Here is a 63994-nt window from a genome sequence, read left to right on the forward strand (position 1 = left end):
CTTAAATATGCATGTTACAAACTAAAGTTCTTAGTTTGAGTCATCTCTACCCCAATGGCAATGAGAATTATTTTTCTAATCATATGCTCAAAGGAAACTTTTATTGTACTTCCACAACCAATTATACTTTATGATAGTGAATGTTGGCCCTTAAAGGGACAACTGCAAAAAAAATAAAAAAAACTGAGAGTAGCAGAAGCCAGTATGATCTGATGAATGAGTAGTATCACAAAAAAGGAGAGAACAAAAAGTTATTTTACGAAAATATTGATGTGGGTACCGATCACGGAATAGATAACAGAACATTGGTTAATGTGACTAGGTCCACATCGACACAAACAAATAATGCCTATGGAGACACGAGTAGGGATAATAGATTAAATGATTTTTTAACTATATGAAGAGGTTAGAGGAAAACCATTAAGGGCATTGGAGAGAATTAATAAACGGGTCTCGCAATGACCATATCCCTGAAAATTAAGATTTTAACCGAGCTCATTAAAACATTGTGTAAGCCATGTAGTCAACATTGGCTAGTGCGAAAGGCTGTTGTTGTCCATATTTAATATTAGTTCTACAAAAAAAACACTAAGTTTTCAGCATTCTATCATACACACATATAGCAGAACGATCAAATAACACTGATGTAACTTTTACCGAACCAAATATTACAACTGTCAATAACTCTATAAAAGTGAATTTTGTTGACCCAGCTGTTTCCATCCCTCTTCTATCTATCTATGTGTGCGTGTTTTGAACTTCAGTCAGGTTATTAAAGATTACATGTGACTCCACATCACCCATCCAATTGCGCTTGCTTCTTGTATAGCATAGACAAATGGAAACTTACTCTCGCTATCAGTTCAATTTTAGTTAAACACAATTTTTTTAGTCTCATTTTTATTCCATTAGTCTCTCATGAATTTGCAGGTTTCAACAATTTTTAACCAATAGTATAGTGTATTAGTAAAACTCTGTTAGTACTACGAGTGCTCCTCTATAAATAACTAAATGTAGGTTAATTGTTAACAGTTATGTGTACAGGGAATTATATATGCTCACTTTCCATTGCTAGGAAAAAAGAAGAAAAAGTATTCGAACGAAGATAAAACTAAGCAAATATTATTACTCTACCTGCAAGTCATGTGATAGCAACCTTCGGCAAGTTCAATCATATGGTTACACTTCACGCACTGCCGCCATAGGCTCCTTGATGCCAGAAACTTTAGCTTCAAATCTTCAGCAGGAGGGTTGGGATTCAACGTTTTGTACATAAAACATGTCATACCACTATGCCAAGGGACCTTGCAGTTAAAACAAAAAAGGCCATGACATTTTAAGCATTTCTTGGGTCCCGACAGTTCAGATTCACCAATAAGATTTTTCGAGTACTCAAAGACCTCAGTTTTTGTCATTAATGCAGAGCATCTTGGATAAGGGCAGTAAACTTTTTCAGCAACAGGAATTGAAGCTTCCGCTTGGCGTTGACGCATGATATCAGTTAACTTTTGAGTCAAGAACTTCTGGCAGCTGTCAACCAGAAGCTCATACTTACATCCCTCATGAGGGCACTTAGGCACCATTCCATGAAGCAACTTCACCTCAACATGTTGTTTCATGCAAGAAAAGCAATAGCGGTGTTGACATCCATCAACTGAAAAAATCTGACTGACAGCAGTATCCTCCAAACATATAGCACAATTTTCATTCAAACTCCTTGTACTCCCAGGTCCCGAGGGTCTCATAGACTGAGACACAATCGCATCCCTCGCAAGCTTAAATGCAAACTTGACATCATTTCTGGCCAAAAGCCTTGAATCGCAGTATGTAAACTTCCTCTGAAGCAGATGAACTTGATCAACCAACATGGCAATCTTCCGCTGTTTTGCAGACCAGTTTCCTCTCACCTACCAAAAAAACAAGATATCAAAACCCTTAAAAATACACATAACATCATATCCTCTCACTCATCCATTACCGTCCTAAAACCACCAACAAACAAAATGAAATTTCAGCCACATCATAATCCAAAAACACAATCTTTAACAGATCAACAACGACGTCTTTTATCAGAAAAAACTCCCCAAATCAATTCAACAATGAAAAAATTGCTCGTTTTTTAATTAGTGCCTACAACTAGAATCTTTAATGACTGATCTTAGTCTGTCAGACCTTTTGATCCCTAGTTCATGTAAATGTCACAAAAACTTGTCTCCTGATGAAAAAAAAAGACCTCACATGCCACATTCATAAATCATAAACCTACATTGTCCCATTTTAAAGTAACTCGCAAGTAAACTATGATTGTTTAAAGACATGTATTTTTAAACATAAGATGTTCATAAGGACTCACATATTGGAGAAGTGGATAATAATCGGTATAGTAAACTATGCGCTTTAATTCCAAAGCAAGGACCATATTGAAGGCTTCAATCAACGCCTTAATCTCCACAGCGACCTTGCTAGTGCCATTCTCAATCACCGACTTAGAAACCTCAAATATCAAATTATCACTACGGTCACAAATCGCAACCCCTATCCCAGATAACACAACCTTCTCCCCCCTCACGTTTTCCTCGCTCACCAAACCCTTCAAGTAAACCCTAACCCAGCCTTCCTCCGTCTCCGTCCTACCCGAAGATGATGAACCCTCACCGAACGGCTTCTCAAAGTTATCGCCCCACTGCTGCCAATCCGCCTCAGAAATCGTCAATATATCCCTCGCCACCTTCTCGTCGTGGATCCTTCGACAGAGATCCTCCCTCATCTTCTGCATTTCCCTCTCGCTCTGCTCCTTGTCCTTCATCTCGCACTCCACACGCTCCAACTCCTCACTCTGCACTGAGGTCGCGTTCAGCTCGTCAACAGTAGGCTGTTCGATAACAGCGGAGGAAGAAGACGGATTCAAAGCGAGGGAGGCCTCGAGAGCCTCCTGCAATTGGAGGCCAAAGGCAAATTCCAGGTCGGATTCTATGACCTCCGCCATGGCGAACTCCCGGCGCTGTTCCGACAGCAAGGCAAAGTCTTCTCTAAAGTCCATGTCAGTGAAAAAAAATAAGGAATAGGAAAGAGTAACAGAATTTAAATAGAAAGAGTAACAGAATTTAAATATCTCAAAACAAAATCAAGTAACAAATCAGTAACAGAATTTAAATTAATTTTAGTTGTACATGTCAAAAACTATTTTTATTTATTTTTTAATCTATTGTATAAAGATTTTAGGTTGATTATCAACTATAAATATTGAAATATAATATACTGTTAAAATATTAAAACTATCCCTATTTAAACATCTACTAGTATGTGATCAGTGTATTTTTTTTTCTTCTTTTTAATTTCTTTTAGAAAAATAATATAATTGTTATTATATTTATTTAAATAAATTAAAAACATCTATTTAAATATTATAATAATATATAGTCTTATGGAAATAAAAAGTTGAATGATGTAAAAATATTAAATAATTATATTATTTTATGATAATATATTAAAATAATAATATCTAGTATAAATAATAATAATTTAAATATGTACATAAAAATAATATTAGTAGGCATCCTTTTATGTTACATGCTATAAGAACGCAAAAATGTAATGATAAATTAATAAAAAAAGAAAAAATATGCAAAGAATTAAAATATAATTTCAAAGTACATAAAAATAAAATGTATGTAAAAAAATAAAATATAAATATATTATAAAATATAAATAAGTACAAAAATGAAAATAATAAAATATAAGGGAATTTAAATATCTCAATACAAAATCAACTAACCAACAAATAACAGAACTTAAAATAATCCCCAGTTCAAAAAAACTATTTTTTTAAAAGTATATAAACGTTTTATATTCCTTATCAATTATAAATATTGAAATATAATATACTGGTGAAATATTAAAACTACCCTTGTTTAAACAATTAACACCTACTGTTTTCTTTAAATTTCCTAATGCATAAGCACCTGATATCTGAGAGTAATGATTAATTTTTCATTTTACCTATGTCATCAGTGTATATTCAGGGTTTTATTTTCTTTTTAATTTCTTTTAAAAAATAATATAATTTTTACTAGATTTATTTAAATAAATTTAAGAAATATATATTTAATTATTATAAAAATGTATAACATATAAATGTGTTATGAAAATAAGGTTATAATCATGTAAAAATATTAAATAATTATATTATTTTATGATAATATATATCAAAATAATAATAATATCAATATTAATAATAATAAAAATAATATAAATATATACATAAAAATAATATTAGTAGAATGTTACGAAAATAAGATGTAAAGATAAATTAATCATAAAAAAGAAAAAAAATAATTAAAATATAATTTCTAGTAAATAAAAGTAAAATACATGTAAAAAATAAAATTAAAATACAGATATATCATAAAATATGAATTATTCTGTACAAAATAAAAATAATATATTTTAACAGAATTTAAATATCTCAATACAAAATCAAGTAATAGAATTTAAAATAATTCCTAGTTCACAACATATATCAAAAACTATTTTTATTTATTTTTAGGATTAAATATGTTTTTAGTCCTTCAACTATCTAACGATTTTGTTTTTCGTCACTCTTTTAAATGAGTTAGCTCACTAGCTCACTTAATTATATTTTTTTAAAATAAAAAAATATTACAAACTTTCTATAATTCAAATCTAAACAAATTTCACTCCCAACATGAGTGTTTAATTAATTTTGAAAATAAGGAACTTAAATAATTTTTTCAAACAAAAATAAAATAAAATTAAAATTAAAATTAAATTTTAATAAAATAAAATAAAGTAGGTGGGTTGGTGGGCTAACCCGGCCCACCACAGGTTCAACTCGCATGAGCCGGGTTGAAATCTGACTCGCATAAAAGACGATTTGGCAGATGTTTTCAAGAAGAGATTTGCAAGAAGAAATTTACACGGAGAACCATCCCAGATTTGTTACTCAGGGGAGTCTTCTTGGTTGGTATTTCATCTTCTATGTCGTCTTATAAATCATTAGTAATTTGGCAGATGTTTTCACTGACTCTTTATGGATTATATTTGTAACAAGCTTGGTACATACGATATATATGCACTAACTTGAGGGGAAGTATTAGATATATTATCTTTTTTTTATATTTATCTTTTATCTTTAGTTTGTTATTATTTCTTTTTTTTATTTTGGGCTTAGCTTATATTTCTTCTATTATAAATAGAGGACCCTATGTGTATATTAAAAAAAAGGGGAGATTAATCCCATATATAGTTTTCACTGTATTCAACAATATATATTTTTAGACTCGTATAATTAGTGTATTGACAAATTCAACTAATATCTAATGTTTGGTTCGTCTAACCAAGAAAAGGTGTCTGGCACACTCATCTAATGTGTATTACTGCACTCATCTAATGGCTATGAACAACTAGCATATAATCCTAAACCAATCACCCCTCCTTAAGGTAATCCTTGTCCTCGAGTAGTAAAGTTAGGAAACTTCTTCTTTAAATCAAAGAAGAATTCTCAAGTTGCATCCTCTAACAGAAGATGCTTCCATTAGACAAGAACCTTAGTAACAACCTTGTTTCGCCTCTTGACTTTCATCATTTCTATGATCGCCTCTGGATATTTGATTATTGATTCTTCAGCATTCCTTGGATAATGAGTTGATGTGCTAGCATTTCCTACAAACTTCTTCAATTGGAACACATGAAACAGTTTATGAATGAGTGACCCAACTGTTAATTGGATCTTGTAGGCTACTTCTCCAACCTTATCGGTTATAGTATAAGGTTCCTAGTATTTTGGAGCTAATTTGGCACTACTCTTAAATATTACCGAGATTTCTATAAGGATGCAATTTCACAAACACTAAATCTCCAATTTCAAAGACCTATCGAACCTACTTTTGTCAGCTAGTTGCTTCATTAATGTGTTGCCTAATAAGATCAAGGACTGAGAGTGGTTGTAGAAACCTAGAAGAGGCAAAATTATCATACTTACATTGATGGAAGGTAGTGCATTAATGGACAAATCTTTTAACATCCTTACACAATCCTTTCCAATACATCACAATCTTGACTCTATATAAGCGACATATATTCCTGAATGATTGTCACATGATGAAGAATGCAACCAATCAAGTATTTCCCTTCTCAATTAAAGATTTCTACTAATGACCAACTTCCCTTTGCTCCTTAGTTCTCCACAGTCCAAGAGAAATCCTTATGTGAATAAGGATTTATCATAACTTTAGCAATCAGTTTTTGTAAAGCATCATCACCCTGCCAATATGCTTTGATTTTCTCTATATTAGATTATGGTTGGTGTGTAGAGATAATAGCACATTCAAACCTTGAAAGTGCATCAATAGCTTGGTTTTCAATTCCTTGTTTATATTCAATAATGAAATCAAATTCCATGAGTTTTACCAAGCATTTTTGTTGGAAAGTTCCTACCTCCACTCTTGAAGCATCCATCTCCACTACAAAAGTCTTTGTAAAATCATTTAAGACCAATATAAGTGTCTGGCTTAATTGATACTTAAGACACTGAAATGTCAACTTAGCTTCATCAAACCAAGAAAAAATATCTTTCTTTAACATGTTTTTAACATGAAGACTATAAATATAATTGAAGAATAATTTAGTAAATTAAATAATTTTTTTTTAATTTTACAAAATGTTAAAGTCGTTGGACAACCTAGACAAAATTCTACATATGTAATTTTTGTTTTTATTATTTTTGTATTTGGGTTAGGATTTTTAAATTTTGTTAAACTTAGTTGCCAAAAACTTACATAGATATTTTTGAATCATATTATATGCATTTAATTTTGAAAAAGAATTTTCTTAATTCTTAAATTAGAACACTTGATTCTTAAAAAAACTAAAGATTAATATGTAGGGAAGTTTTACTTAACTTATCAATCTATTATACGGGCTTATTCTGATTTTATTTTACATTCTACCTTTCATCCATGAAATGGTATCGCTCACCTATCCAACATACCCAACACAGATCACGTAACATTCTCCCAAACCTTTCACCAAACAAAGTCTCACCCTTTCGACCAGGTTCCATTTTCCATCATAAAAAAACTTAACCATTCATTTTTTTCGGAAACAATATTTCTAGAAAACTTATTCCAGAAACATATTGCGAACATTTTTTTTCTGGTAATATATTCCAGATTTCCTGATCTGAGACCTACACCTCCTCTATTTCCAATTTCTTATTCCGGTGAATTTTCAAATAACTCACTTTGGTAAGAAAAATACATGCCAAAAATCTTAACAAAGCCAACAAATTGAAGGTGAAGATAAAAATCCAACTATGCATGGTGAGTGAGAGGGAGAAGCCACAACTCCAAGAAAAAAAGGGTAAAAAAATATTTGAGGGGGTGCAGAAAGAAATTGCCTAAATTTTGCACTTAGTAGTTTTTAAAAGGATATTTTACTCTTCATATGTGATTTTTGGATTATTTGTTGAGGAAATCTTTCAGAAAAAAAAAATCAAATTTTTCATAACAATTTCTAAAACAGGAATTTTGGAATACGCTTTTCAACAATATGAGATACATTGTGCAATCAGCTTTATGAAAAAATAGGTATAGAATGAACTTTTCGAAATATATAATAAACTTTCTGAAACAAACTTTTCAAAATGCATGAAATATATTTCGAAACTAATTTTTCTAAAACAGGTTTTTTAGAATATGAAGAACTCTCTCTTCCCTTCTTTCACAGTGCAGTTGAAAACAAAAGTGAAAGAAGTGTTTCGAAAATTTATTCAAAAAACCTATTCTTCTTGTTGTTCCCGAAAACATATTCCAAAATTGATGGGTGCAGGAAGCAATATTCTATTTTTTATTAATGATGAAACCAATTGATCCATTAGCATCAATTTCAACCCAATTAAAAATAAATAAAACAACAGCAAAAAAAAATTGAAAATAGATAGGAATTGTGAAAAAAGAAAAATGAGCTCAGGTGGATTTGTCACAATGAATGTATTTTTTTTACAAGAATACAAAGGAAAATCTGAACGAAATGTTTGTTTTTTACAATTATGTTATGATGTTAATGATCTCAAAATTAATTAGGTCTGTTTATTTAAGCTTTTTTAGATTAACTATTTTTAAATAAAATAATTATGTAATAATAATTTTTCCATGTTTGAATAAATTTGTTTAAAAAGTAGAAATGGAAAATTGTTGTTATTATTTTGTATAAACATTTTGGAGCTGATTTAAAAAACTGCATAATAGAGTGAACAATTTATTTTTGATATTATTTTTTCAAGCACAAACAAACGTACCCGTTGACAAACAAACAGCAATTAAAAAAATAATCACATATGATTTAAATAAAAATATCACACTGAATATTTATTTTAAATGGTGTGAAAAGGAAAAGGTAATATTTATCATTTTTATATCACATTTAATTATCATATTAATTAGATAATATATTTATACTATTTTTTTATAAATTTAATCATATAATAATAATTTTATTATTCTTGATTATCATAAAAAATTGAAAACAATTACGTGTATGACATGCGTTTTCACTGATATCTATTATGATTATCATAATATAAAACATTCTTTATCACTACAACTATATTATTGAGTTTTTTTTTCATTTTTATTTTAAAAGTAATAAAAAAATGTATATACACTAAAAATATAATTCAGCACAGAGAATATTTAATGATTTAAGAGATATTTATTTAAATATGTTATAATAGCTAATTTTTATTTGAATATGTAAATTAATGCGCAAAATTATATATTAAAACCCACCATCCTAAAAAAGAAAAGGGTGAAAAAAAATTTCCATTAATTTATCATAACTAACTTTGTTGACATATCATTTACACAAAATAAAAAAATGATCAAAATATATGAATGTTAATAAATTAAGTTTTGAATACTAATAAAAATTATGTTTAATGAATTTTATAGAAATTTATTTATATATTTTTACCCTTTTCAATTAAGTTTTTATTTAAATTAATTAATTTTATATTCTGGTCAAATCAAATGGGCAGACCGGGTTGGAAACTTGTTTTCTAGAGGGTTTTTACCCAATTTATAAAAATTAATTAATTTTATATTTTTACCCAATTTATAAAGTATTATCATCATTTTGATGTAATTTCTTCATAAAAATAAACAAGTTTTAAAAAATGTATACATATAAATATGTTGTGCTTATTATAAAGAAGTCACGATGACACAATTTCATGCACGTTTTTAAACTTTTTTAAAAAAGAAATCGTATAGAAAGTTATGCTATATTATAACACAATTTTTTTACAATAATTTTATGCAATGAAGTCATATTACGCAAGCACAAAGAAATCTCTTTCAAATGTCATGTTCCTTGTAAGAAAATAGCAGTGAAATTAAAAAATACACTTGATTATTTTATTAATAAAAATTATATTATAAATTTTTATTAATTGAGTTTTATTTTGTAATGATTATTATTTTTTAAAATTTCTTTTTCACTTTTTTCTATATCTTTAACTCAATCTTTCGTCTGTTTAAAGATCAAAATATATGTAATGAGACTTTTCAAAGAAGTCTTTATTAATCCTACTAAAGTGAAAGCAGTAAGGAATTGACTACTTTCTTGCACCCTCAAACAGTGGAGAGGTTTTCTAGAGTTAGTAAGCTATTATAGAAGGTTTGGGAGCGATATAGCACTACAACCAAATTTCTATATTCTTCACGAAACATTATAAGATTTAATGATACGTGATTTGATCTTTGATCTTCTTGTAAATCCTTTGAATTGGAAATGTTATTCTCACGTTCTTCTCATATATGTTTAAGAGATTGTCCTCTATCACACTCTTCTTCTTGAAGAAAATTTATCTTCAAACTTAAAAATTCTTTATCATTCTCCTCTATTTGGAGAGAATTTGACATAAATTCTAGAAGATCATATGCATAAACATAAACATAAATCAAAGACACAAATATAAAATAATCCAAAATAGAAATTCTACTAAAATGAGATTTGGATCCTTGAAGAGGCCAATCTCTTATTATCAAAGACTTTGGAGGTCTACATCCAAGGTCAAGTATCCACCTACACAAATCATCAAACATTTTTAAATTAAAGATGCAATGCTCAAAAAAATTCAAAACAATATTGCCCAAATAAACACTCGAACTATAAGTATGACTTTGATTGTCTTTAGATTTCTTAAAGATAGACAGACAAGCTAACTCATGTACATATATTTCTAAACTTGCATCCTTACCCATAGATTGGTTGGGAATGGATAAACAAACTAACTCATGTGCATTTATTTCTAAGTTTGTGCCCAAACTAGTAAAACAATTTTGATTTTCTAAAGTAATTGACAAACAAACTAACATAGTATCAAACACAGATTCATTGAATTATAAGTTTGTGTCTTCGTTTTTTTATCATCCTTTCTTTCTTTCATTATTTTTGTCATTCTCATTAATGAATAAATATATCATAGGTAATATCATTCTTTTTTTACCCATTCTCCTTTTTTTTTATAAACAATTCTTTTCTTAACAGTAAAACAAAACGAGATAAATTAGTACTTTTTTAAATGACAAAGATTACAATAAATGCCTAAAAACTCTAAAACTAAATTCCAAAATTAGTATATATTGTTGTTCGACTGCATTACTTATATTTAAATTTTCAGCAAATCATCTTATAATACTCAACATTAACTTTCAAACTCAACGTCATCTCCTTAATTTCTTTCTATCTAACTACAAAAATATCAAATTCTATATTATACAACTTCTCTGTTCTTTATTATATAATTTAAGATTTACATAAAATTTCATACATAATAAATATATAAATGATATGTAATAAAACTAAACATTTATCATATATTTATATTTAAAGCAAATTTCCAAAATATTCTAAACTAGTAATATATTGTTATTATCAAACAATATAAATATATTGATATACAATTTTCCTAAATATATTGATATCATATACTAATCGATTATTCTCATAAATATTCAAAGAATTGATAAATTTTTCATTTATTTCTCTTAAAAACTGAAAACTCTGTTATTACAATATAATAAATTCAACTCTTAAAAACCTTATACTATGTTTTAGAAACATTTAATCTAAATCCAATAACGCCTGAATCCGATAAAAAAACATTTTGTAAATCTGTTGTTCGAAGCCAATGTAAAAACAAAGTGCTTCTTTCTCATAACTTGTTATTTAAATTGATTTAAAAACTTAAAAAATAATTAATTTTGAAGACATACTTTTCTAGTACAGTATCCACACCCAAATCAATAAAAATAATACTACGTTAATTAAAACCACTAATGTTTTTTCAATACAAATTTATAACATTAAATTTATCTGAAGTTTATTAAATAATTTATTCCTCATTATTTCCTTTTCATTTGATTTCATTTTTCCCGAAACTTATTTGGAAATAGTCGTGAATGAATTGACTAATTAGAGAAATAAAATAAATAATGATACATTAACAACATTTTTTTTTATAATGTTTTAATATCATTTAAGTGTCAGTAATTGACCTAAAAGTACTACACAATCAATAATAATAATCATAAATATCAATATAGACTAATCATAAAATAACATAGATAATATTAAAATATTGTGAAAATATCATTATCTAGTAAAAAATTCCAAGGTGAGCTAATCCTTAATTAGAAATTTTTTTATGATAGTGATGTTTGGTACTATGAAACCGTGTACTAAAAAGCATTTAATATTTTCAAAAGTTAGGCTGATTTTACTGTTGCATCTCTTCGCTCGTAATAAAATAAGCACATTGCAGTACTCTTAAAGTATATATTATATTACATTAAAATAGTTAAAATTGAATTTTAAACATGTAAATTTTCCATAAACCACTGAAAAACAGGGCATTTATTTGACTCTGAACATTCTAGATGGTAGCATCATGACAAAGCAGAGAACTTGGAAGTTTATTAATTCGTCAATGGCTAATTAATTATCTTTTAGTTCAACTTTCTTCCTTTATTCTTTGTAGTTATCTCTTAATTGTTATATGAGAATGCTGATTCAACATTGATTTTGCAGGTTAAAAAGAGAGAAATAGAATGAATAAACATGATCATGAATGATGTAATAATATTTTTTTTACCAAAAGCTTATGAATAATTAATTATAAAAAAGGCACGTTTATGTTTTTAAAAAGGATCATTTTTATAGTATAATTAAAATATTTTTTCACCAATAACACAAAAAATAAACTTCATCGTCATTATTTTAGAAATTATACTTGCAATAAATTCTAAACAGTAAGTTAAAGATGCGCAATAATATTTATGTCTACAATATATTAAAATTTTTTATTATACAATATTTTCATATTATATTTACTAATGTTTTATTATCTAGAATGGATCAATATCTTTTCAAAGAATAGTCGTTCAATACTTTCTCTTCTAAGCTATTTTTTCTTTGTCAATATCTATTAGTGAGTATTTGTGATTTCTAATGTTAAAGTTAGGAGTTTTATTTATAATTTTTAAAATGAATATTTTTATAGTTTTTAATTATGATTCAAACTCTATTAATCTTGGTTCAAGGTTTAATCAGAATAATTTTCTATTTTAAGCTATTTTATTTTGATCGCTCAATTTTTTTTGATAAAAATATTATATCGATTAATTTCATTAAAATACTATTTTTGACTCATTGACTGTCAGACTAACTTATTGACTAAATAAGACATACCTTATTAATTACTTAAACTCAATCATAAGTAGAATTTTAATGTTTGCGTATAGAAGATGTTGATTAACACATACAAATTAATAATAACATATGTCAATAAACAACACCCACTTTATAACAAACATATGTCAATGCACACCAGAAACTTGACTTTTATATAAAACTTTTCGGCTCTATGAAATAAAATATAGAACTATATTAATGATTAAATATTAACAATCTTACAATTAGTATTTATATTTTTGTGTATTTCGTTATAAAAACTAATAATCAATTTAATTTTAAAACATAAGAGCATATTTTATTTGAAGAATAATATATAAATAGATTATCGAGATTAATACAAATAAGATTGTTAGATATAAAAGTTGGTTAGAAATGTTATACACATATAACCTTCTATTACGGTTAGCTATTAGTGTCGCATATTTAGATTTTATTTAGGATACAAGAAGACATTTGTTAATATCTAGTTAATATAAAATTGAAAATATATATTTTTTTAATAATATGTCTCAATTTTAAATGTCAAATGATATTGTTAGAGTTAATTATCATACACTAACTAATGTTTCAATCTAAGTTCACTGATACATTTAGGATCAATTATCATATACACTAGTGTAAAAAAAAAAAATCTATACCCGTTAAAAAAAAGTTTTTTTATACATGTTTGAGTGGGTATAGAAATAGGAGATATAGAAAGCTTCAATTTTTTACACCGGTTCTAGGTCCAGTGTAAAAAGTTCAATTTTGCACATAAGTTTATTTATAACAGGTATAAAAGCTGTCATTCATACCTGCTATTTCGGGAACACGTATCAAAATGTCAAAAAACTATTTCTTGTACCAAATGGTTCCACACCAAGTATAAAAGCATCTTAATTTCATACCTAACATTATTATAACCGGTATAAAAATAATGGTTTTTAATACTTGTTGTACTTTAACAGGTATAAAAGTGACATTTTGTTTTTGAATATTTGATTTATATTTGCTACTATCCACATCCGAAGGCATAAATTTGTTTCGATAACGAGAAAAATAATCAATATTGTTTCTATTATTAACACATCAAAATAGTCTCTCAATATAATATTTACCTAACAAAGTCCCTAAATATATTTACATAATATAATTACACATAAAATACTTTCTCAACTCAAAATGTAATATTAAAACATTTAATCATCTAAAAACGGTTATACATAGAAATTGAAATTTACATGCTTTGTAATCCAACTTATAAAATTCACAATTACATTGTCTATAATTCAATAACTTGTCTTTCTAACAATCAATCACTAGGGGAATTTGATATGCAATTTATCACCTAGACTCAATTTCTTAAAGCGTGAATCATATTCTTCTAGTAGATCAAACTCAAATACAGCCATGTCAATAACTCGAACCAGTCTCTTATCACCCTCTTTTCCAAAAACTTCCTGCAAATTGCCTAACAAGAAAAAGAATTGGGACAGAAAGAGAACAAGAGAAGAAACGCGTAGAGAGAACGAGAAGCGTAAAGAGAAAGTAAAGCGAAGGTTGCAGGATGTCAAATATTCTACACCCGTTAGTGAGCTTAATCGGAATGGAAAAAATTATCCAAAAATATTTTTTTTCCATTGTTATATTTTTATACCGGTTTTAAGTCTAATGGGTATAAAAAAATGACATTTTATACCTATTTTAAATGCAACCGGTGTAGAAGTTTTCATCATTTATTACAATTTTTATACTTGTTTTAAGAATAATTGATATAAAAAAGATTATCTTATTAATAATATTACCACCGCACTATATTTTAATAGTTATAAAAAATCGCTATAAAAAGTCTATTTTGCATTAGTGACATGTAAAAATATTGTCTGTTTTAAAAACTGAAGTTCTAACAATTTTATCTTTTAATGATATTTCAGAAGATAGAAAAAGAAAAAAAAATATTTAAAGTATCTTACGTTTCTACTTATAAATTATATGTAATTATTAGATGTGATAAGAAAAAAAGTTTATACTGAGCCAAAATTAATTAATAGTATTATTGGTTTGTTTCTCTTCTTCATTTTGTTAAATTCCGAATAGCACACATAACAGTTTTTTTTTCTCTTTTATGCCAGCTCATAATTTACGAATATTATAATGTTTTTTTTTTACCACATTACACGCAACCCATTTTATGCCAAGACAATTTACAATGAGTATTGGTTAAAAAATGTGAGCGTGGAAAGGTTTAATTGATAAGAAAGTTGAAATTTACACATAAAACATAATTTTTTTAAGGGTCAAAGTAGGTTAACAAAATATAACTTTGGTCTAATAAGAGTAGGTTGACCCTGTAAAAGGATATAATAATTGGAATGATATGCCAAAAACTCTCTAAAAAATTCAGACAAAAAACAAAGAAAAATATTATAGAAAATAATACTTCTTTTCTTAACATAAATTACTATATTAATATTCTTTTGAACCATTTGAAAAATAATTTTCTTATAATAAATCACGTCCAACCATATACTCATGCAATAGAGTTTGAGAATTTCATATTACTTGTGGGAACTGAGAGGTAACTACATTAAGGAAAACCTTGTTTTTTTTCACACCCCTATTTAGGGTATTATTATAATATATATTTGGGTTGAAAAAAAAAGAAAAGAAAAAAGGAAGTACTATATATGGGGTCTTCCTTTGTAGGGGTTATTCTTTGTTGGAAAATATGGTCCTCATATTTGGAAGATGGCAAGAGACACGTTCTCTACTAGTTAGGGAAGAAGAAGCCAATTTAGGAATCCAAGTCAAAAAGAGAGGAATGTGTTTTGTAGTTCAATCAAGGGTGCAAGATCACTTACATTGTCTTCAAAGTTTACCCTTTATCAATGATAAACATGTGCATGTACAATCATTTAGGGTTTATCACTTACAATCATTCTTCTCAACCTTCATCTTCATCTATGAGTTATCATCAACATTCTCTTATTCTTATCAAGTTTCTCACCATGTTTTATGTTTGAGTGTGACTTCTATGCACAATCAATGAACCTTTCCATGGGAATGGAAAAAAGGTGTGTGTCTCATCTTAGCTCATAGTTGAATGAGATTATATTCATGGCTTTGGATTGATTCTTACACAAATAGGTTACCCACTAAACACTATTAAATATATTGTAATAATATAAGAAAAATCACTTCATGTTTATAACATAACTATAAAAAATGTGTAGTGATAAACATTGATCCAATTGATAATTTCTTTTAGGGTTAAATATGTTTTTTGTCCTTTAACTTTTATTGAAAATTGGAATTAGTCCCTCTTTGAAACTTTGGACCAATTTAGTCCCCAAACTTTAGAAATGTGTGAATTTAGTCATTTTAACTAAATTTTGTTAATTTGATGTTTCAAACACATTTCTCAGTTAACATTAAAGCAAAAATATGTCAAACGGTGTAAACAACTCAAATGCTATCATGAAACACACTTGAAACATCAAATAAACCTAACAAAATTTAGTTAGAATGACTAAATTCACACATTTATAAAGTTTGGAGACTAAATTAGGCCAAAGTTTTGAAGAGACGGACTAATTCCAATTTTCATTGAAAGTTAAGGGACCAAAAATATATTTAACCATTTTTTATTCGTAGATACTTTATTTACTTAATTGATTGTCTTTTTGTTAATGCTTAAAATTGAAGAGTTGTGTATCGATAAGTTTTTATTGATCGGGTTAATTTTAATAAATTTTCTAATATATTCAATAAAATATAATTAAAAATAATTTAAATACATTGTTTTTAATATCGTAAGAGACATTTTAAGGATAATACTATGATAAAAAAAATTTAAGTTTCAAAAGATAATACTTTGAATGTTATTAATGACCATGACTATATCATTTCAATTATGAAATTGTAAAACCTTGACTCTAAGATAAAATATAATTAAAAGGTCTTCTACGCATATTTAAGAATACACATCTAATTATGATATATCTTTTCATATCGTTCCTGTGATTTTAATAATAAAAATATGATTACTTTAAGACTTATTAATAAATATTTGAAAGAATATTTTAGAGATGCAAGGTTGAATACTCTAATTCAAGAAATCAAATTCTCTACAAACATTTTACCATAACAAAATGCAAATACTTCATTTTACATTTTAATAAAAGTAAGAATGTACATTTATAAGAAAATATTCCGAAGTGTAAAGAGAATGGAATTATTTTTATTCTATTAAAGTCAATCTATTTTGGTCAAGAAGTGATTAATGTGAAGAACGATAATCTTAAGCTACGTATCTTACACAAGGATCACGATTTTGAAAAAGAAAACATTTTAAAGCATAAAAGTTTTGAAAATTACACAACCAGTTCATAAAGTGTAGTCTTTTACTTAGAAACACTCCATTTCTTGAAATTCTAAATTTAAGTACATTTTTATAATCAATTAAATTATATTAATAAAATAAAAGTACTACATTGGCTAAGATTCTAATGTGATTTACCCTGTGCGTGCGTGTTTGAGTCAATAAAAAGAAACGTGTTTGCTTTTCACATCCAAAGCAGAAATGTGATTTTTTAAGTATAGCACACGCATTTGAAAATTGTACTTATTTTTAAAGTTTTCTTTATGTTATGTATTCATAATTAAATTATAAGAAATACTTAATATTATTATTTGCTAAACATTTTAATTTGAAGACATAAATTATCTTTAAATAAATTAGGAAAAACACATATTTGTGTTCACTTTTATAGTGATAACAGAAAATAAACAAAATTATTATTATTATAATTATAAAAGTTAATTTAAGTAATTTTTACACTTTTAGTGTAAGTAATAGTTTTTTTATTATAAATAGTTATTTTAATTTAAAAAATAAGGATATAATAATTATTTTAGTTTTAAAAATACTTATAGAATAAAACTAAAAACAAAATGTGTATAAAAAAACATACTTTAATCATAAGGATATTTTAATAATTTTTATTTTTAATTTAAAGTAAAATCATCAGAAATTATTCAAAAAAATCTTAATCTTAAAACTTATAATTCATAATATATGAAAATATATTTTTAACTAAAATTTGATAACTTTAAGAAATTACCGTGTGTTCACTTTGGGAAAAGGATTTGGGGGAGAGTAGATGGATGAATTTGAGGGTAAACTTTTTATTGTTTATTTGAGTGGATTTGAAAGTAAGTGAGAGTGCATTTGGAAGTAAAATGTGTGAGAATTAGTGTAGGATTTGATTGATGTGACAGATAAAAAAATTGTTTAATTGATTGAAATTAAAGATTACTAAAATATCCTTAGTAGTAAAAGTAATATAAAATTGTAATTGTTAATATTATATATAATTGTAAAAATTATTATAAAAAGAGAAAAAGATAAAAATTAATTTTTAACATGAAAAAAATTATATTATTATTTGTTATTATTATTATTGTTTTATTATTATTATTATTATTATTATTATTATTATTATTATTATTATTATTATTATTATTATTATTATTATTATTATTATTATTATTATTATTATTATTATTATTATTATTATTATTCAAGTAACTAAGTTGAGTTATATAAGGATAATTTATAGCTCTGAATATTAAAAAGAGAAAAAAAAGCTTAAACCCTTTGTTTCTTCTACTTCTGTCATCTGCAAACTTTTTCTTTTACTAAACTTCATCCTTTTTCTCCTTCCATTTTTGCATGTTTAGCTCTATTACCATCTGCGTTGTCTTCCTATCCCTTGTTCTTCCATGTTCCTAAATCACATACTACCTGCAACACAAAGTAAATAAGTGAAAAACCATTAAAATAAAAAACCGCATACCTCGTTTTAAATGATAATAAAGGACTAAAATAGGTATTTTACATAAAATCACTGCAAATCCCCTCCCTTCCTTCTTCTAATATCCGAACATGAATTACCAAATCTCTTACTTAAAAATACAAATATACAATAATATAATAATCTAAATCATTATCATTTATATATTAATTTTAATTTATAAAAAAATTATTTAACATATAAAAGTTATTATTATTTTAATTTATTTGATTAAAAACATTAATGAATCAATTAAAACTTAAAAATATATTATGATATATAAACAAATTTTAAATATGTAAAATAAAAATAATTGACAAACACTAACCCTTTAAGGGTTGTCCCACTTTATTTTTGGGGAACAGCAGTGGTCGGAAGCTAGACGAACTGACATGTTTTGCCACGTGTGGGGCACATGATTTGCAAATAGTTTCGAAAACAAACACGTTCAAAGACACATGTGAGAGCTCACTGTAACTCAACACTCGCACGTGCTTTGTTGTCGTTTTTATTATCACTCTTTCTAACTTTGGTAGAATGAAAGTGACAAATCAACGATTCCATATTCCTTTTATTTAATTTAAAATTCACTTTTCTTTATTCAATTTCAAAGTTTCAAACTAATTTGATGTGAAACTAATTTTGTTCAGACCATCAAAGTTGTGTGTTGGCTTCAGATTACTCATGTGCTGGAACTTGTTGGCATTACTTTATTACTTGTTCTAATTGTCTTGTGAAATTCATTTATCATTTTTGCACTTATTTTTAATATAAAAGCACTATAAAATAAAGTAATTTTTTTTTCAAAATATTAATTTATCTAAGAAAAATACATTTTAAACAATAAAACGTGAATTCTTTGAATCGATATTCAAATCCATATATAAAAAAAAATAATACATGATATAAAATCAATAATATTAAAAATTATGTTTTAAACATGTGAAGTTTATACACCACTTATATATTATAATTAGTCTTATACTTAATGTGAGACTTTTAATAATTAGTATAAAATATAATATTTATTCACTATTACAAAATGAATTTTTACGTCGATATTTTCTATATTTAACATTTGAGAAAACATCAATATAATACATTAGTTAATATTGAAAAATAGAAAATAAAAGAGAGCTCGTATTTAAGAAAATATGAGAAACTCTCAATACTGTGAAAAATGCCAATTTGACATCGAAAATATCACTTTTGTTGACCTTCATTCATCTTATCAGTGAAAATTTATATATGAAATTACATGCTAAAGTTTTGACGTCGGAAATTACTCTTTTTGACGTCAATGCAATTGTAAATATATATATATATATATATATATATATATATATATATATATATATATATATATATATATATATATATATATATATATTATTTTCTAGTCAACAAGGCAGAGTTTATAATCTAAACTAGATATGATTAAAAATTAATTTTCCACAACTTCTTTTGACTTTAACCTTAAAGCATTTTAATTTTTGTAAACTATTTATGATAATATTCTTCTTTAAATATTTATTAGCTCTATTTTCTAACATTGTTTCAGTGCTCTTGAATAATGAAACATTTATTTGTTTTTCAGTGTCGACACTTTGTCTCATCCAATTTGTAAGGATCATTGAAAAGATTTTTCTATAGTGACAACACATATCAAATATGTATCTTTATGATATTTTTCATATTGAATATTTTTTAACCTTACATTATATTTATTATATAAGTGATTTTGATATACCTAAACTTTGAACCTAAGTTTGATTCCAATTAAGAATGAGGCAAATGTTAAGCATGCTACGTATTTATTTTTGTTAGTTATTATCATTAATTTTAAATTTCAAATATAGGTTCTTTTATCAATTATCAATGTATCAAAAATGGCAAATTTACAAATCAAAATTTTCAAATTATTTTTTATTTAAATTTACAAATCGAATTTTCATTTGTTTTGATTCAGTGTTGTAAATGTGGCAAATTTAAGATAAAATGTTTGATGTCTTGATTTTTTTTTTAAAAAAGAAGTTATAAATACTTTTGGATTGTTTTAAACAACTCTTCAATCATACAATAAAAAAAGTAATAAACAGAAGAAAATTGAGAATGTGTTAAAAAGAAACTTATGGATAAGAATTGTATGTATTATGATATCATTAAATTATATATTATTCCTCTCACGTAGTTTTTTATTTTAAAAAAATTGAATTGTCACAACCGACTAATTAGTTGAAAATGAAAAGTAATACTTTTCCACCATTATGACTAAATTAATTACCTAAGAAACACGCGATTTTAAATCTAATTATAATTTGAAAGAAGAAGTCAAACTCTTTTAATCCAAATGATTTTGAATGAAATTCTATTTACCAACAACTATAATTAAAAGAATTTTCAAAGGTGATTTTTGTCATCATATATTTGGCTGAATGTTCTTAACTTTATCGCCGAAATTAAGGAAGCGAAATGGAATATAAGATTTACCATTTTCAATTATGAAATTAATTTGTGTGCATATCATACTTTTTCTTATGAGTAATTTCAGATTAAAATATATTTTGACATTTATTTCTATTAAAATTTATTTTGGTCTTTTCATCTTTTATCAATTTATTTGTATTTTTTTAACTTTGAAATTTGAATGAGGAATTACATTTAACCTCACTTTTATGTATACTCTATATAACTTATCTCCACTTAAAGCATTATGGCAAAGGTAAAGTGATGATGGAATTTATTTATAATTGATGTATTTCAAATAAAAATTATTTTCAACAAAATACAAGTTTATTTTTCTCTTAAGGAGCACATATGATAAGTTTTAGGGAGATTAGCCTTGATATTTTGATACTAAAAAATTACTAGGAGAAAAAAAGTGATAGTATGAGAAGAAAAGAGTAATCCTTTAACAATAAATATCATATTTTTTATTTATTTATAGAAAATAAATATATAATCCCATTTTAATAATAGAGACAATGTTTTGGACCACATCTCTTTCCATTTTTTTTGAGGAGATTTTTCTTGTGAAAATTTGTTTTTATTATTTCTATTGGTTAGGGTCTATACTAGAGCTATCGAAGGAGAAATTTTGGTGGTGAAAACTCCCAAGGAAGAATTAGTCATCACCATGACAATGAAAACAAATATATATATTTTTTAAAATAATTTGTATTCTCTATTTTATCATTGGATATTTATTGGCTAATCACAACCAATAGATATCATCCAGAAAAATTCGCACATATCAATGACCAAAATCAACCAATATAAACATGTTTTGCCCTTTTCTTATCATCAAATTATTGTTATCACCATCATTAATACGAAATTAAAGTAAAACTAATCACTCTTAATCATCTCACCAATAAACATTTTTATTTTATTTTATTTTATTTTATTTTAATTGCTAGGTAGCATATTGAGGCTTACCTAGCTACTTGGTAGGTGTTGGATCTTGCATCTCTATTGTGTAGTGTTCCCTATTGATTGACAAAAAACATTGGATTATGGAACCAAATAAGGAATCCAAAGCCAAAAGAGAGATTGGTCAATAACTACCACTTTGTCAAGAAAGTAAACAATCACCAAACATTGTGTTTCTCTTACCAATTGTATACACTAGACAGTGTATATAATTAGTAAGAGTTTAATTTCAGAACGTCAAAAATAATATATAATAAACTTATACATTTATCTTTAATTATTTTTTTTATATAGTATGCATCTTATTCATCAGTGTTGAATCTTTTCTGATGAAAAAACCCAGTAAATAAAAACTAAAGAAGTTAAAATTCAAAATAGCAACGGAAATAAAGATTATTGTAAGAACAATTTTCTTTCTCTTAAATTTCAAAGATTACATGGAGCAAAACACCATCAACTATTTGTATGATGATGATGTTTAATTTAGGTGTTACAACAAGTTGGAGACTGTGATCAGCAAGTGAATGAATCTCCTAACATTGGATTTTTCATACGAAGCAAATTGGATTGACTAACATGATCATAGGACTGAAAACAGGAACTTCTTACCAGATATAGCAGCAATGACATTCTTTTCCTCATGCATGGAATTGAATTAGCCTAATAAATCCTAGCCCTGAATTGATTTTTATTAGTTCTAATTGATTCCTTGAAGTTCTCCTTAGGAGACAATCATTGGAACATTTTTTGTGAATGTCTAAACTATATGTTATATATTTAATTAAAATTGATATGATTCTGTTTTTCAAGTCCAAAGGGGCTCCCATAGTGAGTTTGGGCTAGTGTTCTCCTCAAAGAAGTTGTTCATGCCGCTTTGATAGCCACCGGTGTGAGGAGGAGTTGAAATGAAATTGTCGACTGATTGTTGTGGTGATTCCTGTGGACTCTGTGCCATTTCCATGCAGATCAGAGCCACAAGATTGGCTTGCTGAAGTTGCATGGTTACAAGCTCAGCTTGTGATTTGGCCAATTGTGCTTGAAGTTCATTCACCTGCTTCTGGAGCTGGCAGATTGCTCCTGCACAGCCATAAACAGGGTCTCTTATTCTTGCACTAGCCTCGTAAACCATGCTGGTCACTGCATCAGCCCTCTGAGACTCTGGAAGTTCCTGAAAGGTATGTTCAACAACATGTTTAGATGATGAAATGAAAAACCTTGACAAAAGCATTTATTGGTTCCAAAATTAGGTATCTGTTGATTGCTTCTAGATCTCAGATTTCATTTTTAAAGACTTATCAAAGACCGAGACTTGGAATACAGAAGATTGTTAAATGAATATCACCACTTGGAGACCCCACCAGGTGTTTGTTAAAATTAGGTGGTTGATAACGCATTTGTTATCGTATTAGAACACTATGCTCCATTTCTTCTAATCGGGTAAAGGCCCTCATTGACCTTAGAAAAAACAATTAAAGTCAGAAGCTTGGCATAATTAGTCTTTAGTACCTTTTACTTTTCAAGTTTCACTGCTAAAGTAGGGAATACTTTTTACAAAAATCAAATCTGTTACTTCTTATAAAGTAATTTTTGTTTTGAATCCATAAAGAAAACTGTTTACTCATCATGTGTAGAAATATGTTATCTGTCATCTCTTTTCACAAATAAAAAGAAAGAGAAAAGACAGTTTTTTTTTTGAAGGAGAGATTATTTTTAGAGGCTAGAAGTGAATATTGTGTGTGTGTGTGTGTGCAGAGGATGCTTTGTCGGGTGATAAGTACAAAAATGGAGTTTCCTAAAATCTTGTTGGAACTCCATGATCTCAAAGATCAATGCTTAATTTTGTGAAAATTAATAATGCATATGAAGGAATTAGTTAACATGTACCACGATATCTCACACACAGACTTCAGATAGCAGAAACATGTTGAAAAACGTTTTTGATTTGGTTTAGATTGAAGACAGGGAATCAAATAAGTATGGTTTTAAAGGGTGATGTGAGCAGAACCTGTAGGAACTTGATGATGTTGCTGGCACCGAACACACGGTGAGCAATGGTAAACTTTGCAGGTTCAGTGGGAGGGAAATACGGTGCCAGAACACATTTCTCAGCACATCTTCTCCTCAAAATCTTGCATGCAGCACAAGGGCTCATGACAACAGTGGGAGGTGGAGGAGGTGGTGGTGAAGAAGAAGAGGAAGTGGGGGAGTGAGAAAGTGGAGCAGAGGAAGTAGGGGTGTATGTGTCACTGCTCTCCATCTCAGTTTCTAACCTTGTTTGTTTGTTTGTCTGTTCCTTTGTGTGTGTCTGTTCTCTGGTTGTGTCGTGTTTGAGGGACACAAAGAAAGAAAGAAGAAGAGGGTGTGCTTGTGGCTTGGTGGGGTTTGTTAATGGAAGCTGAATCCTAATCCTTTTTATAAAGAAAAGGAGAAGCTGGAAGCATGTCATGGCATGGAAAAGTGATGTCACAGTTGAATTTCGTTAACCTACGTGGCTGCTTGTGGTTTCCCACTTCTTGGTTAGGTGTTGTGGATTTGGCTCATTGTATGAATCAAAACTCTTCCTCTTTGAAAAATACCCTTTTCAAGACACATTCAGATTGTGATTTCCCCGGCTTTTACTTCAATCAACAATTTCCAAAACAATAAATAAAAATTATTCCCCACAATTAATTTCCTTCCATAACGAACCATCTTCTGCATTTTCCACACAAAATCTTTTGTGGTTTGCCTAACTTGTCTAGGAATGTGGAAAGTGCTTTCCCCTGTTCATAGTTAGAAAAACATACAAACCTATGTATATGTTTGAATAATCATGTCCTCTTCACTCTCCACCTTTGTTGGACTTGAGTTTTACTACACCATGCCCTCAAAACCAAAATGAATCACACATTAACTGTCACCAACATGCTTAAATCTCTCATTCACAGTATACAATTCTCCTTCTCAAAATCATTTTACGTGTATAACAAGTAAGTTACATATATAAATTAGACCATTCTACGTTACTCCTTCGTTTGTTTGTTTTCGATTTTTCCCTCTTATCCTTGAACCTTGTCATAATGGACAACACAATGAAAAGCAGCCCCAGAAGACAAATAAAAAACAATCATATCCTTGAGCTAGTCACAGTTTTTGTTTTTCTTCCTTAAATTTGCTTAGCATGGTCGACTAAACATCTGGCTCATAATAACATAACCCTTTGTATGTATGTTATCTCACTATGAAACTCATTATATAATTTTACTGCATGAAATGTTCATTGCAGTGAGTAACACGTTATCAGTTGTTATTTTTGTGCAAAGTGACTTGTATGAGGAATTGAAGGTGGAGTGGAGAATCCGATATTAGAGGAAAATTAGTGAAATGAGTAGTATATGTATATCATGAGAATGATCTAAAAATTTATTGTATTATTCTAAGTTTGAAATTGCTGAGAATTTAACGTAGATCTAAGTCTTATAATAAGTAAAAAAGATCAAGTTGAATATAAAATAAAAATAACCGATAAAGTCATCATCATATTAAGTGTAAGTGTTCGAAAATCAATGCTTCTCATAACCACAGACACCTCAGTACCATGAGCAGTTGTGTTCATCCAAACAACAACGTATTAACAAGCGACAACCATAGCCAACAAAATAGCCAAATGTCCTAATTAGATTCCTAATCCTTAATAACTTTTCATAATGATAATGATGGTTATTGGATAATTGGGTTTTGATTAAGTCAATAAAAGATTAAAAGTCCATTAAATGTCCCAAGTAAAGTGAGTGGGATCTTTTTTCACAAACACTTATCATAACATTGATTAAGACTGAAATTGATCAAGAAATATAAGGGAATATTCAACTTTACAAAAATATTTAAATTTTAGAGTAAAAGTAATATTAATCTTTTATGTGGATTCAACTTGTAGCCGTTGTTTCAATGCAATAAATCATCTCTTCAAAGACTTACTAAAGATTACATAAAGTATTTTATATGAATTGATTTATGACTCTCTTATTACATACTTAATGACTCTTTTCTTGTGCGTAAAAACAGTTTGTTAGAGATGGTATCAGAGTATGTTGCTGCCACGATAGAGACAAGAGTAGCTTTCTAATTTCTACTCACTCAACTACTACAAAAGACTCTGCTTATTGATACAGAAACTCTCTGTAATAAGTATTTGGTGGAAATTATGTGCACACGTTTCTTTGGGTGTATGTGCTTGTTTGTATTCGTGTGGCAGAGAGTTAATTGGTCACAATTATGGGACAAAATTGTTAGGGGTTCGTTTAGCTCGTTCAACATTGATAACCATGTAAGAAAATATCCATAATTAGCAAACTCAATTACCTGAATTCAAAATAGCCACCAAATAAAAAAAAGGTTATCTAATACTGTCTAGAAAAATAATGCCTAAAATTTTAATGTATTTTTTATAAAAATATAAAGATTTTATGTAAATTAAATATAAATATAAGGTAAATTTATGATATATTACTGAGTTAATTATTTATATTTTTTTATAAAAAGAAATGTTTTTTATTTTAGAAGGGAAAAATAAAGTGGTAATCATTACTAATCAATGTGAATGGGTTTGAGATTTTCTACCTCCTATTCTACAAAATTGGGAAGCTTCTTTTAAGTTGATCTTTTATGAAATGTCTAAAGTTCATAATGGGTGATTGGAGTTCCTAAAAAGCCATTTCAACACTGAAAAAAGTGAAAATTTTAATATCTAAACATATATAACGTATAATGTAATAATTAGACTTAAAAGCTAATTGGATCAAACTAAACTCGTTTCAATTAAGGAATAATTGGATCGACCCAAATTTAATTATCAAAATTTTATTTTATTTCAAACTCAACTCAATTCAAGTGCACAAACAATGACTTATTCAACTTATAGCTACCTCGAATCAATTATAAGTTGTAATTATTCTACTCATTTTTATTTATTTACTTATTTATTTTACACGAAATTCAAACAATAAAACAATTTATATAAATTTAGTAACATGAAATTCATTATGCAATGCATACATCTAGTGGATTTAGAACACCCAAGTCAAATTTTGCATAATTCACGATTTTTGAACTTTCAAGATGATTATTGTATAATAGATGGCGCCAATACTATAATGTACAATGAGACATGAAGTTCTTAAATAGTCATTATTTAAAACTGGGATTCGAACTTATCTTCTTCAAGTGATTAATTTTTCCACGACTTAGAAAATTATAATTTTATAAATTTCAACTTTGCGGTGGAAGCAGTTGGACCTTTATAACTTATTACGTTTTTCTTCCTCGGTTGTTCTGTGTAGCTCTAAAGATTTCTTTTGCGTGTGGACCTTAAGAAAAGAACACCATCACTTTAAGGTTTACTCCCACTACAAAACCAAGCCCTTTTTTTTTCTTCGTACTCAAATTACACATATTCATATTAATGTCCAAAAGTGGTGGTTAGGTTAGTGGTCACACACAAATCAATTTCATTAGTTCTCATAAGGTAAAAAACAAAATATCCAGTTTAGGCAATATAAATTTCAAATAAAAAAAACACATGTTTTGAGGGTATATATTAGAAAAGTTTAACGTTTTCTTTAACTTAAAATTTTAAGACAACAAAATTTAATATTGTGAGAGATATTTGACACATGAAGAAAGACAATTGTGTGACATTAATGATACATCAATAAAGAAAAATATGTGACTTTAAGTTTTGTATTGAGTAACAATAAAAAAGTTGAGCATTGATAAAAAAAATCATTAACTTATTATTTTACGATTTTAGATTGGAAGTGATATCAATATTAATATTTAAGCTTAATTCAATCTTATAAAACTGATTTATTGTACTGTAATATTGTTTTATCTCCAATTGATGTAAGATCTTCAACACACTTAGGTCGAGCTATATAGATCTAGAGTATCAGACTAGACATTAATAAATAGTCTAATAACAATTCGATAGTAAATGATATCATTATGATAGACTTAAAAAACAATAAATCTTTATAAAACGAATCACACAATAAATTCAATAAACAATAAATTTAGTTAGGTTAAGTTTCGGATAATTATAATATATCTTAAAAATTTAACTTTAAACCTTATTTTACCTTAGCCACTTTTTAAAATAATCTCTTATTAAGTTGAACTTATATTTTATTGGTATTATATTTTTTGAGTAAATCTTTCCTTAAAAAAAAAAACTCTTCAATATTATATACAACTTTTAACCTACAAAATTAATGTAATATGTTTGTATTTTTTTCGATTATGACACTCCAACTCATATTTAAGTCTAACATGATAACTCTACCTTTTTGAATCAAATATTGTCGGACCCCAAATTGATACATACCGAAATGCCTTTTTTCTTTAATAGATTTGTTTAGTGCATTCAACCAGAAACTATTATTTTGAATATAACAATCATGCAAATGGGTATATATAATTAAATAAATTTGACAAGTGAAGCGAAATATCGCAACTAAATTTGAAAACGTTATAAATGAAGTGGTGCATGAAAAAGCAGTCAAAATTGGAAGTGGCTATGGTGATGGATGAACACTTATCCTGGCATGCAAGGAATGCAGAAACGAAAAACGATGTGTTGAATGGTCGTAGAAGAGCAACATCAGAAGATGATGTTTGGTTTTGAATTAGGGAATTCAACACTGAAAAGTTGGTCTGAATGGCTGTGCTTGCTTAATAAATGAAAAGAGTGAAAAGAGGATGTCGTGAGGCACAGGGTAGAGAGTTATGCGAAGAAGACCGTGATTAGAAACATTCTCTGGACTTGACCAAATTTTCCATTTGCTTCTTCAACTTTGACTATTCGCACTGTTCACCTGTGCACCGCATTGCTGTGCGAGGATCATGACGCATAACTTCAACTCATCAATCACTGACAACTCTGCATTAAACACGTCATTTTTCCAACTCCTCCACACCTTCAAAATAAAATTGATGGATTATTACTCTTTTATTATAACATTATCCCACATCAATTAAAAATAAAATAATTTTATAATATATAAATCGATAAAAATTTGTGAAATTAAGCAAAACTTAAATTTATTTCTTAATATATATAAAATATTTTATATAATTTTTTCAAAATTTTAAAATAATAAATGTATAAGTTATATATATATTATATTTGTTGTACTTTTAATTGATGTAATATTTTTAATATATTTTTTTCTCATTATGTATATTTCAAACATAGAATTAAATATTATATTAATGATAATTTAATAATATATAACACGATAAATTTAATTAATAACAATTTTGTTAGGATAGATTTGAGATAATTTTAATATATTTTAAGAAATAAATTTTAAACTTAATTTAATTATAAAAAATTTATTTGATAAAATAAAATTTATATATTCTACGTGTATTGTTGAACCTCATCCTTTCTAATAAGTTGTGAGACAGTTAATCATATTTTAATTTCTACCATGTCATGGTGGACATAATTTAGATCTTGTTTATTGCAGAAAGATAATATGAAAAAAAAAATGGCTTGGAAATGTCATTTTCGTATTAATGAATTGCAGAAGATGTGGATATATATCAGCTTGTTCTGCCATGGCACCAATACGATAACATATTTATAGTATACTAGTATTTAATATAATAAATGCTTTGGGTTGGATACTTCTGGATAATGGTTAGGAAAACAATATATAAATGCCTCAAATATTAAAACACCTAATGAAAAAGGTAAAGTAAAATTATAGAATATTGTTCTAATTGTATTCATTATTGATAGTCATGGCTTTTTTAATCTTTATATTTTTATATTTTTGTCATTATGGTCAAGGTTTTTATTTATTTCATTTAGTTATCATTTTTTTAAATGTACTCAATTGTATTTTAAAGTTTTTACTTATATTTGTAAATGATCAGATAAGAGTTAAATATACAAGTTTGTCAAGGTTAAAGAACAGAGTTCATCGCTATAAATGTACAGAAATCTTGACCACGTTTAACTAAATTAATTAAGGATCAAAACATTTTGTTCCTTTAGATTATATCTCTCAATTATTTTGTTTCAACAAATATTAGTGGCAGTTTAATAAGCACTATTGAAACTAAGGCTAAAGCTGTTTAACAAAAATAAAAATTATAAATCATTAGTAAGATTTTTTTTAACTTTTTCTATCAATGAATATAGTAATGTATGTAATATTTTGATTCTTCCTTTACACTTATATTAATATTGTAAATGGAAAGTAAAACCTAGTAAGACAAATTTACATTTTTGAATTGGGTCCATTGATTATTTATTTCAGATTTAAAATGACTTTCATACACTAACTTGAAAAAAAAGTTTTCAACTATGTAAACTTCTTGTATTTTCAAAAATTACTTTTAAACTTTCAATGATAATATATGAAACATTTATTAATTGTACTCAAAATATATATTGAAAAACTTATTTTCTATTTTAGTAAAAAGAAAAAAATTAAATCTTACGGATCAAGATGTCAGGTTGGCTAAAAGAGACAGGTTGAAACAACAATTTCAACTCAAAAGTTCGAACCAATCCGACCTGTCAAGTCCAGTAGTTTGGTAGGTCAGTCTCGCAATTCAGTTGGATCAACTTGCCAACTCTATATCATTAAACATATTAAAACTCGTCAGTCGATCGAGATCTGATACAGTTCAGCCAATGTCTGATATAGCTTGGCTGATGTCTGGTATAACTCTAAGATCTGAAATAGCTCAAATAATAATCCTTTCAACCTATCATCAACTAGTTTTCATGTAAAAGATAAAAAATTTTCAGCATGTTTCCATGTATTAGACTTTCAATCACATGAAGAAAAAATACGAACTAATCTGTTAGTCCAACAGCGAATCAGGTCAGATTATAAAGTTCAACCTATTTTTAATTGGCAAACCAGTATAATCCAATTCATTTTGATAAATTAATGTTAAGCTAAACTTAAATAATTCAAATTGACCCATTTTATCACTCTTAATTTTTTCTTATAAAACTTTAATTCTAAGAGTTTGTTTAACATGTCGGACAACACAATAGTTACAAATAACAATATTATTGTATCTTAACATGTATACTTTTTTTTTTTACATTAATGTGTTGGTGGAGTATCATACTAGGTTACTTACATGTTCATAGTTCTTTTGGTCATGTCTACAATTAATGTTATCACTAACGAATCTAGTTTCTGCTTCCAAATTCATAGCGCTAGAAACACAAGTTTAAGTCCACCCACGAGATAAGTGCCAAATTACTAAAAGTTCCCCACTCAAATTGTGATAATCCTTAGAAATTAGTGACTGGTCATTTTGTGTTTGAATTTCAATTATAAGGTTAAGTTGAACTACAAATTTAAGAAAATTAAAATTCAATGGAGTTTTTATTTCAATTAGAATTCAAGATAAATTTTGTTTCTAATTTACTCTAATGAGAAATTGTTACTTATATTATCAGAAGGGCAGCATCAATTTGTTGACACTGAAACTTTAAAATACACCTAGTTGACACAAAAAAAATTAATATTATTTAAAAAATTAATATTATTTAAAATGAGCATTTACATTGTGATGATTATCTGGTGGTAAAAAAGGTTTTCTAAAGCGAGTAATTTCTTTTTCTTGATAAGTGATGGAAAAATTAAAGTTGAACAGAGATTTGACTTAAGACACAAAATTAAATTATAATATATAAATGGAAAAAATATTTCCTTATAAAAGATATATTGAGTTAAATTTAAATTTCAACTTGAGTTGTTAAATGTTTATTTTAGTTAGTTATGAGTCATCTCTTATCTATTCTTTTAAATTATTAAATCGATTAAAAATAAAATTAATTTTAATTTTAATTTTATTATTTAATATTCTAATTTAATTAACAATTTAAATTGAAACTCTTCTTTCAAGATTGAAAAAAAAAAGATAAAACTAAAAAGTTATAATTAGCACTATTTTAAGGCAAAGTTATCTTAAAAAAACTGAACCTTACTTTAAATATTTCATAACTAAAAATTTCAATAATGAACTTATTGTTTTAAAAATCAAATTAGTGTTCATTGTAACGTCCGAGATCATATTGGTATCAAGTTTAGGAACCAAAATTGAATGTTTCTCTTTTATTTCATATTTTTAATAACAACTACTATACATGTTTTCATGCATCAGTTTTCTCTTAATTTTCATATAATTGTGTTTTATTTAAATTGACATTCGTGATACTCGGTTTCAATATGGTCAAATTGTCTTATAAGCGTACATCACACATTGTTGTTGCTAAATCCATACAATACAAAGTTTTCCACTTGACCACAATATTTTTTCTTTGATTATTTTTAAGGCAACAATGATATTCTTATTTGAGCATTTTGGAATGGCTAATATGTTCGTGAATAGAGTCAAGTTTTGGTATTATTCATTAGTCATTGTGTTACCATTTTTTACGAGATACTTCAATCTATCATTTTTCTTTTTTGTATATGGTGGACCTAGTCTACTTTCTAGAAGCACATAAAGTCTAGCTAAGAATAGCAGTTTTCAAAAATTGAACTTTTATAGTATTTGAATGATTTGATCTTGGATTAACACATTTAACACTAGTACAAAGTGTATAACGTCACGCGTTCAACGTCTAACCATTGACTAACTAACGTTAAAAATGAGCGGTGACATTTTTGTAAATAAATGCAATTATTAAATGTCGTTTAGAATTGTAATTCGACGTAAAATGATATAAAACGTCAAATGACTTTTAAATTCGACGTCAAAAGGTTAGTGAATTCAATAAATTGCGCGGGAGATTGAAAATAAATTCATTCACTTTATCTTAGCGCGCGATACCTTCTTTTCTTCTCAAACTTTTCTAGAATGAAGTTTGACGAGCATAATCTTTCTTTCATTTGATACAAATGCATGTTAGTTAATTACTTTATGTATGATTTTTGTTTGTTTTAACTGATTATTTTTGTGCTCTTATCCTTCATAGGCGCATTTTGTATTCTCTCTCACTGTGACGAAACTTTGCTCCGACGAATCCACCTTTTAAAGGTTAGTTTTCGTTTTCGTTTTCGTTTTGAAGAACTTATTTGTAGAATTTGTTTGTTGTTTTTTTGTTGAACTTGTTTGTTGTCGTTGTTTAATTAAACTTATTTGTTGTTGTTGTTTGATTGAACTTGTTTGTTGTTGGTTATTATTATTTGTTGTTGATACTATACTACACGTTCATAGTTCATGCTTTATAAAATATCAAAAATTGAAATGTGTTGTTTTTTTGCTTTTTAGATCTAGTAGAGTTATAAAAAAGGATCACAATTAATTAAAAAAAACAAAAAAAATTGATTAATGTCGAATATTGACAAAATTTGACGTTAAGTTTGTTGTGTGGGTTTAATATACACAGATATCCATAGATCTCCCCATTATTAAGATATTGTCCGCTTTGGGCTAAGCCCTTCCCATTTTGGGCGGAGCATATCTACTAATTCTTTGATTCCAGTTAGTAAGGTAAAAGTTGAACTAAGAAATAGATTCTAGAAGCTAAAAAAGGGTATCCTGAGCAATTTCAATAATAGGGTTCATTGATATTCCTTCGAAAAAACTTTATTTTAGATGTTGTGTGAGTTTAATATACACACATATCCATAGATCTCCCCATTAGTAAGATATTGTCCACTTTGGGCGAAGCCCTCACGGATTTGCTTTTGATACCACTCCAAAAGGCCTCTTACTAAGGGATGTATCTTATGTGTATATAAACCCATGTGTATTTCATATTTTATCCGATGTGAGAATTTGTTTGTACCTAACAAAGTTAACGTCTAAAAGCCCAAAATGTTCGACGTTGTACGCGATTTTTGTATTAGTGTAACCATTATGTAAGTGTACCTATTTGATTAATTCATCATATTGCTATAATCTAAATTCTTGAAACATTTTCTTATGTCATTTTAAAAATGGTTAAATATATTTTTGTTCCTTAACTTTCAGCGAAAATTAAAATTAGTCTTTTTTTCAAAATCTTTGATCCAATTTAGCCTTTTAACTTTAGAAATATGTGGATTTAATCTTTTTAACTAAATCTTGTTAAGTTTATTTGACGTTTTAAACGCGTTTCATAATATCATTTGAGTTGTTTCACCTTTGACATATTTTTACTTTAATGTTAACTAAGAAACATATTTGAAATATCAAATAAATCTACAACAGTTTGATTAAAATGACTAAATCTATATAATTCCAAAGACGTGAGACTAAATTGATTCAAAATTTCAAAAAAAAATTAATTTCAACTTTTATTAAAAATTAAAAGATCAAAAATATATTTAACTCTTTTAAAAGTAATGTTCATCTCTACGAGCAAAATTGAAATGAAAGAGAGTCAATAAAAGTATTTGAACCTATCTATAAACTATTCAATTTTTTTAACACTAATCCAATCCTAATAGTTATTTGGTCTAACATATAGAGTTAGAGTATATAAAGTAATTGACTGGTTTTTTGAGGAAGATTCATGAAGATAATCTTATCTATTTCAAAACCTTAAAGTTATAATTTTATAACATTTATGAGTTTTTTTCTTTATATATTTTTCATTTTTTTCTTTTTTTATATATATTATTCAATTTTTTCATTTTCAACGTTCGACTTAAATTTACATTTGGATTTCTTAACCATGATAATCATTTTTCCTAGAATAAATACACAATATTGGAAATGGATGGACATCCATGATTGAAAGATCAAGAAAAGGTAAAGAAAGCAATACTGAAACAAGTTCACTCTCTAGTATTCTGCTAAAGTTTAGCCAATATTCAAGGTCCAGACAAAGTTGTTAAGTCTAAAGTTGTCAAAGTTCACCGAAAAATAGAAAATCAAAACCCTGTTGCAGAATGACGTGTTGTCTTGAGTCACTGCCAGTTAGATTAGGTAGACTAAACAATCAATAATAAATAAATAAGCTATCTAATAGCACAAAGCTCTGTGTAATTTTTCAATATACAGTGATGATGATGTCTTTGTTTATGAATGTTGACTGGTTTAGTCTTTCCATCTTCAGAAGACAGCTCTAATTATGCTATGCATCGTCCAAAAAACTAAAATTACTGTCATATAATCTATCTTTTATATATTAGAAAGAAATTTCTGGGAATAAACTTTTGGAATACAAAAAGACTACAAGAGCACATAGAACCAACAAGAACAAAACTCATACATGTAATCCTAACCATCTATCTGAAATAATGACAGATGTTTCCCAAATGCATGCAGGAACAACCCCACTTGCACACGCTATGTCCAAATTAAATGATGTTCAAAACCATCTTGAGGGTGAAAGTTCAAAGTATAAAGGATCACTAGTGTCAAAATCTGCATTTGAATTCACCATGATTGTCTATTTTTCGTGCTTCCTTCAAATTAAAAGACAAAGGTTAAACTTTTGCAAAAACAATCTAATCTACCAGCAAAACTTCTTTCAACAAATGGGTGCAAGTAATTTCATATTTAATTGCATTATAGAGCAAAGTCAAATTAAATTTAGCATGTCAAGCTTATAGATTAGATTAGGTGCCTTAAACTAAACTTCAAATTTCATTCATATAGGCTTAACTTCGTATTACTTATGATACCATAATCATGCAGCAATATCAGCATTCAGTTGCACATGCATCCCTAAGGTAAATTTCATAGAGATAAAAGAAAAGAGAGTGTGGAAAATGAAAGATTCACTCGCTTTCTTAATACTTTATATTCTTTCAAATCAATCATATATTAATAAATTTTCTATGTATTTATTTGACCCAATTTATATCATTCTGATTCTTAACTTAATTTTCTCTCTATCCTTACAAATCCATCCATACTAATTCCAACATTAAAAAATGTGAAGTTACCAAGCAAATATATAATAATTAAATACATTCATTCTTTGAAGATGAAAACCAAATTCATGTTTGACACAAAAACCATTAGAACAACCTAGTTACAAAGGAAAAAAAGGCTCAAAATCCTAAGACATGTTTAGCATCAAACAGTGGCACTAAAGATGAAAGGCACTAGGTTGTGACTTTGTCATCCTGGCTTCACCATAGGGTTCATCATTATCCATCCTCTTGTTGTTCCTATATGCTGCATAAGCAACTATGTAAACAATGACAAGGAGGATCATAACAACAATGTTGATCACTGAGACCTTCCTCCAACTCTTCTTCAGACTTGCCAGCACACCAGCCTTGCAGGAATTACAGGCATAGCAAAGTTGTTCTTGATCATTGCTCCACCTTGTGCAATCTGCATTGGTTCCCATCAATCCTGATCCTAGGTTCCACACAGTCTCATTCTGATACACATAACCACATTCTGCGGGGGGCTTGCAGCAACCAGACTGTAACACACAAAACAGAACATTGCTTCATTCTACTGCATGACATATAGGTTTAACGACAAAATATTAAGGTCATTTTGGTTTGAATCAAACAAAAAATTTAAAAATAATGTCAAATGACATTGTTATGATTAATCACTATAAATCCGAAATACTTTAAAAAATAAAATAAAATAAAAAATATTTAAATTGTCTTATATTTCCATTCTTAAACAAGATAAAAGTATTAGGTATGATAAAAACATATATAACAGATTCCTAATCAAGGTAAAAGTATTAGGTATGATACAAACAGAAACAATTCAGAATATTTAACATCAATAAGTCGTCAATAAATTCATATAAAAATCAAAACACTATTTTTAATTAAAACAGTCAATACATTTTTGAGTCATTTGAATTATATATTATTCTTATTTGGTTTTAAATAATGTCTCCCTTTCAACGCATCACCATGAACATATACATACATTTCCAGTCTCTTATCAATTATTTGATTAATTTTGAACTTTTAAGTTGAACAAATTTCAAAGTAGTATCTTAAAGTGTCTGCATTATTGGTATTTTGGTCAGTTCTTTTATACAGTTCTTGATAATTTTGGCTGACCCAAAAGACTCTCTCATAATTAGTCGTACTTTTGGTCTGTTAGGTACAAAGAAAAAGGGTAAATGGAATTTAAAAAATGGATAAAAATAAGTGGAAATGAAGTAGAAATTAAGATATTTAATTTTAAAAAATACGAAAAATGTGAGATAAGAAAAATAACTAAAAATAAAATGAAAAAGTGCATAGAACTCAAACAAATTTATTTCTCTTCTGGTTTTGTATCACTACTCTTCTAATGAAACCATTACTATTCATGACATGCTATCAAATTCTGTATGATTTCCTGACAGACATAAAGACAAACATGATCTAACCCTTTAGAGACTCAGTAAAAAAAATCTTAAACTGTGAAAAATTTAATTAAATAAAAATAAAAAATCAAAAGTGTATTTTAGTAAAAAAATATGATAATCTTCCTTTATTTAACCAGGACTGCTTTCAACAAACAGAACCTTGAAACTACCACCCCACCTGCTGTCCTGTGCTGAGTTTGTGAAAACAGTTGCATGAATATTTTGTGTTAAAAAAAGAAGAGATTTTGTGTTTGTCTTTATCGTTTGTGCCGCGTGGCAGTTATTGTATAATTACCCTTTTTCTTTCCCCCAGAAAAATCTTATGGCATGAGCATGCACTAAAAGTTACTTTCTCTAGGACATGGATTACAACATGCTGAGAACAAAATTGTCAGTGTGTGTCTCATCTACCAATTGGAGCAACACACGAATCATAATTTAGATAAGGAAACCGTCAAGATATTCTAAAAGATCAAAAAATCAGCCAGTACAACATAAGAAATCAACACTCTGAAGTCAAAACCTTAATAAATCATAAAACTATGAATAATGGTAGATGATGACACGTAACAGTGTGAGAATAAAATAATCATCAAAGAGTAAATTTTTATACTTTTAAAAACAAAAGTAAAAAGTAATAAAAACTAGTATAAAAAAATTTATGTTAAAATATTATTATTTTAAATAGACAGTATAAGTAAGAAGTAGCCATTATCTACAGATCTTTACCAATAATGTTGAACAACATAGTATCAACTATAGATCGCTATAGTTAAGCAATTAACATCTAAAACACATTGTACAAATTCCATTATTGAATGATAATGTGTATAAAAAGTATGGCCTTATAGCATCTTCCACAATTTTGTCACCTCAAGATTCTTAATACATGTACTACACATGGAGACAACAAAGAACCTAAAAGATAAAATCATCTTCAAAGTTTAAAACGTATCCTTGAACATTTGGGGGAGCTTGTAGAAAGGAGAAAGCGACAGGTAGTTAGGTTATATGTATACATCATGCTTGGCCCAGCCAAAAAAAGTATACAGGTGTAAATAAAGCCTAAACAGAAACGCATAAGAAGTCAATAATTCTAACTCATTATGCAATGCTTAATTACCAAGAAAGAAAAAGGTTAGTAATATGGACAAAAACAATGCTGAAAGAGATATTATCATTATGCCCCTCACTAGTTAAGAACTGTATTATTTCGTGGTAAATGATATAATGATTCAAAATTAAGCAATTATATCAAACTATAATTCTTTGGTACCATGATTATGTTTAATGAATGTCGTTATTCAGTACCATAATCTATTACTTATCAGCAACATGGGCACCCCCAAAAATGGTCCTACCATGACACATCATTGTCTATCTGTCATTACTAACAAACCTGTTCAATGGTCTGCATAAGAAAAATCCCTTCATGGCATGTTATCTAACATGATCACTCTTTCATATGATGTGTATACACAATTATGTAAAGACCAAAGCCAAATATGTGACCATGACCCATTTGGTATCTAGTAGTGATGCCACCCCTTTCCATAACAAAGTACATCAATTATCACAATACACTATACTTACTGATGCTATATTTTCTTTCCTGTTTTATAAAAAAAAATGTTTTATAAACATCTAAAACAATCATTTCTATAGCTAAAGAAAAAAGAGTTTTATAAAACATATGATTAGAAACAGGAAAATAAAGTATATGCATAATAGGTATTTTCATTTTATTTCCATTTGTTTAGGGTTCAATGAATTAGACAGAGAACCATAACTTCCGGAATTGACAAATGAAAACCCATCACCCCACATGCCGCAGGGTTTCTTGCAGAGAGATTTAAGATCTACTCATTTAATACATGCTCTTCCTTTCCTTCAACTTTGTTTCACCCATACTTTCTTTGGAACCACTGAACAAAAACCTTTTCACAAAAAAAAAATATATATATTTTTTATAAACTTTAACGTTAATTACTTTATAAATCATTTCTTACAACATCCATAATATAACACATTTTTTTATATTATTTTTAACGTTGATTGTTTTCTTTTAATCAATTACAGAAAAAGTTGAACTGCCAACAACCAATCAAAAAGTAAATAACTGCAATTACCTGCTCCAACAACCGTTTCAAATCAGTCAACAAACTATAGGGTGCCCTATCTTATGTGTTTCAAAATTCAAAAAACAAATAACAATCTCCTATTTCAGAGTTTTTTTCAGTTGAAAAAACGATGGAAGAAATAGTATGAAAAATCAATTCAGAGATTGGTCCAGATTATTGAAGAAACAGACACAGAAAAGAAGAAAAAAGAAAGAAAATGAGTGAAGAGAGATTAATGCATATACCTGAATAGGTGTGAGGTGTCTAACGTAGAACATTTCAGCAGTTTCAGGAACTCCATTAATGGTTCTCCCCATCTTCGCACACACTCTGGAATCCCTAATGCACGAACCTATCTTCCCCCAGTAGCTATCACTCGCCACGCGCTCCTCCAACCACCCCGAATAGTCCTCCAAGTTGTACTCCAAATACTCCCGGTTCATCACCCTCCGACCCGACCCTTTGTCCGTCACCACGTACGCGAATATGATGAAGCCGATCAGCACCGCAATCACCACGAACATCACCACCAGGTACAGCCGCATCAGAAACGTGTTCCGGTAACACGCGCCGGCGAAACCCGCCAGCGACACCACCATGATGCTCACTCCGATTATGATCAACGGCCACTGCAGGAACTTCAGACAGTCCGTGTTGTTCGCTCTGCTGCTCAGCCATATCCCACCACCTAGGATCGGAACCGACAACAGAAACGTTAGGAAGTTTAGCACACCGATCAGGTGGTTGCTTGTTCTCATCTTACAATCTTCTTCTTCTTCTTTCTTACTTTCTTCTTATCTTCTTCTGTTCCTTTCTTAAGCTCGGAAAATAGAGTTATGACAGTAATGGAAGCTTGTGTTGTATTTATAAATGCAGTCTGTGTTGTAAGCATGAAAAAAAACGAAAGAAGTGTTTTTTTTTTTTCTTTTCTTTTCTTTAATTATGGAGTCTCATAATATTTTGACAATAACATTTGCGAGCGCGTGAGGGAAAGAGTACTCGCTGTGGGTGTTCGAAACGTGTGTGTTCAGTAATTAAATGACTGAAATAGCCTCGCTTATTTTGAAAGTCCGTGGCTCTTGGTCACTTCTTTGGGATGTTAAATAAATAAATATATTTATATAAAATCATTTATCTTTTTCCAAAAATGGTCGGTGGAATATACATCCAAACAATGAGTGTAACTCCGTTTTTCGTGGACGAATCCAACGACAAAAATAAGAAATAGAAAGAAAGAGTTTATAAATGGATAATAATATTTTTATAACATTTTTTTACAACATTTTAATATTATTTAAATACTGGTATACACGTTAATATCAATTTAAATGTTAATTTATATTAATATTTATGATTATTATTATTAATTATAAAGTAATTTTAAACCAATCATTTAATAATTTTAAAAAAGTATTGTCAAAATGTCATTATTTTTTATAAAAATTTGAATTGAATTAGGTTATGTGTTGGCTACCCTTGTTAGGTGTGTCGTGGTTTAAGATCTTGTCCACTGTAATAAAAACAAAACGATAAATAATTTTAAAATAATTGTGTCAAAACGAGAAAAGTGGGGAATTAATTAATCATGTGGAAAGAGATAATGTTTGAATGGAAAAATGTATTACTGATATAAACGAGATTAATTTATTAATAATATCAGTATAACACAGACGTTTAGTAAAAAAATATCAGTTCTTCGGAAAGAAATAAAAAATTCTATTATGATTACGTCTTATAAGATTCCCCGTTTCAGTGTAAATGGAGATTGTTGTAGAATTGTTTACCAATAAGCGTAATGGTTCATTGACCGGGAACGCGTTATACCTCTCGCCAAACAACTCCTTTGTACTCTTCTTTTATAGTTTATGCGTAAAGCACTGTTTCCCGCCACAAATACGCAGTCTTAAAATAAAATGTGTAATATTTTATAAAGATAGATATGTTTTAGTCTTTAAGTAAAAATTAAAACAGTTTATCTTTAAAATTTTGACTCAATTTAGTTTTTTAATTTTTAAAATTAGTTTTTTTAATTAAATTTAGTTAGATTTATTTAATGTTTCAAATATTTTTTATGATAATATATGAGTTGTTTTTGTTTATTTTCACTTTAATTTAACTAAAGACACGTTTGAAAAACTTAACAAAATTATATTAAAATAATTAAATTTACACAATTTTCAATATATAAGATTAAATTGGTAAGTTTTAAAAAATGATTAATTTTAATTTTTAATTAAAGTTAAGAAACTGAAAATATACTTAACTTTATTTTTTTAAATGAAAGTAGACGAAACATTGTTTTGATTACAAAAGGTGTGGAAAATGAAGAAAAAATTTGTGAAACTTTGTAAATCATTTTCAAGAGGCTATAGATGAAAAATAGTGTTTTAAATTAGAAAATTGTAAGACTACAATTTTACTCTTGTAATTGAAATTAATTTAAGATAAAATGTGGTTAGTTGAAAATAATTTAAAATGAAATTACTTTATATTAAAAAAATAAAGAATTAATTAATTAAATTGTGATTGGTTAAGGTTACAATAATAAGATATGGATCTGGTTATTGAAAATTTGTGTGGTCATGTAGTTATTGCAAATCTAGGTGAAAATGTTGTAGGGTGTTTCTTCCTATATCTCCAAGCCTTTTTTTCTATATGTCTAAAAATGTTTGATATTGATGTTCGTTGAGAGGTAGTATTTTAAGACAAACAGTTTCCATCTCACGATTGAAAAATTATGTCCAATCCATCCGTTGAAATTTGAAGAAACTTAGTCTACTATCGTGGAGTTTTTGGGTATGAACCACAAGAGAGCTAGAGTTGAGATGACACAATCATGTGGTCTCAAAGTTAGATTGAGTTAATTAAGAGATGTTTATAATAGTGTTGTGAGCAACAACAATAAGAGTGTGTCGCACGAGGATACTTATTGCATCTAATTGGATGCACTATTTTTACAAATAAAAGTGTCACCTTAATCCGTGTATTGTATATAATGCTCTTTAGAGATGTGCCCGCATGTAGCGGATATGCCTGAAACATTGTTGCACTAGCTCATATGTATGAGCAGCTAAAAAATGACAGCTTTACTGAGATAAAATAAATGGTTTGATATCTGACTCTTTTACGGATACAAATATATCTTGCAGTTTGATTTCCTTTTTCTTTAGCTGTTCACTAAGCTTTAATTAATTTGTTTGATTATCTTGACATTACAATCATTATTTATTTAAAAGTCAATAAAATATTTGCAATATGTACATATTATCTTCAATACTCACTCCTCTCAATTAAATTTCGGTTAAGAGCTTATTGGATTTCAAAATCCAGTTAAAAGTTTCTCAAATTTCTAAGTTGATTGAATCTTTAATCGAATTTCGAAATCTAACTAATAACTGGTCAGATTTCGAAATTCGATTAAATGTTTAAAGAATTTTAAAATCCAGTTATTTATGAAATCCAACATTTCTTTTTCTAGGTACATTAAATCTTCAAAAAAGTAAAAACTTATGTGTGAAGAAGGTTAACAAAACAACACCACCATCAAGGGATCACCAACAAAACTCTAACATTAGGACCACCAATGGCAAAGCAGTAAAGGGACCAACATCAAGGATCACGAAAGACACGAGAAGAAAAACAAAAAAGAACGAAACAATGAACGAATGGAAGGGGTGCAGGACTCCGAAATATATTGGCAAGAATTAAATTACCATTTACCTTTTTTTCAATTAAACGAGAGACAAAAGAGTATACTTCAAAGTGAAAAGAGAAGTGTTGGAGATGCAGGAAGAAGCATCCAAGTTGCACCACATTCTTCTCACAAAATTAAAAGGGTAAAGTAGTGTAGTATGGTTATTAGATTTGCATGTCATATTTTTTATTTTGATTTAAATGAACTATAAATATAAAATATTTATTTATATAAAAACAATTATATAATTACTATAAAAACAAAAATACGCACACAAATTAGTTTTGACAGATGGAAATTTCATGATTTTTTAAATAGGGAGTCAAATTTCTCCATTTTAAAAATGAAAGCACCGTGATATAGATTAAACAAAAATAAAGCAGTAAAAATTATTTCTAACCTTACACTGGAACACAAGTTTTATGTACGAGAAATAGGGATGATAATAGATCAGATTGAGCATAGTATTATTTGCAACCCAACTTGTAAAATGAAAATATGATTCAACTTGTTCTCTACGTACCACTTGAAAAATATTTGTAAATATTTTAAAATTCGGATATGCTTATATCCGCAAAAATTTAAGAAAACATATTCTATATACTTTTAAAATAAAATTACAAAAATATATATAACATAATATAAATTAAATTAAATATAAAATAAAATCTAGTTTTAATTAAATTTAACATAATAAAATATGAATTAATTTTATTTTTAATTAAACTTAATTTTAAAAACATAAATTAAATTATTACTATTATTATTTTTTACAAAAGTAACAAATATTCATAAGTCGATGATATTATATTCGTGACATGTTTAAAAGCCTGGTTATCTATTACTCGTGAATACTAACTCGTGAATATATGATACTGTATTCGTGTTTTTTTTTCATCCCTGAGAAGTGATCTTATTCAATAGGATAAAAATATTTTTATACTATCTAGTATAGTTTTGTATTTATATTCAAAGTTAATATTGCACAAAAATAATCTTTGGTACGGAGAAAAATATTTCTATAGTGTACACGCTCAAAAAAGTTCTATAATACTAAACTTTTCAACAATAATAAAACGTGACATTAAATAATAAAATATACATTTAGAATTCCAAGTTTTTTTTTGTCATAAACCATATAACTTTAGGTGAATTTTTTAAGATGGACAATTTTTAAAAATTACGGGAATCAGTAAATTGTCCTTTATGTAGATTTTTTTTACACGTGGTTAAAAGAATGTTCTTTATTGTTTATATATATATATAGATAGATTTGTTAATGCATGTAGGCATGTTTCTCAATTGGTATATAAAGGTATTTTTTTCTATTAAAATACTCTTAATTTTAAAACTTAGAATTCATAGTATATAAAGATATTTTTGTCTATTAAAACCTAATATACATGTTTAAAATGTATAAACTAAAAAGTAAACACACGGTTATTAGCGATATATATATATATATATATATATATATATATATATATAATAATTAGTCTTATAAACATGATGATTTTTTATCTTTTTTTATGAAATCGGTATTAGAAGCACAATTTCATTACTATAGTTTTTATAAAATTAATCTTACAAATGCAATTTAATATAATAATTTTTCTGAGGATAGTGTTTGGAGAGATAAATTTTTTAAATCGTGCATTCAAGCATGCGTTCAACTCAGCATGTTTTCTAAGTTTTATAGTTACTTTTTGAGTTCTTGTTTGCTTTTTTATAAAGATTTTATTTTTTATTTTATTTTAAAATGTAATTTATTATTTTTTTAGATATAAATATTAAAATATATAGTTTTTAATTTTATAATAGTATGTATATTTATTGGTGTATGTTTTCACGATGTTTAATTTCCTAATTAAGATAACGAAGTTAACGGAATGTAATTTGTGAATTAAAACTGAATAAATATATCAATAATTAGAAATAAAATTAATAATGAGATTAAATATATAAATAAATAAATATTTGAAATTAAATTTTTGTATTGTGTGTATAGACACGTTCTCTTACAGTGAAATTTGTTTTCACAATATAGTTGGTGTCTGTAAGATCGATTTTATTGAGTGAGATAAAAAATATATATATACATAAAAATTCGTATAGCACCATTTTTTCATTTCAAAATCATATTTGTAAATATGATTTACTTATTATTATAATTTTTAAAAATTTTGTCCATTTTCATAAAACTTACCTAACATTATATTATTTTGGTAAGAAAGAAAAAGCCATTCGAAGTTGATGTTATAAAAAAAAATCTTGTTATTGATTATTTGGTAGCAGTTGAAACGAAGACGAATACGATAAACTCAAAATTTATTTCTTACTTTTGAAATTTATGAATATAATTATTTTTTCCAACTTTAAATAATTTTTTTTATAATTTAAATTAAATAAAAGTATCAGTTTTAAAAAACGACATTCAAATAAATTATACTATAAAGAAGATAAATTTATAAAATTAAATTTTAAATGATTTTTTGGTTATTAATGTTTTTCATCAATGTTCATTTAATTTTAACAAAAACACCAATAAAAAATAACCTATTCCTCTGGATTGAATTAAATACTACAATACTCAGATGATTAATAACAATAACTAGTTAAAGTACTCATTTATTATTTATGAATATATAAAAAATGTTGATTTAGTATTTATTATTGATTTTGTTTTTCCATGTGAAGATACTTGCATAATTTCTTTTACATTTTTTATTTTATTTCTTTTATCTTTGTCGACTATCACTAATCAAACCATACTATATTACAGTCCAAATAAATGAATGTGTTATTATTATTTTATAGAGGCAATTCTAAACGGATTTGAACATGAATCCAAACATAAAAGTCAGGGGAAGGAGCAGCGTAATTCAAAGTTCATTGACTTTATGATCAAACATCTATTTTATGTTAATTTTGAATCTATACACAAATGACTATTATGGTATGTAAATGTTGACATTATATTATGATGTAACTAATTTCACTAAATCTGTATATATTAAGAGTAATATTATTTAGATCATTTTATGTTGTTGATTCAATGTTTACTTCTTCTTTTTTCTCATACCCAGTTTAAATATGCATTTTAATACAAGTTTATATTCATAATTAATTTAAGAGAATATCTATTATATTGAACAATTTTAAATTGTGTTCTTGAAAATACATCTGAAGTTAATGGTAATTAGTTTTGGTTGTACCATTGATTACATAATTAAAGAGTTTAAACTAATCAAGTTCACATTTTCTCATTTAACTCGAGTGAAGATGGTCTTATACAATAAAGAAAGTGTTAGTTTAATTTTTTAAAAGAGAAAAGAAGAGAGAAAACTAATTGATGTATTTATCTAACTGTTTCAATAAATTATAATTTTTATTAGAGATATCATGTTTATGGGTGGGTAGTGTCTATTTGTTATTTGTTTTATCTTAAAAAAATGTTTCGTTATTTATCTCATTGCCGTTGAATATCGTGAAACAATAGCCGTGAGTACCTGTATATATTTGTGAATATTTTTATAATTTATTTGTTAAAAAAATTAAATAAAATTACCTTACAAAAACCTTTAAAAAAATAAAAAAAAACTTTTAATCCCTTAAATCAAATTAATTAATAAAATATTAATATAAATAAGTTTAGTCTTTCTAATAATAAATTTAAATGAATAACGTCCATATATAAATTTTAAAAAAATAATCATATAAAATAATTTAAATTTTATAGGTGTAAATAAAAAAAAATTGAAACAATCATTTAATATCCGTGACTGATTCACAATTATGTGGTTTTAATTTTGTTTCTTTTTTCATTCATAATTTTTACTTCAATGTGAATCACACTAAAACTTTGACAAGAATTTCGAAAAATATAATTTTTCATTTTAACAGTTGAAACCATCAATTAAAAATATTTAATTGAAAAAATCAATTTCACGTATTAAATATGAAAAGCAATTGTCGACAAAGAAATCAACATGTCTTCATCAACTCCCTTTCACCTGATACAATACTCGTTAATATTAATTTTTCTTCTTTACATGTCTTTTTTTATCATCACTCTTCTTTATATATATATTATTCATTATATTTCACATAATTTGAAGATTATTGTGACATGAATTAATCAATTTCCTTTTTTTTAATACTATCTAAGTTTTTTTAATCTTACATGATTAAAAAGACAATGTGACAAAAATTGATAAGAAAATGGTTGATGTCATGTTTGCGTGTTTGACTGTCACAGTTGACAAACTCGTCATGAAAAAGGCATCCATGGAAACTGAAATGGAGGCATCAATGAGAGCTGAAATGGAGAACACTATATATGTACAGAAAATGGAAAAGTTACAATGAAAACGTGAAGTGCACTCCATCTCAATCTGGTTGCATTACACTTATTTCATGTAGTATCTGTATAGTAGGTAATCAAACCCTGAAAACATTAATGGGTCGGGTAAGATTTAGTTTTTTATATAAAACATTTATAATCAGATCCTTATGAAGGTTGTTTGATTACCAAAAAAACTGAGTATACTCCTAACATGGTTAAAATTACGTAATAATAAGTGTAGTAATTATAATTAAAATGTGATTGAATCATAATTAGGACAATGGTAAGTAGAAGTTCACTTTATATAAACAAGAAGTCTACGTAAGGGTTTATATTAAGTAATTGTTTGTATTATTGTTGTATTTAATATTGAAGATTGTGTTCACTTATGAAGATGGATTTAAAAGAGATTGATTAATGTATTTAAGTGGATTTCAAAATAAGATGTCGTTGTTTTCTTAAAGGATTTTGAGGTGATAAAGGTAGATTTAAGACTAAAGTTTCTTAACGATTTGACTTATATGATAAATAGTTTTATTAATAGATTAAAATATAAAATTATTATTTTATTTTTATTACAAAAATTAATACATTATTATTATTATTATTATTAAAAAGTAAAAGTAAAAGCAAGTAAAAACAAATAAATCCAAGGGACATTAGTTAGCACTCCTCTATCTTACATATAAATATTCTTTTATTGAAACCGATTCCAATGAGTTTTTTATCCATTTTCTCTTCTTCTTTATCTTTATCAACACCAATAATTATTTATCTCAAGAATCATGGTATAATTATGTCATGTAGGGATAACAATGTAAAATCACGCTAAATCATCTCAAATTCCAACTCCTCAATGAAATTGAAGATGAACGTGATCTCATAAATCATATTGTTCCCATTTTCTCTCAAATCTACATCTAAACGGCTGTGTATATTCATATATGTTAATTTCTTTCAATAGTCAATCCACTCAAATGAATACAACCTAAGCACTCGGACCTCGTCTAACTTTAATATCAGAATACATTTTAAAGATATTATTCAGACAATTTTTGAATGAATGAATCAAAAATAATACCGAATGAGTTAGAGATAACAATGAACTCATAAAATATAAGAAATGAAGGAATCAACCTATATGAGTTGCGAGGACTCAACCAATAAAATAGAAACATCACACTTATTTGTAATTAAAAAATATTTAGTTATGTAATTAAATTATTTTTTTAGATTTTAAAAAAATTGAAGTATAAATATTAAAGTATACAGTTGAGATTACGATGAGATGTTATTATATCTGAATAAGACTTGAAATTGGTTTCAAATCCAGAATCGGTTTCAAATCCACAAGGGTGCAAAATCAATTCTCCCGACTTAAAATCGGTTCTAAAAACATGACATTCCAACCAAACACTTCTCTCTATGTAAAACATCATTTTCATCAAACTCTATTTTCACCATCTTTTTCCTCATCCACTCTCACATTTTGGGGGCTCATACTCCTCCAATCATAGGCGGCGGCGCCACCTCCTAAAGCCACCGCCACCATCGAATACGACTTCATAATCATCTTGGGGGCTCTCCTCTGCACCCTCATTTGCGTGGTAGGCCTCATCATCATTGCACGTTTCACCCTGCTCTATTCCATCAACATGAAGAACACACCTGAAAGTGTAGGATTTACTCATAAAAACGTCATGAACAATAAATACTCTTATATCTTTACTTGACTGCAAATTTATCTTCACCTACCCCACAAAACTTTGCACCTTCATTCACACACAAATGACGTGGAAAAAAAAATTCACATTTTCTCATTTCCATTTATTAAAACAGTAAATGAATGGAAGTAAACGCAACATGAATAATTTGACACAATTAACTTTTTTTTAAATAAAATAAAACTTTACATCAGTATTTTTTAAGAGTATCTTAATAAAAGAATATTTAAAAACTTCTCATTGAAAGTTTTATTTTATTTTAAGTGACTCCTATTATATCAATTATTTTTTTAAATTGTATTACAAGTTTTATTTCAATAACAATGTCTTATATCGTGATTTTTTTATACTTTAATTTTTTACAACTTAAAATATTAATTTAATTACACCATTAAATATTTTTATTTTTATACCCAAGTTTTTAGTTTGAAAATTTTATTAAGAATATGTATTATTAAAAATACTCTTGCGAATTGAAATTCTTAATATTGTTTTGTTCACTTATGTGTATTTACTATTATAAAGGAGTTGCGAGGAATCCATATATTTTTATCTTAAAATTCGCGAACGACCAATTTTATGAATTGGAACCGATTACATGGTTTGGAAAACCCTTTCCATGACTAGTTTTAGGATGAGTTGAAACCGATTCCATGACTTGAGGAACTGATTTCCATAATAGGTTGAAACCGATTCCGTAACTTGGCAATTTTCATAGTGCGTGTTTTTTTTAAAGCAAAGTGCATTAACATTTATTTAAAATTAATTTAAAGTAATTAAATCTATTTTTTATTTATGTATATATAATATTAATTTTAACTATAAAAATAAAATAAAATTATTATATTTCTGTTTATTAAAATATTTTTTTAATTTATCACATGAAACAAATTATTTTCAAACTTAAGAAATTTTACTCTCAAAATTATTCACTTTTATTTTTAAATTTATTAAAATTAACAACAAAAACTTTATTATCCAATTCATCCTAATTAATTCAAGCACTGTCCCTCAAGTCTCCTGAAAAGTGGACAGACCCTACGTACATAATGAAAATATTATACTGTTTGCAGTTTTCACGAGGTACACTTGAATCTTATAATGTTTATGGATAATGATACTTTTATTATATTTCTTTTATAACATTTTAACATATGTTTTTATGTGATTAGTTTAAAATTATTTTATAAATCAATACATAAATAATGTTAAAATATTATTAAAAAAAATGTTGTGAAAAATATCGTATCATTTTTTTAATGTTATTTCTTATTCCCCAAACAGTGTTTTGAACATTGGAGTATCTCTGAGCACATTTTTTCTTTTCTGACGCACAAGATTTCCAATGATGGTAACTCAGCTTCACCAGAGCACGTCTCCATTAAGTTGCATTCTACGTTAACAAATATACATCAATTTTATATAAGCTATTTCCTTACCAGAAGTATATGCAAGCTATTTAATTTTGAAGAGCGTTTGGTGGTACGGGATAAATGTTTTCATGTTAGGATTATACATTTTATTTAGCTGGTAAAAAATATTACTGAAAATATTCGATTAATTTCTATAACAGTGAAAAGTACTTTGTAAATTTTATCGAAGTATTTGATTTATTATCATATTAATTTTTTTTAATAAAAGTAATGTGGTAACATTTTAGGAAGATTTTTATTTTACTTTGAAAAAAAGGTTTTTCTACTTTAAATGGAAATATTGTAGTGGAAAATAGGCTAAAACTTATTTCTAATTTTATATTTGTTTTTATCTACCTTTAATATATTTGGTTAAAAGTCTTATTAATTGTTATCTTACATTTAGTCATTACTTTACACATTTTAACAGTTAGATATTTTGTATAAAAACATGTTGAATTACAAAAAAAGTTCTACATCTGATAAAATAAGAGATGAACATGAAGTTATATACACACAAAATACCTTAATTGGTAAGAGACCTTTTGGAATGGTACCAAAAGCAAATCCGTGAGGGCTTGACCCAAAGTGGCCAATATCTTATTAATGCGGAGATATGTGTTAAACCGGATAAATCTTGAAATTCACACTCTTATTCTCTTAATTAAATTTTAAAATTCTTTAATTTCAAGCTATCTAATTAATATGATAAAATTATATAATTTTAATTTCTTTTCAAAATTCCTTATCCAAACAACCTATTTTGTCATAAAATATTTCAAAATTTCCAAAATAATAAATTATCTCTTAAAGTACCTTATCCAAATTTACTATAAAACTTGTCTTAAAATTGTTTTGTCCAATAAAAATAATATAAAAACTAGTGAAGTTATTATTTTTTTTATTCGCCTTAAATATCAATTAAAATATCATAATTATGCACATGCTTAATTTATATTTCACTTAATCTTGAATATAAAAAACTATATGCTTATTTTATATCTAAAATATCAAGGTAATTATTTTATTAAATTAAAGTTTAATAGTTCTTTTAGTCCCATACTTATAAGAATTATTCAATATTTTTATTCAATTTTTTTGTTCTACATAATGTGATCCAATATTTATTAAAAGGAAACAATGTATTTCCTTTAATTGATTCGCATACAGTTTTTCTCTAAAAAGACACAAATGTATCATTTTATCAAGTGATTGCTTTCTAACAATATTAATTTTGATGATACCGAAATGAATAACATTATTCTTTCTAATAAATCTTAATACTACATTGACTCCTTTTAATAAAAATTGAGAATATAAACAATAACAAAATATTAAATAATTCCTATAAATATTGGGAAAAAACAATAAACTTAAATTAATCATGACTTTATAGTTGACTATTATCTTACAGACTCAAACAATTAACATGTTACCATAAAAGATAAATCCCAACAATATAACTCATTATCTTTGATATAAAATGAACAATATTATTCCTTTTACTAAATCTTGAGACCATTGACTCCTTTTAATAAATATCCAGAGTAAAATCAATAAAAAAAATTAAATAATTCCTATAAATATTGGGGGAGAAAACAATAAACTTAAATTAATCATGACTTTATAGTTGACTATTAGCTTATAGACTCAAATAATTAACATATTACCATAAAAGATAAATCCCAACAATAGAATTCATCATCTTGAATATATCTTTATTAGTTATTTAACTTTTAAAGTGATTACTTCTTATTTTCAAGATATTGCAAAAAATTCAAAAACTTTATATCGCATAGTGGGTCCACCTTCCTTTCCTCACCAACTTCTCTACGTCACCTCAAACAAACCACAGTCTCATCTCTCTAATTCTCTCATTTTTCATAAAAGCCAATGTTGAAAGTAATTCATAAACAGTTAATAAGAAAAAGAAAAAAAAAACCACCAAATTATCCTTTACACCATGTTTGTTTGAGGTGAATGTAGTTGGCAAGACAGATTTAAGGTTGCCATTTACCTTTACATCAAGTGATGTGTGAGAAACCGAAAAATGAAGATTTGAGATAGAGCAGTGAGTGTGGTCCTTGCATGTGAGACGAGAAACAAGAAAAAAACCACCTAAACACAAATGTATTATATGAAATATTCGAACTTACACTTGTTTTAGATTTTTGGTAATGTTTATCTGATGAAAGTGTTTTAAAGGGTATTTTCATTTACTTTTTCTTTCTCCTATTTTTATCAAATTTCCACGTCTCAAAAGCACTTTTTTAAGACAGCAGGAAATGAAAGTCTTCATCACTTTTAAAATGAAACTAAAAAAATGAGGTTTGAATTAATTAAGAGTTTAAAAAAAAGAAGTTAGAAAAAAGTGTAAGGAGCAGGTGAGAATAATAGGGTAGGACACATGGAGTGCAGTGTGCGGACTCAAACTCCTATTTCAAACTGATTAATAGTTTCACTCTTCCCTTCGTCAAATGACAAAGACTGTACTATTTTGTTTCCTTCCTTTATCTTTCACTCTCCTATCACTATTCACTCCCTTTATCTTTCATTTCACCTTCCTTTGTTACCTTCCACTCCACACACAAAACCAAACCAGTGGAACACAACATGCCAGACCACCCACAACGTTAAACACCACACACCTTCCAAGGTTAGCACTCATGGATCCATGCATATACTCATCCTTTTTCTTACTTAATTTCCATCTACATTCTACTTTTTCTCAATGCAAAGTGGTAACAAGTCCCACATTGCTTAGAGAAACTACTCTCTTTGGTACTTCAAACTCCAAGCTTCTTTCAAAGGATTATTATCTGAATTTGTTATCTTTTCCATCTCCGTATTTGTTTACTTTTTTGTAAGAAAACTGGTTTGCTTCTTAACTCTCCAAAATAAAGACGTTACTTTGTTGAGCCTGAATGTGATGTTTCTTTTCCAACTCTTTCTGTTTTTCTCCCTTCAAAAGCTCTTTTTTTTCTTGTAAAAAGTTATGCCAAAACAAACTGACATCAATATTCGAGCTAGCTGCAAGGTTTCGTAGCTTTCGTGTATAATATATTTCACTCATACTTTTGCAAAAGCAAAAGGAATAAATTAAGAAAAAGGGGCTATTCTACAATGTACTTCTTTTGTCTGTTTCTTTATCTGCTTCTTCAGCTTTTTATTTCATGCCCAATAAATTAATCTCTCTATTCTCTCTCATTTCATTCTCAAAAGATGGATTTTTTCAGTTTTCCTTCCTTCCCCCATCTTCCTTTCGTTGTCGAATTTAACGTTTTTGCATGCTTTCTCGTTTCCTGTAACACGTGATCGATTCTCCTTATTCCCAGAGAGATTCCTTGCATGAAGTGACCTCCTAGGGGCAGAGGTTTTCCCTTCTCTGTCTTGCCGTTTTTCTGTTCTGCAATGCACATGTATTGAACTTGTTCTGTCACGAAATTCAACTCCAACGTGTTATATGAACATCTTGTTTGTTTCCTCATTGAAGCAATGCTGTGAAAAATGTGAAGTGGGTTTGAACCTAGTGGAGTGGTCATCAGGCAGACAGAATCAGAAGGTTTGAGGGGTTTTAGGTAAAATGGTTTGTGTTCATATCACAACAACTTCACATCCTAAACTCTTGTTCAGTGGACCATGCCTACTTTCACGGCAAAATTGGGGGCTAAGAAATTTTCATTTTCATTTTTACAATAATGTCCCTAGTCCATGTATACATGGAACAGAGGTGTGAAAACGGGTTACCGGATCCAATGTGGTTTGCAGGTTATAGTGGGTTGGTGGAAAAACCCTGATTCAAACCAGATTTCTGAAATGAAGTCCAAACTCCTCGAAAGTCTGATTTTTTTTGGGGGTTTTTTGTGGGCATAGCTAGATTGAACCAACATTGTACTAAAAAGCCTCAGTTTTGGTGTAATGGTCATAACATTTGGTTTGGGCACAAAATTTGAAGCTTTCTTTGATCAGTTTCTGGTTGGATCTGTTACTGTTAGTTCATTAACTCACGGGGGCAAGTTGGTATTTTCATTTTGAGAGATTTGGAGATGTTGGGCACCTGTGTAATTTCATCATTTTCTGTTGTTGTAGTTGTAGGCCCCTCTTGATCATTACTGGATGCTGTTAGCCTGAAAGAGCTTATCATAGCATCAGTTGGTAATGAGAACGTTTTCCCTCATGTGTGGACCTGTGGTAGACATTTTTGTGTTTATGCCAATTTACTTGACTTTTATTCCTTTGATAGTGGTGTCCATCACATTTTCTAGGGACATGTTTTTACACAATTTTATTGTAATTGACACTTTAGGATGGAGTGAACTGTAGTGAGAATCTATGAAGTGTTTTCTTTTTAACTATCTTTATAAAGTAGTTATATTATTAGGTAACTTGTCACTAGTAAGGTAAATGTGCTTTTTTTAAGATTGAAGTGAGAATCACATTGAGCAAATCTTCTGCATTTATGGCTTAGGAGGTGAAGATAAGAAGATGATACCATCCTGCATGAACACATTTATTTTTTTTCCATAACTTCCACCTTCTCATTGGATTCTCTTGTCTCTGTGTGTGATATTTGTCTGAACTGTTACAGTCATTGTGGGTCAGGGAGCATTCAAGCAGCGAGGCCCAAATTATTAAACTGGTTTCTCTTTACTGGACAAGAGGCAATTAAGCCATGCAGACACCAAAGACAAGGTAACCTTTGATGAACTGGTGCATTGCTCTTATACTGTTCTATTAATGTTGCTTTTTACCTTGCTATTTCAGAATGATTTCTGGTTTTAAAAGGGCAATTAGCATGCCAAGAGTGTTCAGTGGTGTTGTTTACATTGGTATATGTTCTGTTTCTAAATCAGGAGAAAAATGCTAATAAATATAAGTTCTCTATTTATTCTTCACTTTGTTGACAGCAATTAGTGCAAATGTTTGTCAAATCTGCAAATGTTAGGTCTCCTGCATTAATCCTTTTCTCGTATAATTAATTTTGCTGGACTTTCCTTTTTAGATGTTGAAATATATCAATTGCTGAAAGCTAACCAAAGATACCATTAAACCTAAAAGACATTATTGAGTTTACCTAAATAATATGTTATTGATTTATCCATATGATATGACAAACTGGACCAATTTGTAGAACAATTGGATGATTCCTAATCATGTCTGTCTCCAAACTTATAGGCATAATCATCCTTCTGCACTTTCCTTTTTGGTTTCATTATGTTTGGTTAATGTGGTTCCTCCATGCAATAATGAAGATTGGGACCCGGGGCAGTTATCACCAACTCTAATGAATGAACAAAGCTTTGATTTTTCTATTTGAAAAAAATAAGATTCTCTTCCAATTACTAGAAATCTGTAATTGCAATTTCATTGTTAATCACCTTGTTAGGTGATTGAAACAGTTCCTAACATGTGCTTGGCTTGGACGACACATCTCATTTTCAAACTGAATTTATGAAGTTGATGGCACCTACGTTATGCGACAAAGAGACTTTCTTGTAACTTGTAGGAGTTATTTTCATTTGTGCTTGGAAGAAACTTTCCATTTTCAAACAGAATTTATGAAGTTGATGACACCCATGTTGTTTTAGGAAGACTTTCTTGTTACTTGTAGGCGTCTTTAAATTAGTGTTTAGAGAACTTTTCTTTTTCAAACCGAATTTATAAAGATGATGACTCTATATGTTATATTAGGAAGACTTTGTTGTAACTTGTTGGAATCTTCTCTCGTAGTTGATCCTCAGTATTTTAGCCTCTATGTGTTTGTTTAAATTTCGCTTTGAAGAATGGTTCGACTTATCTAGTCTCAGTTCTATATCACGTAAAAGGATTTCTGTCGCAATATGAGTGTAAGGATATTGTTTAACATGGCTACAAGGTATTTGAGGCGAGAATGGGGAGATATGGGTTTCCATTTCCCACAGTGAAGTTCACTTGCTTACATTTGTGTATATTGATTTCAGAAGTGGATCCTCTGAGGTGCCTCAGAAGGTGTCTCCTCGTGCTGTGCGCCAACTAAGGCCTACTACTGTGGAAACTGATTCCGTATCTTCTTCAAGTCAGGCTAATAAATCATCAAAGGAGAGAAGCCCCAAAGTCACTGATCGCAGATCACCCAGAAGCCCAGTTGTTGAGGTATCAATTCTTTTTCTAATGATACATTAACTGCAAATTTTAACTAGATATGTTGGAACAGCAAACCTTGACAATGAGAACCATAATCTCTACTTGGATGCTTTTTTCCTTTGATATTATAGTAGCTTATGAAAAGTGTTTCAAAGTGTAATGTAATGTGGGACTGTTTCCTGGTTTCCTTTCAAAATTACCAGCTGATGGTGCTATGAACTATTTCTTTGGAGCTTCCTTTAAATTCATTTGCCGATGTTGATTCTCCTCCTACAAAGTGCATTTTCACCATTTAGCAGATGGATAGTACATGCACCTTTCTTTTTAGAGGATTCTGTTATTAAAACATTTAAGTGTATTCAAGTCTCTGGAGTGAGTAGAATAAACTAATGGTCTGCAATATAACAACTTGTGTCATTTTTCATTTTTCTACTTGTGTTTTTGCAATTTTGGTTGGATGCACCGATATGATGTGTTTTCTATAATTTATCAGTACTGTTTTCCTAGCCTTGAAATTTTTTGGTGAGCAATGAAGCATTGTAATTTTGTGTTGTTTTAGAGGAAGCGCCCCAGCAAAATATCTGAATTGGAATCTCAAATTTCTCAACTCCAAAATGATTTGAAGAAGGTGATGGATCAGCTTGTTTTGTCTGAATCAAGCAAGAGGCAAGCGCAGCAAGATGCCCTGGAGTCCAAGGAGCAACTATTAGCTCTATCTGCAAAATTTGAAGACTCACAAAAACACGTTTTGGATCTTTGTGCTGCTGGGGAAGGTCGTGTTCTTGAGCTGCAGAAAATCATAGATGAGCGTGATATGGCATGCCAATCTGAACTTGAGGCCTCCAAAAAGCAGCTCTCAGTTGAGTCTGCTGCCTTGGCCTCTGCAATGAATGAAATTCAGATGCTGAAGACCGAACTTGAATTGGTAGCCAATTGTGAGAGTGTACAATCTCAACAGGCAAAATCAGCAGACATGGAGCTACTAAACCTGAAGCAGAACTTGTCTGAAGCTCTTTCTCTTGTGGACACCATGAAAAACCAACTAAGGGATTACAAAGAATCTGAAGCTCAGGCCCAAGCATTGGTCAATGAAACCATGTTGCAACATGAGGCTGCAAAAAAATCTATTGAGATCCTAAGAGCAGATGTTGCAAAAGCTGTTGATGCCTACAACACTATTGCTTTGGAGTTGGACCAGTCCAAAGCACGGGTAAGCTCACTAGAGGCCCTTGTTAGCAAGCTTCAGACAGATCCCATCAGTAGCAAATTTGAACACCAACCTGAAATATGGATAGAAGGAGAGGGTTCTGATGATCTAGAAGCAGAAGTTGTTTCTTTGAAGTCTGAGGTTGGACGCCTGCAATATGCTGTAGAGACTGCTGAGACTAAATACCAAGAAGAAAAGATTCAAAGCACAGTGCAGATCAGGAGTGCATATGAGCTGGTGGAGCAGATAAAATCTGAAACTGGTAAGAGGGAAGGTGAGCTAGAGGCCGAGTTGAAAAGGCAGAAAGCTGACATTGAAGAGTTGAAGGCTAACCTAATGGATAAGGAAACTGAGTTACAAGGCATTGTGGAGGAGAATGACAACTTGAACACCAAGCTCCAAGAGAGCATGTCATCTAAAAATGAGCATGAACTCAAAAGGGAAACTAAAAGACTAGAAGAATGTGTGGCTGAACTGAAGTCAGACATGATGGACAAGGAGACAACACTGCAAAGCATATCTGAGGAGAATGAAATGCTGAAGATGGAAATCAACAAGCTCTCAGATGGTGGCAAAGTGAGTGAGGAAGTTGCAGCTGAGGTAGAGGGAGCTAAGGCTGCAGAACGAGAAGCTCTGATGAAACTTGGGATTGTGATGGAGGAAGCAGATAGGAGCAACAAGAAGGCTGCAAGAGTGGCTGAGCAGCTAGAAGCAGCACAAGCAGCAAATCTAGAAATGGAAGCAGAACTGAGAAGACTAAAGGTGCAGTCTGATCAGTGGAGGAAGGCTGCAGAGGCAGCTGCTGCTATGCTTTCATCAGGAAACAATGGGAAACTCACAGAGAGAACTGTGTCTCTGGATAACAACTACAAGTGCTCACCCTATGCTGAAGACATGGATGATGATTTCCAGAGAAAGAAAAATGGCAACATGCTGAAGAAGTTTGGGGTCTTGTGGAAGAAGCCTCAAAAATAGTGAGTGTCTGGTTTTATGTATGTTATGTTCTGAAATTTTAGTTGAATAATAGTGTGTTCATGTGATGTTTATTTATGTCTTTTTCAATTTTGTCTCATCCTTACCTTCCAATCTGCATTGTAAATCCTTCTCCATCCTAAACTGTTTGTGAACTGTACTTCAAATGCTGGTGTTTAGTTATTGAATACATTAAGCTTCACATGATGCACATAATTGGAGTCTCATAATTACTAGAAATCTCTGGTGTTTACTTATCATATTTTTTCACCGAACTATATTTACTATAACGAGTTTTTTTTTAAATGAGATTTTTACATAATCGTTTTACATGATCAACTTTTTGAAATAAGCTTTTTGGAAAATGAGTTTTTCGAAATAAAATTTCCATTAAGCCCAACGTTTTAGTCACATCTTCATCCTTTTAAAGAGTGCGAAAAATGTAACATGCTACAAAACTAATAAAATAAAACATTTTATAATAATATTTAAAATAGATAAACCAAGAGCATAAAGAATATTAATATTGTCCTCCAGAAAAAAATTATAAAAATGGCATTTATACCGTCACATGAAACCAACAAAAGTCATCCCTACATTTTCATCTGCACTTAGATAAAGTGATAACTAAAAAAAAAAAAAACAAGATAAACACAAGAGAGTAAACTAATTTGTAAAAGAAACATTATATATTAATAAAACATGGTTTATTATAATACAATGCCTCCAAATAATCGCATAGATATAAACCATATAATAAAAAACTCTTCTAAGCTCAATTATATAGATACATACATTATTAATTTTAGATTCACTGAAGACATACACTTGTTGTGGTTTTTGCTGCTTTGCAGATTCATTGCTAATGAGTTTCATCTTATCACTCACAAGGTTAATTTTCTTAATGTCTTAGGCTATTATTATGTTTTCAGACTAACACCTCTTACTAGTCTCACTACATAACTCATTCTACTCTACATAAAAGTATGAATGATTATTAGAGTGTCAAGATATCTCATTGCTTGAATCCATACATCAATGCATACACTAAAGAAATCATACATTTAATGAAATTCCCTCGATGAAAACACCCTAAAACTCATCCATTCATACCATATTAAATTGTAATAATACCAAAACTACCATGAACATCGTAATAATAGGATTATAGAACAAGAGGATATGAAAAACAACAAAACAAAATACATGCAACTCAACTCAGAAGGGCATGAAAAGGAAAAACATAGATTGAGCTTCTAGAATCGAAGAGAAGAAATTTCCGCTCTGAACTTTGATTGGTAAGTTTTGTAAAATTCTTTGTGGTAATTCTAAAGATAGGTTCTCTTTGAAGAGAAAGTGAGATCTAAGTGAGTCATTGAAGAGAGAAGATAGAGACAATAGAAAAGATTTTTCTGAGGAAGAAGTAGAATTTCTTCTGCTGCATGATTTATTATGGTGACATAAGGAAGGTGTTTATGGGATTTCACAAAGAAGAATGAATGTGCAAACAAGATACACAGTAACGATAATGACTAATTATTGCGTCAATTGCATGGTGTTTTGAAGGATATTTTAATTTTTTATTAAATATATCTTTAGTTCTTAAACTTTTTAATGAAAATTTAAAATTCGTTTATATTATTTGATATAGTTTGATTCTCAAATTTTAAAAATGAAAAATCATAATTCTCTTATTTCAATTAAATTTTTTGATGCATTAAACATGTTTTAAAACACTATTTTAATATGTTTTAGTTCAAATATGTTAACTTAAAACACCAAATCAAAAAATAATTAAAATAATTAGATTAAAAAGAATTATGTTCACCGTCCATTGTTTATATCAGTATTCAAGTAGTAATAATGGACACAAATGGTCGAATAAAAAGGTCCAATTTTGACAAGTTACAAAAAGTCCATTTACATATTTATTGTCGGGGTATTTAATATTTATACGTTGTTTAAATTTTATTTGTGGTTATTCTTTGCAATTTTTCTCTTATTGTCTAAATGTCATTTCCATTTAGAGCTGGGTGTTGGGTCTTTGTTCATTGTAATTCTTGTTGTAAAACTTCTAATATTAATGTTGCTTCATTTGGGCCTATTAAAAGTTGTGTTTGTGTGATTTAGGTCAGAGAGTTACTCCCTACACCATCACACATTGCTTCCTGCACCACCACACTTTTTTTAAATTCCAAAATTATCCTTCATATTCTAAAATATCCTACACCTCCTCCTTTTCTCTTGAACGGACGTCGACATCCGTTGAAGAAAGAATTCTTCAACGGATGTGCTACATCTGTTACGTTTAGTTTTCTTTTTTAAGTTTTTAGTTTTTTTAAGTTTTTAGTTTCTTTAAGTTTTTTAATTATTTACTTTTTAAAAAATTATTACTTAGTTATTTATAAATTAATTTTATTTTTTATAATAAAATAATTATTATTAATTTAATTTATGTATTATTATTTTAAATAATAATTAAAATACTTTTTAAAAATTTATTAAAACATTGAAGTTTTTTTCTTTTTAAAGTTTTTAGTTTTTTATTTTATTATATTTTAAATTAATATATAAATATTATTTAATTTTTTTAAAATTATTATTTAATTAATTATAAATTAATTTTATTTTATTTAATAAAATAATTATTATTAATTTAATTTATGTATTATTATTTAAATAATAATCATAGTTTTAAAAGTTTTATTAAAACAGATTAAATAATAATCATAGTTTTAAAAGTTTTATTAAAACGGATGTGGCAATCCGTTAACGGATGTCGCCACATCCATTGAAGATTTTAAAAATTTATTAAATCGGGAAGTTTTTTCTTTTTAAATTTTCAGATTTTAATTTATTATATTTTAAATTAATATATAAATATTATTTAATTAATTTAAAATTATTAATTAATTATTTATGAATTAATTTTATTTTATTTAATAAAATAATTATTATTAATTTAAGTTATATATTATTATTTAAATAATAATCAAAGTAGTTTTAAAAGTTTTATTAAAACGGATGTGGCAATCCGTTAACGGATATCGCCACATCCGTTGAAGATTTTTTTTTTTTAAATAAAAACAATAAATTAAAATATAGGATTTGTGAATGGACGGATGTCAACATCCGTTGAAGGTAAAACGGATGTTGATATCCGTTTTAGAGAAGAGCAAAATTGGTATAGAGTGGTGCAGGAAGCATTCGGTGGTGGTGGAGGGAGCAACTGCCTTTAGCTCAGCGTTCGCTTGTAGCTGTTACTGAGCATTTTCTTTGACAAAAGAACTATTTCTAATCATTTACTTTCTGCACCTCCATAAATTTTCTCTTGCACCTTCATATATATATTTTTTTCATTTTCCTGTAATTCAAAAGTTGATTGTACAATCTGAAAATAGAAAATAATTTCTAAAAGTTAAAGAGAATTAATAAAAAAAATTATTGGTATAATTTGAAAGTTCTTTTTAACTTCTAAATTTTTAGATCATACAATTTAACAATCTTCTTTTAAGAAGAAAAAAATAACTATAATTTGAAAGTCACTTTTTTTATTTTCAAAAGTAATTTTTAGATTGCACAATTTAAAAAGGAAAAGATCACACCATTTTATGAAAATTTATGAAAATGAAAGAAGAAACTGCCAATACTTTAAATTAGTATTCTTGTACTTTAGTTGCTCTCATATGTTTACTTTAAGACTGTATAATGGATGACAATTGGATATAACTTTGGATGCAATATGAGAAATCTTAATTAAAAATAATAATACAATTCAACAACTATAATCCAGCTTAGTTAATCAATTCAACGTTTACAAGTTTAAATTATTATTATAAAACATAAACAATTTCAAATACAATTAAAATTCCTTTTACTTAAGAGTTGCTTAGATTGCTTGTCTTCCAAACAACTCCAACCAAGAAGAAAAACTGAAAATCTCAAAAATATAGAAATTCTAAGTCATACCATCTAACAAATAACGTAATTATCAGAAATAGACCAATAAAAAAAAATCTCAGTCTGTAGAACTTGTGAACCATATAATGTTCACAAATGAAACCAAAAAAAAAAGACAGAAAAAGTAAGTTGGAAGTAAAAAAGAAACTTCCTTAAACAGATTCTGATTAAATAAGAATAATTTAGTCATATCAACTTACTAATAGCTACTAATAGGAAGAGTCTATGTAAAAATAAAATAAAAGAAAGAGAGAACACAAAATAATAAAAAATAAATAAATAAATGAGTTTTAGAAATGAATAACTAAATAATTAAAATTATAATCTATGTACATAAAGATTTAACTTTTATTTTCTTAAAATCATGCTTACTGAACAAAAAAAGATGTCTTACAAAATTTATTTAATTTAATTATTGAAAAATCATATTAATGAATGTGGAAAAAATCATGGAGAACTCTTTTGAAGGAATACAGAAAAATAAGAGAGAGAAATTATAGAAGAAAAATAAAATTAGTCAAAGAATTCAAAGGATTAAAAAATAAAAAAAAAATGTGAATATGAAAAGTTTGTCTGAATAGAATTGAAAAAAAAAAAACAAGAAAATTGATAGAAAAAAATAGTTAAACGACTAAGAAAAAAATTATGCAAATTAACGAAAAAATGGTAGAAAATTTAGAAAATAGTGCCTTTCATCATTGCATAATGGAAAAAAAAAATATATATATATATAACAAAATTGAAATTATTATACTTAGTAAATTCTATCATTAAATTACTTTAGATTAAAAATGTTAATTTCGATAATGAAATTCTGTTGTATAAAAAATTCTTTCATGTTAAAATAAAGAACGGTGTAAAAAATAAAATCTTGCAGCATGTAAAAAAATGAAAAAAAAAAGTTAACCTTTCTTTTGTAAACGAAGCACTGTTTGAGACTTGCATGCTATAAACTGTACTTTCCACTTTCTCTGAATCCATAGCATAGCACTTGTTCAACTTTACTCCCACAATCTCTGTAACTGTTGCTCGTTCTCTCATACACCTTTAATTGATTCTTTCCTTCTCTCTTTTTTCTTTATCCTTTTAACATTTATTTCAA

The 63994-nt window shown here is 27.9% G+C and overlaps 4 protein-coding genes across 23 annotated transcripts in view; 1 reads left to right on the forward strand and 3 right to left on the reverse strand.

Annotated features, from left to right (window-relative positions):
* The window catches only part of LOC124849110 (zinc finger (C3HC4-type RING finger) family protein), a 3493-nt gene extending 440 nt beyond the window's left edge, over nucleotides 1–3053 (reverse strand). Inside the window, exons 1-2 of the mRNA XM_047326983.2 lie at nucleotides 2354–3053; nucleotides 1135–1907 (exon numbers count right to left, since the gene is read on the reverse strand). Coding sequence (XP_047182939.1) covers nucleotides 1135–1907; nucleotides 2354–3040 — 1460 coding nt within the window. The 5' untranslated portion in view covers nucleotides 3041–3053. The remainder of the gene's footprint in view (nucleotides 1–1134; nucleotides 1908–2353) is intronic.
* Nucleotides 3054–22436: 19383 nt separating this feature from the next.
* On the reverse strand, nucleotides 22437–24523 carry LOC124849111 (LOB domain-containing protein 1-like). The gene is made up of 2 exons (XM_047326984.2): nucleotides 24049–24523; nucleotides 22437–23211 (listed from the first exon to the last, which is right to left on the reverse strand). Exons 1-2 carry the CDS (start codon nucleotides 24487–24489, stop codon nucleotides 22849–22851), a joined length of 804 nt encoding a protein of 267 aa, XP_047182940.2. The 5' UTR covers nucleotides 24490–24523; the 3' UTR covers nucleotides 22437–22848.
* An 11431-nt stretch (nucleotides 24524–35954) lies between these two features.
* On the reverse strand, nucleotides 35955–40310 carry LOC124849108 (tetraspanin-3-like). Its single transcript, XM_047326981.2, has 2 exons — nucleotides 39701–40310; nucleotides 35955–36435 (listed from the first exon to the last, which is right to left on the reverse strand). Exons 1-2 carry the CDS (start codon nucleotides 40211–40213, stop codon nucleotides 36091–36093), a joined length of 858 nt encoding a protein of 285 aa, XP_047182937.1. The 5' UTR covers nucleotides 40214–40310; the 3' UTR covers nucleotides 35955–36090.
* Nucleotides 40311–53127: 12817 nt separating this feature from the next.
* On the forward strand, nucleotides 53128–59148 carry RIP5 (ROP interactive partner 5). 20 transcript variants are annotated; one of them, XM_088109369.1, is made up of 7 exons: nucleotides 53150–53286; nucleotides 53966–54003; nucleotides 54124–54208; nucleotides 54720–54785; nucleotides 55219–55322; nucleotides 56591–56762; nucleotides 57313–59148. In XM_088109369.1, the coding sequence occupies exons 5-7, from the start codon at nucleotides 55303–55305 to the stop codon at nucleotides 58933–58935; spliced, it is 1815 nt and encodes a 604-aa protein (XP_087965495.1). In that variant the 5' UTR covers nucleotides 53150–53286; nucleotides 53966–54003; nucleotides 54124–54208; nucleotides 54720–54785; nucleotides 55219–55302; the 3' UTR covers nucleotides 58936–59148. The 20 variants fall into 20 exon arrangements, with proteins under 20 accessions (XP_047182917.1, XP_047182926.1, XP_087965499.1 ...); XM_047326970.2 differs by lacking the exon at nucleotides 53966–54003 and having other exon boundaries at nucleotides 53133–53286; XM_047326968.2 differs by lacking the exon at nucleotides 54720–54785.
* The last annotated feature ends 4846 nt before the right edge of the window (nucleotides 59149–63994 follow it).

This window comes from Vigna umbellata, chromosome 3, assembly GCF_029865625.1.
Source record: "Vigna umbellata cultivar VRB3 chromosome 3, Vumbellata_1.0, whole genome shotgun sequence".
NCBI lineage: Eukaryota > Viridiplantae > Streptophyta > Magnoliopsida > Fabales > Fabaceae > Vigna > Vigna umbellata.

Coding starts and splice junctions, on each gene's coding strand:
- LOC124849111 (XM_047326984.2), bottom strand. CDS start 24,489: ATGACATGCTTCCAGCTTCTCCTTTTCTTTATAAAAAGGATTAGGATT. Junction 23,212..24,048: donor ACATCATCAAGTTCCTACAG/GTTCTGCTCACA, acceptor CATACCTTTCAG/GAACTTCCAGAGTCTCAGAG.
- LOC124849108 (XM_047326981.2), bottom strand. CDS start 40,213: ATGAGAACAAGCAACCACCTGATCGGTGTGCTAAACTTCCTAACGTTT. Junction 36,436..39,700: donor GACACCTCACACCTATTCAG/GTATATGCATTA, acceptor TGTGTGTTACAG/TCTGGTTGCTGCAAGCCCCC.
- RIP5 (XM_047326961.2), top strand. CDS start 55,303: ATGCAGACACCAAAGACAAG. Junction 55,323..56,590: donor ATGCAGACACCAAAGACAAG/GTAACCTTTGAT, acceptor TATTGATTTCAG/AAGTGGATCCTCTGAGGTGC. Junction 56,763..57,312: donor CCAGAAGCCCAGTTGTTGAG/GTATCAATTCTT, acceptor GTGTTGTTTTAG/AGGAAGCGCCCCAGCAAAAT.